Below are 69,827 nucleotides of genomic sequence, written 5' to 3'. Positions count from 1 at the left end.
GCAATCAGTTTTCTCCCTGCGAGCGCCGGAGCGGGACCCCGCGTGTCACCTGCAGTCCAAACCCCATTTCCTCTGATTAAGTCCCCTGAAATATTCCATTTGTCAGTGTCACGGCGCCGGCGCTTGTTGCAGCGGCGGCGAGCACTCGAGTGTGTCTGTTGACTGTGTCATTCTCCACTTTACATCCAGACACACTGACAACATCATCGCCCCCTCCGTCACCCCCTAATGACCCCCCCCCCGCTCCCCACCGCCCTTCTTCTTTCAACCCCCTTTGCCTTCACTGCCTGCGGCGACGGTGACAGGAGCAGCGGCGCCGGGATCCGTCCCGCGACGCCTCGCACGGAAAAACAAAGAAGCGCGTTACAACTGAAAATCTCCCGGGAGGTCCATCTTCAGAAAAAAAAACCCAAAAAAAACCCCAAAGACGCAGTTTGCGTTGGCTTTTTGGTGGAAAACGTCGAGACCTGGAGCGGCCCGGCCCTCGGACTCTCATGCGTGTGATCTCACCCCATTAGCAGCCAATGTCTTCCTACCGAGCCCAGGCCGGCACGCTTGAGAGGATGGAAATTTCAATCTCCTCTCTATCATTTTCCCTATCATTACTCCATCCACATCCATTTCTCTCCTCCGCCCAGAGTCCCGAGAGGGAGGCTGGGAAATAAAGAAAGAAAGAAAGGAGGGCATCGTGCACCCGGTGCCCAACTTTAATATGAGCCGAGCGGGAAGCAGAAGAAGGAGGAGGAGAAGAAAAAGAAGGAGGAGGAGAAAAAAAAGGGGGGGGGGTGTTATACATTATTAGAGGGTCTATTATCAAGCCGCTATCACATTCCCCGTCCTCCTCCCGTTCCCTCACTCTCCTGACAGGTAGCGGGCGGGCGGGCCGACTTGATGACCGGACTCAATCACCTGTGACAGTTTTGATTTGATGTCACTCTCCGGGTCGCTCTATTTGTTTGAGCAGTTAAGAGGTAATTGTGTGACATTGGCGGGGGAAGACGTGCTTTTTGGCGCCCGCACCCGCTGAACCGCGGGGACGAGGCCAGGCAGTGTGGCAATAATAGATGAGGGCTATTTCCCCGCCGCGCCTTCCCAGACTGTGTGTGTGTGTGTGTGTGTGTGTGTGTGTGTGTGTGTGTGTGTGTGGCTGATGAGCCTCTCTCTCCTCCCACAGGGAATTTAGCTGCGAGATGCGTTTTGAGGGGCGACGCGAGTCTCCAGTGTGAACAACTGTTTTTTCTGTGTGTGTGTGTTTTTTCCCCTTCCTGTCAAAGAAGAGTAAAGCGTCACTTGGTGGACTTTTCCAGGACTTGACGAGTCATTGGGGCTCACAATATTTGTTTTTAGACGCAACATCTCAGTTTTTTTGTGTGTGCAAAGGGAGTTAACAACAAAACAAAAATAGAGGGAAACGTAAAGCTTAAAAAGTCCCATGTTCTGTTCTTATCCTTTAGACGTGGCCTCACATAACCTAAGAGCTCTATCAGATGTTCAGAAAACAGTGTATTTAGCCCTCTGTTTACAGCCTCCCACAAAAAAATCATTCCGATAGTAGCATCCTGATTGGGGTTGTGCTTGGGTGTCCAGACTGAGGTGGCTTCGCTGACCTTGAAGAAGTATCGGTGAGGTAACCGCGTGCTTTGTGACATCACAAGAGGCCGATTTACAGCAGCACCGCAAATTTCACTGACGGGCCAGAGACACAGAAACGCTGGCAAAGAGAATTTTGTGTATCGTCCAAATGGACGATGACAATCATTTCTAAAGTTAAAGTCCCAGTGATTGTCACATCTGGAGGGAGGTGAAATTTAGACAGACAGACAGACAGACAGACAGACAGAAGAGAAGTGCAGCCTTTCGCAGCAGAGGACCAAACTCGTGCAATCAAAGACCAGACTCGGAGCGTGAGGGGTTGGACCTCCGTCGTCTTTGCCAGGTTCCAGGCTTTTAAAAGGGGGGAAAGTGCCTGCTGACAGTAAGCCTTCTCAACTCGAGCTCCTCCACGTTGTGATCCAGACGCTCCTCGAAGCTGACAAAGTAAGTTGCCGCAGGTACACACACACACACACAAGGTGCACTCTGGTGAGCGTCTGCTTCCTCCTCCGTGTCAAATAGTTGAACTGAAGAAGTAAATCAGAGCTCAGGTACGTTGGCCTTCGGTATCTACCCCCGGATGTCATCCTCAGTGTAAACAAGTGACTAAACTGAGTGACAAAAGTGATGAATTATTGGCCACATGATGGAAAACGTCTGGCAAAATCAAGCCACCAGGTTAGTGTGGTCAAAATCAAGCGCACCTTGTCCTGCTCGCTGATTTTTTTTTAGAAACCAAAGTAAATCTGATCTTTTTCCTGCCTATATTATACAAACAGCGGCTGCAAAGTCCCATCTGCATTCAGCGATCCTCCAACTCGGGCTGGCTCTGAGTGCCAGAGATAATCTAGAATCCCTCTTTTCTTATGTAGAAGAAGAAGAGGAGAGAAATCGTGGCAAATCTGTGAGCTTCGGCTTTACTCCCCCTTTTCTTTTTTTCCCTTCCTCTCCTTCACCTCCTTTGATTTGTCCATCGCTTTATGCAGAGGGGATGAAGGGGTGAGGTGAGGCGGGACGGGGTGGGGTGGGGTGGGACAAGGAGGGGGCGTGTGGTGGGAAGAGAGAGATGGAGGCTGACCTGCTCCAAAAAAAACTGAACTAAACTAAAAGAAAAAAGAAAAAAGAAAAAAGAAAAAAGAATCATTTAGAATCAGAGGCGGTTGTGTTTTTCTGCTCTGACCGCCGCGCAGCCGGATAGTCTTTGGCATGCGAGGTGCCAGCAGAACGGCTTTCGCACTCGGCACGTTGAGCTCATCCATTTGTTTGTTATCTCAATCCAGGATTTGGGGAGATACAAAGCTGATTAAACAACAAAAGCATACGGGAAGATAAAGAACACTTAGGTAATGGGTTTAGCCCGCCTGCTCAGGCACGCCAAACTCATCCACTTTTTCCCTTCCGTCTGCTCGAAACGCGTTTGCTTTTCTCCTTCTTCTCTCTCTCCCACCGCCGCTCCTCCTTGATCCGGACAGTAGAGAGAAACAGAGAGAGAGAGAGAGAGAGAGAGAGAGAGAGAGAGGGTGAGAGGAAGGAAGCGGGACAACAAAAAGAGTTGAGGAGCTGAAGACGCTCCGTGTGTGTGTGTGTGTGTGTGTGTGTGTGTGTGTGTGTGTGTGTGTGTGCGTGCATGCGTGTGCGTGTGCGTGTGTGTGTGTGTGTGTGTGTGCGTGTGTGTGGGAATGCAGGATTTCAGGCCTAGGGGCAGGTGACTTGCTTGTTGTAGGGTTCGTTAAAACAAGTACTGTTGAATATTGTTACATCGGTCACGTTGCCCACAGCAAACAGGAAACTGCTGTGACAAAGAAGTGAAGAACTCCAACAGGGTTGCACACACAGCCTTTCATCTTTGATCGTGAAATTTCGACTTTTATCTCAACATTCTGCGTTTTGTCTTGAAATTGTGAATTAAAAATTTTGACTTTATTCTTGAAATGAAAGGGAAAAATTACAACTTCCTATTTTAATTTCGACTTTAGAAAAATTTTGGCTTTATTGGTGAAATTTCGACTTTATTCTCAGCATTTCATCTTTAATCTTGAAATACATTTTTTTTATTTTATTTTTTTTAAATCTAAAAAGTCTCCTTGATGTAATCATTTTTTTTCTCAACTCTTGTGTCCCTAATCCTGTTCCGTAGCTGAGTTTGGACCATTGAAAATAAAAACACGTAATGAAATCAAACAAAGAATCAAACAATGTCTGGAAATTAAATCTAATTGAACCAACAACTAAACAAAAGCTTTACAGGACACAAAAGACATTTCAAAAAGTTTTCTCCCGCTCCGTCCATTTCATCCTTTCACATTGTCGTGACATATTTGCCTAATGCAGTTTGTACCGTGTCCCCTGTGTCGGCTGGGTCGTTGTCGTAAACCAATACAGAGCCATGACAGTCACCCCCCCGACCACCACCACCACTGGTGAACCTGGCAAGGAGGGGGAAAAAAAGCAATCTCAGGTCTTTGCCGTGGCTCTGATAATAACGCCTTCACAGAGGTCAGTGAGAAATGAGGGGGAGGGAGGGGAGGGAGTTTGGAGGGGAACATATTTACGCTCCTCCCGCTGCTTCCCCCCTAACCCCCCCCGGTGGAGAGGAGCCATGAGAAAGGTGCTTACTTAGACGAGATAAAGAGGCCGATGAGAGGCAGCGGACTTGGATTAGAGGAGGGAGACGATCGCGGCCAGAATAGGCAGGGAAAATAGGGAGAAGTGAAGGGGTGGGGGGGAGGGGGGGAGGCAGGAGGACAGTGAGGCCGGGAGACGGTGTCTGGGCCGCTTGGATATGGGGGGAATATTAATCTGGGTTTAGTGTGAGCAGGACCCCACAAACGGCTCAAGCAAACAGAGCTTAGACGAGGCCAAGCCTCGGAGAAAGTCCTAAATCTTCACATTAGCTCCCCACGTTTCTCCTGCTGAACCCGTAAGCTCTTTTTCTAAAGGACAGCACAAACAAACCACAGACCCCCCCACTCAACCCCCGCCTTCCACACACTCGCACCTCATGCCAGTCCTACACTTCCTCCCTCGCACGCACACACAAACACACAAACACACAAACACACGCTGGAAATCAAGACGGCTTTGGGAGTCGAGATTGCAGAAAATTTTATAAATCCTGGGCCTGAGTGGATCGGGAGAGATTAGATGGGTGCCCCTCTTAAAGTGACAGGATGCCTCCCGATTGTGTTGCTCATTCTCCGCCGTGCCCTACTTCTGTGTCGGCGAAGAAAGAGGGAGCAAGGACGAACACTTCAGGGGGCTCGAGGAGCCGCCGTCGAGATAACCTTGGCAATACGAAGGGGGGTGGGGGGGGAAACTCGAACAAAATGTTGCACTCTTTTTTTCGAGGCTATCTTTCGTTTATAGCTTTCTATGTGGGGGAAAAACAAAGATATTCTGACAGTTGACTCAAAGGTTCCGTCAAACTCAGTAATGGCTCCATCTTTTCTTTGTTTGTAGACTTTTGATGCCAAGTGATGTCACAATAATTATCTAAATGTGCACATCGCTCTCTTTCCAAGACACTTTTGGAAGAACACAAAGCTTTTGTGTGAATGTTTTGCAGTTTGAATATTTAGGACACATTTCTGTGAAAACCAGTTCTGGATCTGTCAGCTTTGCAAAGTTAAACTCCTTCCTCCACCCTTGGTCACAAGGGTCATTTTTCACAAGAACATTCCTAAAAGATGGATCATTACACTGTTGTCAAGAGATCGTTACACATTTTATAAAAAATAAATCACGTAAGGTCGATCCGATGGAGTCTAGGATGAAAATGATGAACAATCAGGTTCTAGGTACAGGAGTGTGGAACTTTTGTGTAGCAAAGTGCAGCTACAGATGCACCCGTACTTTGGCAGCGGCGCTTTAAAGAGGGTATCAGCGCGTCCCGTCGGAGAGGGGAGTCGCTCAACCTCATCCCGTCGCCCGCAGCTTCCCGGCAGGGAGGGAGACGCGGAGGAGTCGGCTTCTCGCTGAGTTTCATTAACCTGACCGCATGTGCCAACAGCGGCGGTGTTGGACTTAATCAGAGTGACACTGACACACTCGCCGCAGTCTTCTGGGTCACATGGGAGGCTCATCCAGGACCAGGAGCGTTCAGGGACCTGCTGCTGCAGGAAAGCCCGCACTCGTTTGTTTGCTCGTGCGTCGCCGGCGCCGCCTGCCTGCCTGCTCGGCGGCTGACACGCTCATCCCAGCAATCACACGCAGAGCTGAAGTATGTTTTTTTTTTTTTTTTTTTTTTACTGGGTTCCAATTAGGCGTGGAGGAGCGTTTGATGTGAGGGGAAATGTGTCCGGCCGCTCTGAGCATCGCGGGTAAATGTCGTCGTGGCGTGAATGTGATTTGAACATCAAATGGAACCTTTGGAACCGTTAATGTATCGCAGGCCTTCTTCTCGGTCACACTTTAAGTCATTACGGCCGAGGGGAAAATCTCCGACATGTGCGGTAGGAAAAAAAGTGAATAATAATGTTAAATAAAATATTGTAGGAACTCAAACTTCTGTGAGTAATGATATGTGAGTTTTATAAAGTTCAATTTGTGGCTGAACAATTACCATAGTCACATAGAATTCTTTTACTTAAATATAGGTTTGGCTAATAGCTTTTTGAGGACTGATTAAACTAATTTAAAAAAAAAAACATGTTGCAGGATCTTTTTAATGTGTTCAAATATTCAACCAACATGGCAAAAACGTCATCATTATATTAAAATTCAAATGATACACCTCAGTACAAATCCCAATTTTTAGTGCATTTAAATGCAGAGTGAGACTGAGAAGCACGTAAAACTGCAGCGTGCAATCAGACCACATATTGAATGTGGAATAACTGTGGTGACTTCACACTTTGATGAATTTGGTGAAGCTCAGCTGAAAGTAGCACCACAAACGTCAGCACCACCATATATAAAAACTGTTGTTGTCAGATATGTAATAATCAGGCAATGTTAGCATTAGCTTCCTCTAGTTGGCTAACATGGTCCACAGCTACTTGGGCTCACTCTGACTAGCTAAAACCGCTGTGTCGCGCGCTTGGTTTATGCTCTGCGATTGTGGTTGTCACTGTAGAACCCTCGTCAGAGCAAGAACTGCGGTCAGATTGTAGAAGAGGTGGCTAATTAGCAGTTGTCGCTCCAGGTAAACGTACAAAAGTTCTCAAAATGGAACAGCGCCACCTTGTCAAGATTAGCGCAGCACTCCTTAAGTGCAGCGCGCTGATGTACAACAACAAAAAGAAGCACGCATTCGGAACACGCGTCAAGTGTGTTTGGCACAGAATAAAAGACGATAATTCTCTAATTTGTCACTGTGCTAAGAAGAATGTCTGGTAATTGGTTTGCACAGAAAGCACTCCAGATCATCTGACCCTGACTAAACTTTCAACGTGAGGTTGGGGGAATAAAAAAAAAAACAGCCCATACAGGTGAGTCAGACTGCATATACTTTTGACAAGCGTACAGAAAGCAGAATTACGGTGCGATTACCCTAATGCGCCACGTACAGGAAAAGCGGCAGTTTAAACTTGACAGCGAGTAAGAATCCATTTCTGTGGACAAGAATTACTAATGGAAAGAAGTAAAATGGGGGTCTTAGATATGTACAGTAGGAGGACTGGTTGTATTTAAGCTCCCCGCAAAGTCTCCCACTGGCAGCATTATCCGGCCTGTGCACCTGTCAGACAACAGCACACGGCGACAAACGCACCTTCATTCCAAAGGAGCCTTAATATCAGACAGGACGGCTCCTTCCCCAGACCGGCTAGCACTTATCCACAGGAGTCCAGGAGGAAATAAAAAATTAACTAAACTCAGCCTTTCTCAGTCAAGAGTCTTTAAAAACAGGTCTTAGACTTTATGGGCAGACGTGTGCACGTAGAGTCTGACGGGTTATTCCACTCTGCACAGGGTGACCAGGTGTCCAGTAGCAGCGCCTGCACTCACTGCCGCAGCAAACCCTCATCGAGGCGACGCCCTCAACAGATCAATCTTCCCGTGACACTTCATTTAGACTGCATTAATGTGGAATTAGGGCCCATTACGGCTATTGGCAGGACCTGACAGTCCCTCAGCAGCGCAGTGATCCTGGCTTCCCACGAGGGACCGGCGCTGAATGGAGCAGATAAGGCCTTTTCAGCCCTGCCACAAAGCTCAGCGAGTCATTAGACTTTAATTTTTTTTTTTTTTTTTCTTGGAGGGTGGTGAGGGGCACAGGGGGCTTTCTTCCACTCTGTCAGCAGTATTGCTGATCAAATAACAAAAGTTGTGGTTGTTCTTTTCTAAGCTCCTGTGCTTCCAACCATTAAAAGTCCCACTTATACACATTTTCACTTCTATATTTTTAATGTTAAAATTTTGGAGCGAAGCCATGAACAATATATACATATACAGAAATATATTTACAAAAAAAAACTTTTCCAGATCACTAGTAAGCAGCACATTTAATCCTTTCTTTACGTCTATATTGCAAATAAAGAAAAAACAAAGCCAACACGCTTATGTATGTATGTTAAGTATTGGGCCCCTTTGTGACATCACAAGAGGAAGTGGCCAAATATAGAGCAGCAAAATACTGTATGTAAAAGGTGATTTTTAATTTCTGGGGAATTCAAATTGTACAAAAAAAGTGATTGTTGCAAAGAATGGCACCTTTAAAATAACATCAGCACTTCTTAACAGTACGATGTGATTTGCCTCATAGGTTGCAATATGGAGACATGTCTTCTTAAAGGCCAATCATGATCCAGCGCGAGTGCCAATTTTCAGCCTTTTCAGAAGCAACATGACAAAAACATGACTCATGTCTGCTGACGTTTCACCTCTTCTCTGTGTATCTTCGTGTTGCAGAAGAAGGATTTTTTTCCCCCTCTTCTTCTTGGCCTGCGCACGTGCGATAAACAGCTGTTTACTGTGCCTGGAGACTGGAGGCTCGCTGTCCTCCTCCTCACTCTTGCCGCCTCTAAAGCGTTTGCACCCGGTCAAGCTCGCAGAACACCTGAAACGTTCCAACACTCAAATAACATGATGCGGTTCAACACACACACACACACGCACAAAGAGTCAGATACGATCCTGCCTGCTCTCCCTCTCATTCCATATCGACATCCGAGCAGGTAAGGAGGATCAGGGCGGGGCCAGGGCGGGGTCGGGTCAGCGCTTGACTCCGCCCAGTCCTGCACCTGCCACCCCCCGCCAGCAGGGTTCACGGCGAGGACCCCCCGCCACCCCTCTCTAACCCACCCCGCACCCCACCTCCTCCCGCCTCGCGCATCCTCACTGACCAGGCGGCTGAGAAGCATATAGATACCCCCTTAAGGAGCTTTGCTCTCTGGAGGAAACTTAATCTCCTTTTTTAACGCCATCCCAAGGCTCCTCGCGGGCCCTGAATAGGCGGGGGAGGAGTCGGCTGCCGAGTATCTCCGAGCCCACATGGCAGCCCAGCCCAAATCTGAATATCTGAGCCACGGCGGAGCTCCAACGCCAGCACAGGAATTAGCCCTCTGACAGGCCACGCTAAATCCCCCGCCGCCCTCCTCCACCACCACCACCACCACGCTCGCTGCTTCCTTCTTTTACTCTCCTGCAGCGGCGGCGGCACCCCCCTTGCCAAAAAAGAAAGAAAAAAAAAAAAACACCAAGCCTTGCACGTGCATGACGTGCATGACAGGCAGTGACAGACAAGAAGTGAAAAGAAGAGAATCTATTGTTTGTCTGTGTGTCTCTATATTGAGGGAATATTGGACTGAGGTATTTCTTGTGGGGATGTGGGTGTGTGTGTGTGTGTGTGGGGTGGGGGGTGGGAGGGGTCACTAACAAAAAGTTTTGCTGCTGTTGAAGTTAAAGTTAAAGTTAATTTAAGTTCATTTTTTTTGCTGCTGTTCTCTTGCGAGAGTTTGAAGACAAGATTTAGTCCATTTGTTTTACAGCACAAGTCTATTAAATCTAAACTGTATGAATGTTTGTAAACAGAGGGCTAAATGATCTGATGTAATATGAAGCCTCGAGCTATATTAATTGGATAATCATATATCTGTTATTGGTGAGGCTGTTTGTCCTCTATTTATTTAGCTTCTGTATGTTGTATGTATTTAATGTACTAAACCAGTTTAAGCAACATTTTATTTGGCACATCTAGCAAATGTGAAGCGATTTTTTTGAAATTACCTCAACTTATCTCTCATAAGCAATTCTTTTAGAAACATTTTAATTGGTATTGATAGGAGGATGAATCTGTTTGTTGGCTTCACATCCAGGCAAATAAGAGCATCATTCATCCACCCACTGAAGACTCGGCGAGAACAGCAAACCACAACTTTAAAATTGTCGTTATAAAAACTGATCTCAGGAGTCCATTGCATAAAATAATATTCTGGGTTATTTGAGATCAAAACGACAAAAAACGAGCTGCCTGATGACTATTTTCCATTGGGAGCATTCAAGATGACCCCCCCCCCCCCCCCCTTCCAAAACCAAACTCTCCCTCAGCGAGTTTCCTCTCGCTGCCTTCTTGACCAAAGGGGCCGGGAGGCAAATATTAACCCTGACAGACTTGTGTGAAAATCTCTGAGCCACTTTATTTGGAAGGAGGTGTGACAGATTACCGAAGAAGGGCGGATTCCTCAGAGGCAAGAGGTAGCGGCTCTCTTTGCCCAGACACTTTGGGACCCGTGCTCTGACATGCTCCTTTAGCACCCTGTCAGGAGACTATTCCCAAAGCAAACAGCCTCTCCAACCCCCCCGGGACCCTCTCCCTGCGCCAGGCGGGACCTCATAAACTCCCTGAAAAGGACTTAGAGTGCTGAGGAGCCACAAGAAAACAAGACGTGGGGAAACCAAACAGACCCGACAAAAGCCCCGGACATGGTGCCTTTAGTGGGCTAAACGGCAGCACGGTGTTCACTTAGCCCAGTGAAAGGGAGAGCAAATTTCAGCTCCGTTTTATCTCGGCAGGTCCAAACACAGACCGGAGCTGTATTTCATGCTGGAAAAGTGTCCCGAGTGATGCCGAGCAAATCCGCCCCGGGGAGCAAGCAGCCTGTTAAACTTGTTTTCAGCCTGATATACAATATTTATTCAAAATCCGTTTATTCTCTCTAATTCTTCTGGAAAAAGTGACCAAAGCTCGGTCAAATATGGCCTGAAATATATGATTTTTTTTTTTTTTTAAAGGAATCTTAAAGCCACACTTTTGGGATCTAAAATGCATCACTATTTATATTTTGAACAGAATAATTAAGTGTACGTGACAGAGCGCCACCTCCCAGTGATCCCAGTGAGGCAGTGAAGTGGCGTCACAGCTGCTGGAAGAGGACTCGAAAAAACATCAGAGCGAACCAGCGTCGGACGCAGGAGAGTCATTTATGACCGAGGTGCAACATTCTGTCACGGCCGCGATAATACGGTCCGCACTGGCTTAAGGGAGGCAAGAAGTATATGAGGAATGTAATAGGCGGTTTTCCACAATCACAGCATTCAACAACCCAAAGGACGAGAAACACGTCCTGTAACCTGCAGCCCAGGGTGGAAGTCACTCCAGGTGCATTCAAATGTTCTGGTTTAACCTGATGTATTGTCGTGTTCAATCATTTTGCTGGAAAGTGAGTGGCACAGGGAATCATCTTGTGCACTCATAATTAAAATGTACAGCACCATTCAAAAGAAGAAGGTGCCTGCAAAATGTGATATTCACATTCTGCATCGGAAAAACAACCTTCCAGTGTCTTGCAATCGTCTTCAGAACATGCAATGTGTTTTTACTGGTTATTTCTTCGGTCAGTAAGTTGCGAGTTTGCTGCACGCTGAGCCATGTTGACACAATATCACAACACTGTCTCTCCATCTCACAGAGAAGGAACGACTCAGAGCTGTGATTCGACTGCTGAGTTGCAACAAAAGCTTGACAAAAGCCTGTAAAAAAGCAAAAAAAACTAAAAAACAAAGCACACACACACACGGTGCTTTGTGTGTAACTAAACCTCGGCCGGCTCTCTCGGGGTGGACCGCGGCGACAATCCTCGGGGGGGCCCGGGGCCCTCGATTACAGGGGCCTTTTTACTGGGTCAAATGTTTGGAGCGGGCGTTAATTTGCAGGTGCTGGCACGGCGGCCGGCGAAGGTTCAGCAGGCTGCCGCGCCAGGCGGCGACGTGGGAGCTAAGAGGGAGGCTCTTAATTCAGGAGCGGCAGCCTAATGAGTGGATTCCTGAGGGGGCCGGAGGGATCACCGCTGCCGCCTCAATTGAAAAAGTCGGACGGATCATCCATTTATTCATCATCTGCGGAAAAAAACGTATTAATTGGAATTCAATTTAACGGTGTGTGTGGTGTGTGTGTGTGTGTGTGCTTGGTTTAATGTGACAGTGTGCGTGTGTGTGTGTGTGGGTCCACAATCACAGTGCACGTCGGGGCCCTCTTTTATGACTGCACTGCGCCTGATGGGCTCTGAAATACATTTCTCCCTGAGCCCCCCGGGCGGACTTAGATACACTTGTCACATAATCAAACGTGAAATACAAAGTAGTGTACGGAGAAAAAGGGCCAGGACTTTATTCCAGGGGAAATAATTTACTTTTTACTCCCCCCACGACCCCCACCCACCCCACACGCACACACACACACTAACCGCCCATACCCTCCGCCGCCATCCCCGCCGCCGCTCTCGCTCCTCCAGCTGGCTGCTTTCATGTCATTTAGATGAGTGGTTAATAAGGCAGAGCGTTAAGAGGATTATGATCTGGTTGGGGCCGTAGTGGTGCTACTGCTGCTGCTGCTGCTGCTGCTGGTGGTGGTGGTGGTGCTAGTGGTGGTGGTGGTGGTGGAGCTGAGGGCGGGCAGAGCCAGCCAGAGCGTCCCAGGCAGCCGGATGATGTGGTAGGGGTGGGGTGGGCTGGGGTGGGGGGTCCATACGGTTACAATAGTGGGCAGGAGGAGAGCATCCTCCTCACTGTCAAGATTCATTTAGTCAGAACTAAGCGCTCCTTCTTCTTCTTCTCCTGCTTCTTCTTCTTCTGCTCTTTCGGGGTCGGAGGAGATTTACTTTGAAGACTCTCAATCTACCTCTTCCCTCCGTGCGTGTGTGCGCGTGCGTGCGTCTTAATGAAGACCCACAAAGTGGCCCAATGGGGGCGGAGCCGCAGGTATTGTTAAGCCAATGAGGAGGTGAGAGTCCTGTGAATGGGGCTTTCGGGGTTCAGTTTAAGGAGATGGGGAGGAATCAGGCAGCCTCGTATTTTAGCTTCCCGGCCCTGTGAAGATTTGAGGTTTTTGTGAGCCGGTGAGGATCCGAAGATGGAAGCTTAGCCACAGCAGCAGAAAAAAGCAGGGTGGGGGCTTTTGAAGAAAATGTTCTTTTCTTATGGGGGGGCTATGCAGAGCAGAGTGGGTATCATTAGAGCCGAGCTTCAGATGATTGAGGTAAGACTCCGGCCCAGGTGGAGAGGACTCTCCTGGGGAATCATCCTCTTGATGAGTTCCTAGAGGAACTTTGAGGATGGACGAGGCTGAGGCAGGAGGAAATAAAGCCGCCAGACAGAATCGGACCGCCGCCGCCCCCGCCGGCCGCTAGCCGTGTCCTCCGGTGCCTCCTCCCGGAGAGGCTCCTCAAGTAGAGCCTCTCCTGTGTTTTTAAGCACTCTCCATGATCAGCTCTGCTCTCTAAAGACACACACACACACTCCACCATCACCACCACCCCCACTCCCTCCCACCCATCTCAACCTCCCACCCCGCCCCTGCGACTCACAGCGCCCGGCGCCGGGCGTCTTAAATGCATCTTTAATTCAGCAACTTTGAAGTGGCACTCCGGCAAATGCACTCAATCAATTATAAATGAAATAATCTCCTTATAATATTAGAGATTTTTTCAAGTCTAAGAAATACCGGGAGATTAGGGAGCCCAAATCAGTTTTAGCGGTATCTAAAATGACAGCAGGAGAATCATCGGAGGGAGCGGGTAGAAACTTAAAATGATTATGTAGATCTGTGTCACCGCCGAATGTTTCTGCAAATCCCCGCTGGATCTACCGCGACGGAGGAAACAGATTATTCCTGGCCTTATTTAAAGGGTTGGAGTTCTTAAGTGGCTTTTTTCCCCCCTTTCCCAGGGAAACATTTATATATATTTACACATATATTTACAGCCTCCTCGCTCTCTCTCTCCTTCTCTTCTTCTCCAGTCGCTCCTCCAGCTGCTCGGCCGCCACGCCGTCACCTGACTCGCCTGTTGTGTGAACAGTAAATCTGTTGTTGGGAGTTGAGCCCACGGCGATGAGGACGGCGCTAGATTAGCTGTCGGCGTGGCGCGCATTGTCGTCGTTACGTCTTTACACGTATTAAGTTGCGTTCAGGTGCTTGTCTCGGGTCGCAGCAGCTGCAGCTGCTGCTGTTCAATGAACATCCTGAAGGGAGGATTCACAAAGGAAATTATATTGCATCACTATGTCGATTCGGGCACCGGTGTCGGTTGTTGACTTGTGTTCCAGAGTTTAATGGATGAACGGAACGACAAGAATTCCATCGCATAAACTCCAACACAGAGGTGAGGCAGAAGATGGAAAACACGACATGAATTCAAACTGCTACTGTGGGATAGTGTTAGTTTCCACACAGCCTTTTAATGCGCATTTAGAAAAAGAGCGCACTAGACAATTTATGGAAACAGAAAAAAAGCTTCCGCTAAGTTGCAAAAAAAGGTTTTTGCGCATGCATATGCAAAAAAAACCATTGTGTTTTTGAGTTAGTTGGTTTGTTTTTTTAATCGGTTATCATAAATATACGCTATCAGACAAGGAGAAATCTATATAAATTATTATACAATTATAATAATTATAATTATTATACATGACTGACCCTCAGCAGATCATTTTCTTACGACTGGAGGAGCAACACGTCCACCTCCTTGCAAGTGGACCTGCTGTGATTTGCAAACAAATTAAAACACAGCCTTTACTTATTTTTTTTAGGGGATTTATCGAACTAAAAAACAAACAAACAAACAAATAAAAACACCGATGTGTATCATCTTTTCCATGTAATGCTAGATAGATCCCTTCAACTTCCTAATTTTTTTTTTTTTTTTATGCAGCTCCTGAACTAAATAATTCAAATGTAAATGAAGTCGGCGCTCACTCTGCCCACTTCCTTTTCTTTCTTTTCCGTTCTCTTCTACTTTTTCCAACACTGCAGCCGCCGTGTTGATCCTCTCCAACCATTACTCACCCGGCTGGAAATTATGAGGCCGAGCACATTTCTATCACGCTGGGGTTCATTCATCTTTGATTACACCTTTCAGATGATATAAATTAGGCCTATCCCACGCTGTTAGCGTGATGGATTGCAGGGCAGCAATATGAAATGCGCTGATCAATATCATGGATTAGTTTGTGTGTTTCAAGGCTGTGCAGCTCCGCGGGCCTGCCACGTGGCCCAGACAGAGAACGCTGCTCTAAGTCCACTGAGCCGGACTTTGGTTTCTGTTTCTCCCGGGTTCCCACTGGCCGCTGCAAGACCTGGGACGACCTCTTGAGTGAGAACTTCCAGAGAATCAATGGAGGGCAAACTACTGGAGGACAGAGGTCACACCGCTTATAGAGGGAAGCGTGTCTGTATGACCTCCACTAAGTTTTTTCTATGTGTTTGCATTAAAGGCCCAAAGTCAACATTGCCCAAAATATATAACTCATGATTCACTGAGAATAATCATCTAAATTTAAATCTAGATTTAAAAAGAAGATCTAGATTTAAAAGAACAGGTCCACTTTTAAGGGCAAACTACTGAGCTGTACATTATTAATATTTGTACAGAATGTGGATCTGCGGTCGGTGTAGGAAAGAAGTTAAATCAAATGGTCCATGAGAAAAGAGCCCCCAACAGTTTAGTGCCAAAGGCCTTGTTTCTGTGGGAGGATTTGTCTCGGTGAGCAGTAGGTGTAAATTCATCAGGTGCAATTCTCACAAGAATAAATCTCTTTTTATATTTTCAAATAATCGTCCTGCTTGTGTATTGTTCCATTTTTCTTCTGTCTCCCTGTTCTTGTTTATTTTTAGGTAGCGGTAGGTTTTCTATTATTAATGGTCTCCCTAAATAATATACAGCTTTTTTTTTTTTTTACTGTAATTTTAAGGCTGTTAAACATAAAGTTTTTTCTTTCAGATGTGTCAGTTCTTCAGTTCTTTGCAAAGCTTTGATGGACTCATGGATTGTTGATTATAACGAGCAGTAAAGTGTTTAAAGGCTCATCACAAAACTGTACTTGAAAAGTGATGATGTCATCAACTGTTTAATGAACCAAAAAGGGACAGTCTCAGACAGCAAAGTCAATGTTGTCACTGTCGTAAGGGCCCAAGAGAAGCGAGCTGTGTTGCTACGACACGGCGGCTCTGAACGCAGCTCAGTGCAGCCGGGCGCGGATGATTTATTTCTCTTTTTGCTCATGTGATGTGTGGAAAACTATTAAGGACTATTAAGGTCTTGTGAGATACCCTTTTTTTTGCCTCAAAGAAGGAGGAAATAGGGAAGGGGTGGCGTTTGAAAATAAAAAAACAGGAAGTGATGATGAGAAGCTCAAGGAAACGTACAAAAGCATTAGTCAGGCCTAATGAAAGGCCTCCATACGGACGAGGCGGCAGGTCAAACCAATAAGCCTTTCAAAATCAATCTGACCAATTACTGTCCGCCTCGCGCGCGCCGCTCCCGCCCGCACACAATCGAAGCTGGCAGATGCCGAGGGGGAGGGGCCTCGGCGGGGGTGACAACTTCATGTTTAGCTAATTATCACCACTTCTGCCGCCGGCCGCCGCAGCCGCTGCGCCTCCCCGACACCTCCATTGTTGCTGCTGTTAAACAGTTTGCGCTGCTGATTGATGATGAAAAGGGGCAACATGCAGCCACACCTCTCAGGGGACCGCGTGACATAATGTGCAGTGCATCCCACGCATACACACACACACACACACACACACACACACACACACACACACACACACACAGTGACCCTGCCAGCTGGCCTGGGCTAAACACAACACACTCAGCACAGCGTGTATAGAATACTGCAGGGACCGACTGGCTATGAATACATTATTCATATCCATCTGACGGGACCCACACACACACACACACACACACACACACACTCAAATTCAGCCACTTTATCATATCAGTGGCAGGGCTGAGAAGTCAAACATCCCCGTATACGCTCCCTGCTCTCTTTCCTGCACCGTCATCAGATTCCCTGGGTCTCCCCAGTGCCCCCCCACCCCTTACACACACACACACACACACACACACACACACACCCTCTCATTCATATTCATGTTGAATCAGAACTCCTGCCGCAGGGGCTCCACTGCTGGACGGCTGCAGCAGGGCCCTCCAGGCCAAGGGGACGCAGACAGGCGCTAAACACCGTCGCGCTTAGCTCGCCGAGTGCGACTGAGGGAGGCGAGTTCTTTTGTTAAACCCGGAGATTCCAGCCGACTCAGTAGAAACAAGCAGGACGGCCGTCACGTCACGTCTTGCCTCCGAGTGCTCCGGTTCGCCAGCGTTCCAGCCGTGCCTGCTAATCACTGCTCATCACGAGGAGATGAACAGATTTCCATCAGCGCTGCGGCTCTGTGACAGACTCTCGCTGCTGAAGTGAGGAGGGGGGGTGAGGGGGGCGAGGGGGGATTACTAGCCAACCAGAAGGCAGCAGCCACTCCAGCCACCTGACCGACCCTTTTTACATGGCCACTTAGGCTCAGCAAGACACCTTTATGTTCTCAAGGAGCCCGTCTTTCTTCTCCCACAGCCACCCCAGACACCAAGAGGTTGATCTTCTTCCATCATGTCAATATAAACCCACAGGGTGTCTGGCATCATGTGACTGAAACTTTCCTGTAAGTAAGTAAAGTCTAAGGTTGTCAAAAGGTCAAAATTTCCATGCAGAATATTGTGTAGATGAGGTCAGAAGTCTGTTTTTGTCTTTTGGGAGCCAATTTGTGTTCTGTTTTTTTGTTTGTTTGTTTGTTTTTTCATTCTCTGGACTGCGGTTTTCTTAATAAATTCAACTTTTTTTACCCCTCAAAACAACTTGTGAGGTCACGTAGGGCCGACGTCCCGGCGGACGGTCAGTGGGTTAAAGCTGGATATGTCCACATGACGACAAACCAAAGCTCTCATTCAAGTGGCTTTTTGCCTGAACAAGACATAAACCCGGATTAGGAAAAAAAAACACAACAATAAATGGAGGCCTTATGCTCATTTGGTGAAACAGTGTACGACGAAGCTTATGAAGAGCCGGACTGGCCGGAGCTGTCGGCAGGATCACAGCCCACGACGTGGAGGGACGGCGGGGATGACGTGCGAACATCAGCGCCGCGAGCCGGCAGACGCGGCGTGACGTCAGCGGCCCGTCGTTCATCCGCTTCCAGGTGTCGCACGGGAGCGAATCAGAAGCCCAACCCGGATCAGGCACCCCTCGTTCCAGCCGCAGATTTGGATGAGTGCAACTTGCGGCGCCTTAAGCTCAACAGATGAGCTTCAATTATCTAAATGTTTGAATCCCGATGACCCAGGGACGATTTAAAGCAGATTTAACAACAATAGCCAGATGTTGGATGCTGAGAGGTAGCAGGAGGGGAGCGGTTATCACACCCGCAGGATTTTTCCCTTGTCTTTTTCCCCCCTCCAATCATGGGAACAACACAGAGCCGCTCCTATAAAGTGCTTCCAAATCAGATAAAACAGGCGGAGAAAATCAACTTTCCCCGTGTAAGTGTGCAGCGCTTTGCCGGGCTGATATGGACCGGAGAGGATTAGTCCAGGATGGGAAGCTGGCTTCACGGGGACTAGCGAGAGATGGGAGAGCAGACGTTCCCTACTTTGGCAGGATCACTGGAATTAAACAGTGAATGGGAGACTTTTTTTTGTGTGTCACGCAGAAGTTTCATCGATGCGGGAGAATCTGCTGCGCTTGGGCTTAATTCTTCGTAATACTTGACCCATCGTTCAGAACATCGCAATTCGACAGCCCTGCGCGATAGATTATATGTGGGATGTTTAAATGTTAACACTAACTTTCTAATGTTATTTTATCTAGAAATTCAAATAATGTATTTAAGTCCCACGAGCATAATTTATCGCTCAGCTGACCGGAAACGTGACTACATGCTTTATTTTTTTTTGCGTATATAAGGAATGATAATAAACACAAATAGTTCTTCAGCAGACTCCACAGTTTGTTTGCATGGTTTCTTAGCTAAGACTCATTTCCTCTGGGGATTGACAAAGTATTCGGATTCTGAACATTGTGCCATTCATGAAGGCCACTCAATATGCAAAATTCACTTTACCAATGATTTAGGACTGTAACACATACCTCGAGTTAATAAAATAAAAGTCCAGTTAGGAACAGACTAGCACATAACTTGGTTGAGACTATAAAGTGACGATATATAAGTGACAGCAAGTGTTTTTATTCTCTACAGAAGTTCAGTTTAAACTGTTGTGTTCTCGTCGGTGTTGAGTCAGTCTTACCTTTCAGTCCAGGTGACTTTGCAGGGACGTGTCAATGTCACAGAGGAGGTTTTGACCTGAAATATAGAGACATTAACGTACAATAAATAGACAGTGAGAATAATTTAGAAAACATTCTGACAGTTTCATATCTTTTAAGTTCTCATCAGTATGCAGCCGTAAAGCATAATCAATTCCAAGGCTCACCGTCATTAGCTCATGTACTATACTGGGCCTTGGTAGGTCCATATTAGTCGATTAATTTCCCTGCATTTCATCATCCATTCTGATGTAAAAAAAAAAAAAAAAAAAAAAAGCCAGAAAGGGTTTATTGTTGGTTTGTTTGGGAAGATAAAATTCTACTTTCACGTTCTCCCATTCCAGCGAGGCGAACCCTAATTAAAAAAGACCAGCGTGTGGCGGTGTGGTTTCCAGCCGAGGTGACTGTCCCGGGCTCTTCCCCGGGTGACACTTAATTACGCCGCATAAATCCACTGGCAATTTGTCAGCCACTCCCCGGCCCCTCCCTCCTCAAAACCCTCAACCACTTCCCTCCACTCCTCCTTCACATTCTAAGCTCATGTAATGAATCACTAATCACTTGGTCCCTGATGAGCATCCCCAGCCTATTATCTCTTAATTACCCCATCCGGAGGGGGGTATCCGCACCAGCCAGCAGAGGGCGCTTAGTCAACCTAAACCACAGCAGTTAGCGCTTGGCGTTGCTCTACCCAATGAGGACGGTGAATTTACCGTCGGGCGGTGATTTATGTGTGTCACCGCGTTCCTCGGCTGTTTGAGGGGCGAGCTAACGCTCGCGGCTACGCTGCTTTATATACGGCGGGGACTTGGGGTTTGGGGGGGTGGGGGGGATGGGTGGTGGAACGGCTTGTTCTCACTTCTCGGCCGCGGGCCCCTAAATGGTTCTCTTGTGGAGCGTTGGGAAGATGGAGCCTCTGACTCACGCAAGTCGTTTGCAGACGTGACACCCGGGAACCGAGTTTCCGGAGAGCAAAGATAGAAATTGGAATTGGCAGCCGACATGAAATGAGGTCAAAAGGATTTGTCCCACACACACACACGCACACACACTTATACACACAAACATACATGTGCGCGCACACACGCACAAGAAAGAGAGGTCCTTTAACTTTACAAGGCGGGAGGTGGGTGGGGGTAGGGGGGTGGGGGTTCTGTGAAGACAATGGCGCCGAGGATGGAGTGTATCTTGAAGAAACAGGCCCTGGAATAAAGAAGCTAATTTGTAGCTGTCACAGTTTCCACCGGTTCCCACACACGTGAATTAATCTGGTTTCTGTTTTGGTTTTTTTCCGCCCCGACTCGAGTCGCCTGCGAAGTGAGCGTGGCTTGGACACAGGTCGAGGTCAGCCAGCCGCCGGGACGGAGCGGATTGTCTGAAATTCCCATACTCCCTCGGCGCAGCCCGGGAGGAGAAAAGAATGGGTTCCTGATCACACAGCGGTGGCTTGTTTACATCAACCGAGTAAACCTCCAGTGGGTTTTTTTTCCCCTTCTTTCTTTTTTTTTTTTAAGGGTCCGTAACCGACAGATGCCCCCTGCCAAGCCCCCTCAACAGTTGAAGGTTTCGGAATTTAATCTCGCTAATTTTGACATATCCCTCTAAGGATCTTAAAGCGTAGCCGGAGAAAAGAGGGTGGGGGAGGGGGGAGACGGAGCCCGTACAGGCCTTTTTGGAATCCCGGTGTCCGTTTTTTGTCAGCCCTTTATTGAAAGCCTGTCAAAAATGGTTAGCTTCTCCGGTGAAACTACTTCTTTGCATCTTAGCTGCCGGCCCTGCCCTGTGTCTGCACATTTTCTTTCTATCCCCTTGTTTCTCTCCTTTTGTTTAGATAAAGCGAGGGATTAGGAAAGATTTGCCCCCATAAAGTAGTGGTTTGATGGGCTTTTATCCCACCATGTTGCTAAAGCTGTGTAGCCCCTGGATTAGGTGCTGACAATAGGAACCCTTGTGCTGGGCCACAGCCTCGGGGCCACAAGCAAAGACGGGCTCTGAGAAAGAGGAGGAAACAAACCTGCCAACCCCGATATGTCAAGACTGCCAGGGAAACCGTACAGTGGGGCAGCGTGGCCGCTCTACAGGATCACGCCAGGGACAAAAATAGCGGGAGCAAAAAAAAAAAAAAAAGTTATGCGCCATTTGCACTGCGGTAACGTCACACCAAATCGACACCTCCACAGCTTTTTCTTTAGTTTAGTTTTATCTAAACATCTTTGTCTTTCAGACCAGCAGACTTTGTGTTGGCGAGCAGCAGTTGCCTTTTCTGACCAAACAAGGCAACATAGATTTGTCAAGCTGAGCAACTTAGCAGCTAATGACATTGCTTTAGTTCTAGAATTGAATCCCCGATCTTGACCTTTCCACTGTCCCCTGTTGTAGTAACGTGACCCAGTGCCTTGGCCCAAAGGTCTCATATTATGCAAAATTTGCTTTACCATTGTCTTTTTTTTTTTTTTTTAGCAATAAAATATATATCTGACCTCACAGTGATAAGTACATCATTCACTTATAATTTGCTCCCTTTGCTTTGCCAAAAGTATGAATTCAATCACAAACCCTCTGTGATGTCACAAGGGGCACTAACACTTCACTGAAGCCTCTCCCAATTGGGTGACTAAACATACTCTGGCGATAAACTTGCTGTTTTGGGGGGTTTTCAGGCTATTATGTGGGTTGTTTTTGCTGATAACTGTTTGTTTTCCAGGATAAAAAGTCAAGACAAAAAGATTTGAAAACTGATATGTAGATGTCAGTTTGAACAAAATGTTTGGGGCATGCGTTTCTCCAGTACACACCTCCATGGAGATGACCATCTTAAACACAGCCGCAGGACCGCTGAGGGCCAGTTGCTTTGTTACTCCAGTCACACAGGTCCCGAGGAGGCGCTCACTCCCGAGTCATACATCAAAATGATTAATTTCAGCCAAATGAGCACAAGCTAACCTTGACTAAGAGCATGTGCAGGCCGGTGCGGCTGCACTGAAACCTCATATATTCATGAAGTTACAAGAAAGAAAAAAAACCCACTAATAATAAAAGTTAATGGGCTCTGAAGGCTGAAGGCATCAACTTCCTCCCCCTCCCACAATCTGATGTAAAATGCTACTTAGAAATATATGGAGGCATCTGAGGAGGGGGGGAAATTGTACAAACGCTCATCGTGCGTAATAGAGCTGAAAAGTAAACCGAGCGCGGTTTATAAATGAGCGCAGCTTCTTCCGGCTGAGCTTTGATTCAGGCAGCCAAAGTCCTGATGCGGGGGATAAAAGTTTTGATATTCAGGAGCAGGCGGGAGGATGATTGAGGGTAAAGACGATAACTCAGAGCTGAGGAGAGGCTTTAACACGATAAAGCCTGAATGCAGCCAGAGTGCACAGAACAATGAGTGCGGCGGCGAAATCCACGGAAATCTGAGATGAATTTGGGGTTTAGAAAGTTAGTCTGGAGCGAGCGGCGGGCGGCGAGATCCTCGGGGCTGATGGAGGATGAGGAGCCGAGCGAGGATGCTCGCTGTATAGGAGAAGCGGGAAAGTGGCGCCGGGATAATCGTCACAACCAGGACAGATACCTCTCCGCTTCAGGGAGCGCCGGTGGAAAGTCAAAGGGAAACAAAATCGACTTCTGAAGGGAGAAAATTCCTGAACGCACCTCAATATTCAGAATGTGTTGCTTTTTCACTCTTTTAAAACATGTTTTTTTCCAATAAGAACGTCCAGAGCTAGTGGATAAAGTGGGACTTTAACCCTTTTCTGTGTTTACTTCTGCTGTTGCTGCTGTGACTTAAACCAGGCGTGGGCAAACTAAGGCCCGGGGGCCACATGCAACCCGTTAAGCTTTTTAATCTGGCCCACCCAAGTTAAAGAAATGATATTAATCATCACTGTCATAAAGTAGCTGTATTTCATCCATGTTTTCAGTGTTTTAAGAGTCATTTCCATAAAGAGCTGAGTACCGTGGTGGCTTCAAAGATAAATATTTTGTTGTAACTTTGCTTTGGTTCATTTTTAACTGACATTGTCAGCACATGTTTTTTACATATTCCATGATATATTTTTTCCTCTTATGAGGTGGGTCACCCAAACACTCCATCCAATCTGCTCCTGTTCCAGCACCTCTGTCAAATTGTAGAACCCATTGTGGCCCCACCAGTCAAAATGTTGGCAAACCCCTGACTTAAACCCTACTTGATAATAATATTGGGACAATGAAAAATTGGGTTGCCAGATTATAATTATTATTATTATTATTTTTTTTTTTTTAATAGCTTTACCTTCCTTGTGAAAAGTCTCACTGAACCTCGGCTGATAGTTTACTTACTTTTTCTCAAACTAGAAGACACTGCTGGATAAAATTCCCCACTGTTTGATGGGATATAAATAAATAAATAAATAAATAAATAAAGTATCCTGAAAAAAAAAAAAACCTGCTGCAGGCCTGCACCACGGCTTCAGTGCAGCAGTCTGACAATAAAAAAGCTGTGTGTCCACTGCTCCACTGGCCCTTCTATCACCCTAATAGCAGCGGCATTAAAGCCCCTCCTCCGCCATGCTGGACATTAGCCCGCATTAGGCTCCGTAAAAAAGCAGATTTGAGGAAGAGCAGCTGAGAGGAATTCCTCCTCGCTTTAATTGCTTTAGAAACGGTTCCCACAAAGAGACACTGGCCAGATTTACCTCCAGTTTAAGTTCTTATTTCCATCGGTTCACAAGTTAATCCGATTTCTTTCCCTCTCTTATGGCCTAAACGCTCTTTTTGACGGACAGGGGGGAAAAAAACAGAAGGTCGGAATTAAATCAACAAATATTAGGAAAAAAAGCCATTAATATTATTGTTAGTATTAATATTGTGTGTTGGTTGGGCCGATCTCCACTTGTTGCTGGGGAAACGTCCACTGATCGTTTTGTTTTGGCTTTGATCATCTTTTATTTCAGAAAAGAGGCTTAATCGTAATTATTATAAAACCACGGGAAATAAATGTAAAACTGGACGTCGACTATTTCGCCACATCTGAACAGCAACACCGCAGCATGAAGTCGTGCTGGCTACAGATCAAACGATTTTCCGACCTGCACCCTCCTCTTTTTCTCTTCGCCGTGGTGGGAAAAAACAACAACGCTAAAAATATATGAGCTTTACATTAAAAGGCTACTTTCTCGCTGCCCTTAATTCCAGCCTAAACGGTTTTTCTCCGGCAGAATGAATCTTTTCTCAAAACCTTGAAGAAGAGAGGGGCATTATTGTTTTAATCCTCTTACCAGCAGTCATTTTAAGACATTTTTTGGAGGGTGAAATGGCGTCTTGTCTCCCCGATTCTAACCTAAATCCCTCGGGGCCCGGGAGCCGCTGCAGGCTGCAAGCAAAACACACACACACACACACACACACACACACACACACACACACACACACACACACACACGGGGAGAGAGAGAGAGAGAGAGAGAGAGAGAGAGAGAGAGAGAGAGAGAGGCAGCAGGAAAATAAAATGAAAACACGGCATTAGAAGCTCATATAGTGCAGGGGAGTCTGCCATCACTGTTTGCATGATTTAATAATATTAGGAAAGGGAAAATATTTAGGTCTATTTTAATTTATGATTAAATTAGACTACTTGGATTGTTATTTCGGGAGTAATAACTTAATCACAATGAATATCACTCTCTTATATTGGCTAAAATACTAGCCAACAGTTAATCTAAAAAAATATAATATTTTTCAAAAGAAAAAAGCTGGAATGAGAAGAAAATAATCCTAAAATAAATGTTAATTGTTAAATGTTAAAATATTGCATTTTCTCTTGAACTTCAGCCTCGATGTAAAGTATAGTTTAAATTAATCTCATAAATCATATCAGAAATATCATTTACATTCAGTTTTGAATGAGATTTTGTTTTTTTTTTCCCGAAAAGTTTTCAAATTATACTTCTTAAAAACAACAAAAATGACCAAAAATAGATTTTGTCGCTTTTAATACAACTGATAATGATCAATAACACAAAAAGACAGCCCTCTTGTTAGAACAGTATCATGTAGCAGCAGTTGAAGATGTTGAGTACAGGAGTGCACACACACACACACACACACACACACACACACACACACACACACACACACACACACACACACACACACACACAAAATCACCTCTGAAGCGTCGGGAGCTGAAGAGGAGGAGGGTGGAAGGGGGAAACAGAGCAGCAAAGCGACGTGATTGGCTGGCGGTTGGAGCGCGTGCGGGCCCCGGTGACCCCACCCGGAGAGCTTTAAAGGCCGCCGGAGCGGAGCAGCATCCTCCCCGAGCACAGAGAGAGGACAGCCGGGACGATCACAGCCGAGGATACCGGAGTCACCCTCTCTTTGGTTTTTCTCCTTTTAAAAAGAAAAAGAGGAAGTAGAAGGAGAAGAAGAATGAACCGGAAGCTTTTGAAGAAATTAGTGAGGAGGATCTGAGAAAGGAAAAATATTGGCCGCTATCTCTGGGAAATATTCGGAGAAAAGACACGAGCAGGACAGAGGTAAGAAGTTGGTTGAGAAAGTTGAAGTTTCCTGTTTTGGTCGGGACTCTTGGAACTATTTTGAAAAAAAAAAAAAAAAAAAAATCAGTCTGAACAATCCTGATTCAATTTATGTTGAATAGAAAAATGCAAACAGAAAACTTAAGATAACTCTTGTGTATCTGTGTTTCAAGGGTACGTGCCTTAAATCGTCAGTCAGGTTTATAACTGCTCCTGAATAATGAAGGTTACGACAGTTTAAATATTTCCAGGTTTAATTAAATGTGAGAAAAATTGTTAGTAAGAGAAAGTTTCTCCAAAGCTTTTGTTTTTATTATTAATTTTGATGTCATTTTGTCAGCACAAATTTTTGCACATAAAAAAATGCACATTCAATTTCAATTCTATTTAAATATCACAAAATATATATTTGATTTAATTGTTATTTTATGTATTTATTTTCCTTTGAACTTTTATTGTTATTTTTGGTGTCTGACAGATCTTTGGCTTTCACACTCATCCCATAATTTTTTTCACCTGATGTTTGAGTGCTGCTCATCTGACATCATGCATGCGGGGCCTGAGGCGATCATCAGTAAATGCTGTTTATCTCCTCAACCTCATGGCAATTAGCATAATTAGGCTTTAATCAGAGCCCGAGGCGCTGAGACACGGACCTGAAAAACGAGCGTCATGCTGAAATTTTAAGTCGCAGATTTGTTTTTGTATTTGTTTTTTTTTTTTTTTTTCCTTAACAGATTACACCAATCCAGCCAGAGGGCGTGTTTTTAAAATAGGACAATAGAATATGTGTTTGAAAAGAAGAAGAATGCATTTGTAAACGCGCACAACACGCACACAGTTGAGATGTCAAGGCAGATGATGAATTAATAGCCGCAATCGCGGGGCTCTATTTGCGCTCGCATTAGACGGCAGCGCCAACTGGGGATGTGGCGCATATTTCACGGAGGACGTGTCCCGCACCTCCGTCAGCCTCCAGGCGTGTGAAAGTGACCCGGGAACCGCCGCACATTGAAACAAACGGCCCCCCTGCTCGAGTCACAGCCACGGAGCAAAGTAAATATTTGGCCGCACCTGCTGCCTGCCATGCAGCCCGGGGAGGCGCCGTGAGCACCAATCCACCTGGAAACTCTGGACAGGAGAAGAAAAATGGAATAGATTTGTTAAAATACACAGTAATTTAAATGGCCTATTTAGTGTTGTAAAAACAATTATACAATTTAAGCCACATATAATTAATTTGTTGGATATTCTTTTTAATTATATCTTCACAATTGAAAAAACAAAACACAAAGGTTTTTTGTATTTCTATAATCGACTAGTGTTGCTTATTATTTGAGGGGCCATTTTTTTGTTTTGTTTTTTTAATTTTTATTTTAGAATGTGTTCGAATAATTCAACGCTGTTGTTGTTTTTTGCATCTTGAGATGTGTCCAAAAATGTCAGGTCTAATGTATTTGATGACAACTCGGGAGTTGTTTCCTCATTACCATTACAGCTCATTATAACAGTAATTGACTGACTTATAAATTAAATTATTTTATTTGAAATTGTTCGGAGTCACCACTTGTGATCGTTTAATTTTCAGTACATATCTGATTTATTTATTTATTTTTTTAAGTTTATGTGCACATTTCAAACCATCCCGACTTTTTTCGCAGCCTCTGAATCTGTTCGCACCACTGAAAAGCTCCAAACAGCTGCACGGCCTGAAGCCTCACACGGCTTGTTTCTTCCCCTCCCTGCAGACGCCGAGGCCCACCGACCATGCAGCACTACGGGGTGAACGGCTACTCCCTCCACGCTATGAACTCACTCAGCGCCATGTACAACCTCCACCAGCAGGCGGCGCAACAGGCCCAACACGCGCCTGACTACAGGCCCTCGGTGCACGCCCTCACCCTGGCAGAGAGGCTGGCTGGTAAGAAACAACAGTAGCTCCTCTCCTGTCATCCCAACGTTGCACTTTATTTTCACGCAACCTGTTTCCAGACGGCTTCACTGACCCATTCAATTAAACCCACTCGTCTCTCTTGCTTCTCAACGGCTGCACATTTCAAGACATCATCCTTGAGGCTCGCTACGGCTCCCAGCACCGAAAGCAGCGGCGCAGTCGCACGGCCTTCACCGCCCAGCAGCTGGAGGCCCTGGAGAAGACCTTCCAGAAGACCCACTACCCGGACGTGGTGATGCGCGAGCGCCTGGCCATGTGCACCAACCTGCCCGAGGCCCGAGTGCAGGTGGGTGGTGGCATTTAAAGGTCGAGTGTGTACAAATTTCAAGGAAGCCCAGTATTTAAGGAAGCCCGCCAGTCAGGGGGCCTTCCTTAAATTCTGGGCTTCCTCCAAAAATGGTGGCGCAAGATAGCAACTAATAACTATGTGTGTTCTCAGGGTAGGAAAACACAATTAAATACACTTTTATCAATGTATTTATGGCCAATATGTCAAGCTTTTACCAATAGACAAATCACAGGTATCTCCATCTGTGGAGTAAAATTGTGGAACAGACTGAGTACTGAACATTTCAAGCTTAATTTTGTTAAAAAAAAAATCAAATCAAAAAAAAAGACATAAAAAATGATTCTCCAGAGGTACATTGGCAAATAGTACAGTATAGTACTATACTATAGTTCTACAGATTAAAATGTTGCAGGATATGGTATATATATTTGTAAAGGAGGTATTTTGAATGTAAAAAAAAAAAGAACAAAAAATACAATGATGTACGTATATGTGGATATGTATATGTGGATATAATTATGTATGTGTGTGTATGAGTGTGTATGTGAGACAGCGTTATGATATAGTTATGTTATGAAACAGTATAATTTAGAGGGTAGGATTAAATAGGTTTATACTTCTTCCTACTCCTTCTCACTCATGTAAACTGAGTTACTTAGGAGGTCGCAGATGCAACGATTTTGTTTGTTTTTATTTAAGTTTTATTTAATCATTTAAATGATCAAAATAAAGATATCAATATCAATATCAATATCAATACCAATACCAATACGAATAAATCAAGCCAAATTTTACACACAGCCAAATTTTTTTATGTCTTTTCTACTCACGCCTGTGATTCAAGCTCTGCTCTCTCCATCCTCTCCCGTCTGCCAGGTCTGGTTCAAGAACCGGCGGGCCAAGTTCCGCAAGAAGCAGCGCAGCCTGCAGAAGGAGCAGCTCCAGAAGCAGAAGGAGGCGTCCGGGGCTGCCGAGGGTCCGGCCGAGGACCCCAAGGCCGAGCTGGCCACCGGCGCCGGCGCCTCCAACGGCACCACGCTGCCCGAGGCCCGGACTCCTCCCCCTCCATCCTCCTCGTCCTCCTGCCACTCCGAGACGGCGGCGCAGCCCCAGGCCGGCGAGATGAGCGTGGAGGTGAACGTCACCTCGCCGGAGCCGTCGGACGGCGAGTCGGCAGCAGAGGACAACGGCGAGCGGGAGGAGGACGAGCTGCGAGTGGGGGAGGCCAGGGTGAAGGTCGCGGAGGAGATGCGAGGGGAGGTGGCAGGAGCCCAGCAAGGGAGCGACTCCCCGTCCGGCAAGAGGATGAACCCCTCCTCAGGTACTCCTCAGTTTCCTGATTTTTTTTTTTTATATGTGTTGTGATGTTGGTCCTGCCGTGAACTGGCAGCTTGTCCAGGGTTTGACCCTGACTTCACCCCATGAAAGCTGGGTTAGACTCCAGCTGAGCCCCACGACCCTGAGTGCAGGAGTTAGTGGGTATCGAAGATGGATGGATGGATGGATGGATGGATGGATGGACAGATGGATGGATGGATGGATGGACAGATGGACGGATGGATGGATGGATGGCTGGATGGATGGATGGATGGATGGATGGACAGATGGACGGATGGATGGCTGGATGATGGAAAGATGATTGCATGAATGGATGGGTGTATGGATGGATGGACGGACAGACGGACGGACGGATGGATGGATGACAGTTGTAGAGATGACTGGATGGATGGGTGTATGGATGGATGGATGGATGGATGGATGGACGGACGGATGGATGGATGACAGTTGGAGATGATTGGATGGATGATGGATGGGTGTGTGGATGATGATAAAGGAATGCATGTATTAATGGATGGATAGATGGAGAGGTGGATGGAGGGGTGTATGGATAGATGTGTGGATGGAGGGGTTGATGGAGGGTTGCATGGATGGATGGATGTGTGTATAGGATGGATAGATGTTTTGTTTTTCACTTAAATTTAAATGAATTTCTATGTATCGGACTACTCCTGCATTTTATTTTTTCAAACATGCTATACAAATAAAACTGATTGATCCAATACCTCCAACAAGTAGAGAACATACTAACAACTGTTTCCCCTCCTCTTCCTCCTCCTCCTATCAGATTCTCCGTTGGGCTCGCCCACCTTGCCCCCCTCCAGCAGCGCGGTGGCCGCCAGCGCCGGCCTGGCGCAGGGCAACTCGTACGCCTCGTCGCCGCTCAGCCTCTTCCGCCTGCAGGAGCAGTTCCGCCAGCACATGGCCGCCACCAACAACATGGTGCACTACCCGCCCTTCGACATGGGCGCGCCCTCCTCGCTGCCCTACCTGGGCATGAACGTCAACATGGCGTCGCCGCTGGGCTCGCTGCCCTGCCAGTCCTACTACCAGACTCTGTCTCAGGCCCAGCAGGTGTGGAGCAGCCCACTGCTGCAGCCGCCGCCCACCGCCGCCGCTGCAGCCGCCGCCCTCCCCGGGAGCCTCAACAGCAAGACCACCAGCATAGAGAACCTCCGCATGAGGGCCAAGCAGCACGCCGCATCGCTGGGATTGGACACGCTCCCCAACTGAAGCTCCCAGCAGTGCTTCACACCCCCGGTCAGGTGCCGATCGACCCCCTGCCCCCGCGAAAAGGCTGCGATTGTGGGCCACCCCTCACTTTCCTCCTGCCCTCCCCCCACCTAGAGTCATTCAAATCAATCCCGGGTTAAATGGCCTAGTTTCGGCTGCTAAAGCGGAATCATTTTCAATCGTTTTTCAGAACTTTTAATCTAATTGAATGGCAAGGATCACGAAAAACCACGACCACCACGCAAAAAAACGCAAAATGTGACATAGATGCCACATGTCGTAGGGAATCCATGGTTGTTAACGTCTGTAGATAGAGGTCACCGCAGGTATGTGAAAACAGAGGGCAGAACAAGCTCAAAATAAGCTCAAATAAATAAATAAATAACACCCCAAAGGGTCGGAAGCTTTAGATTCAGCTGAAGGTGTTTGCCTCTGTTTTTACAGAAACACAAGGCACCCGTAAAATCTGCAGCAAACCAAGCCTTGTTGGCATATAAAAATTACAAATACAACACTAATGATAATTGCACAACCAAAAAGCTGTTTGGGCACGTCAACTCGGCTGGGCTCAGTCACCTGGGACCCAGCGTGCAGTGTAAATATCCCTCCATGTTCACCTTCATCTGCACGGCGGAGGAGAAACTCCACAACCCCTTTTGTGTGAAAGGATTTGGGGTTTTGTTTAGTCTCGAAGCGGGCTCACGCCAGAAACTGATCGTGGTGGTGGTGGTGGTGGAAGGTGGGTGGGGGGGTGCTGGAGGGGAGTCGGTTGATGTCGCGAACTCGACCGAGTGGTTCGAAAGAGATGCATGGCTCTCACCGCCTGGCTGTACGATATCCCTGTAGATTGAAGATGATGTATTTCTCAGCTGTTTAAAAATGTCAGTAATTTATCTGTACAATGCAAAGGAATAAATCCTAAAGTATACGCCCAGTGGTCTCTCTGTGTGGTCAGTTGGAAAATGTGCTCGCGCTGGGGGAGACACAACACAAGGATATACGTAGCTCTTTACGGAGAGCTAAACGAGTTGAAGATCACGGTTTCAGGTCGACTTCCGATTCTTCAGACGCTCCGCGGATGCAGAGTAGAGATATATGAGCAGAGAGGGGAGGACAGAAAATGTATGTGGCCTGTTTTCCTGGCTTTAGAATAGCACTCCCAGAGCATTTCTCCCCAAAGTTTCTCAAATGAAAGAAAGTTTGCAACAAGAGAGGGATTAGTTGGTGCTGTGTCAAATCCAGCCTCCCTCTGGATGGCTGACAGCGTCGAGAGGGAGGGGGTGACGGAACCTCAATAAACAGTTAACGAAAAGAAAAAAATCAACACATATGGTAAAAAAAAAAAATGTCCCCTTGAAGACACCTTGATGAGCCATAAATAATTCAGACACAGGAGGTCTCGCGGAGGTTTACATACCACATGGGGGAGAACCTGCCACTTGTTCGCCCCGGCGCAGGAGAACTAATCCTGAATGAAATGACTGAGGCTCGGTGTCAGAGCTCTCGGAGAGCCTCCCATCCACCCACCCTGTCAGCCGAGGTTTGGCGGCACCGAAACAGAACGCTTTTGCCATAAGAAGATTACCTTTGGTTGGGATATCGATGGATTAAGTAAGAATAGAATGAGATAAAAAAAAATTAAAAAAAAAAAGGAAGGGGAAAAAAACCGGGGCCTGAAAGGGTCTGTGGAGTCAGCAAAGTTCAGACACCTGTTCCCTCCCCCTGCTCTCCTCTGCTCTCCTCTCCGTCTGTAAAGACTATATCAGTGTCTCGCTGCAGAAAGGAGAGGTGAGAGAAGGGAGGGGGGAGGTTGTCCAGTAGAAAACAAAAATAAAATAATATATACACATTTTCTTTTCTGAAAAACAAAATCAGGGCCGCAAAGACAATTCCAACGAGAACCTTTGTAACTTCTCGCTCGGGATTAATCTTTCTATGTGTCGTCAATTTGTCAGGAGCATTTAGCTCCAGAGCTAATGAGAATTCGGTGTTTGTGCGCGCGTGTGTGTGTGTGTGCTTACGCGAGACTGTGCTCGGCGCTAAGCCGCTGAAGGTTTCCAGGAGCTCTTTGATGTGTATCTGGGCAATGCGCTATTAGAGGGATTTTCCTAGTTGACAGCTCAGAGAATGTGTGGAGGAATTGCGATGCCAGCGGGCCTAAAAGAATGCTGGAAACAGGATTAGGATCATATTCTGGCAGCTGCTGTCACTTCATCAATGGGCTAAGGTTTCCTCAGTGACAGCCCTCCTTCTCTGCCCCGGCTAAAACCTTTAGCAGGGCCATAAAAGGGGTGAGAGAGGGGAAAAAACAATGATTGAATGGTGCGCTATGATTCCGGCGCTGGTTCACTCCGAGGGGCTTTGTGTTGGGAGGTCCGGGGGTTAGGGGAGGGAGGGGGCCGGCATTGATTTGGAGGGAGGGGCAGGTTGCGGGGTTGAGATAAAGGGGGCATTTGGACGAGTTGGGATGGGTGGGTGGGGAGGGGAGGGCGGCGCGAAGGGGAGGGAACCCTGGTTTTCCTTGGAGGTTTTAACACCCAAAAGCTGCTGGTGGTGGAGCCTGCTGGGGAGTGGGAGAGGGGGGGAACCAGTGAGTAGCAGCAGGTGGAGAGAGAGAGAGAGAGAGAGAGAGAGAGAGAGAGAGAGAGAGAGAGAGAGAGAGAGAGAGAGGATACGGCACCTTCTCCTCGAGCTTTGCAAGAATCCACAACCCACTGACACAGAATGAGATCCGGCCGCAGCTCGACGGCTGTGATTTCAACGCCGGAATCTCGCTCCGTCCATCTCGTCAAACTGCAACTGAAACTGTTTTCAGTCAGTGTTTGGGTTGGCCAGTTCATCAGAGTCCTTCCTTGGTAATAAAGGCCACAGGAAACGCAAAAAGACAAAATACAGGAGGTGACGACCAGTGTTGGCGAGTAATCTATAAGTAATCCACTACTGTAATTAAACTACTTTTGGAGTAATTAGTCATGTATCTAGATTACTGTGGCAAAACTAAAATAAAATAACAATTTTTTTACTTTTCCTAAATCTGCTAATTATTTTAACAATATGGGTTTTGCTAAAAGCACCAGGGCTGTACATGAGTTTGTTTTGTGATTTATGTTCAGAGGACACAGGCAATATTTGGAATTGCAAAATTTGCACTTTAATAAAGTTCATTTTAAACAACTGAGCAACTGTTACTTTATCTTTTTTTTAACTAAAGTAATTAGTAGTTGATTACTTATGAAAGAAAGTAGTTAAAGAAGCAATTTAGATTTAGATAAATGACTTTATTAAGGAGCAATTAGTAATCAGTAATTGCATTACTTTTATGGAGTAATCCCAACAACACTGGTGACGACAAGCCTTGCTAAAGTTTACAAGAGTAGCGGATGTCGGTTATATAATTGGTTGAAATTTTCACATCGGACATTCATTGAACATTCTGTTTTATCATTGGCTCCCGACTCATTGGCAGGAAATAGGTTGGAAACTGATACGCTGTGTTTGCAGGTAGCCACGGTGAACATTGTGGCCTCGTACCAATAGGAAGCTTGTTAACCTGTTAACCTCCCCTCTTCCCAAACACTGGCACCAAGTTCACATCCACTGGGGGATCAGAGATTTTTAGTCACTCCTGCTGTCACTCAATGACTTGGGAATGTCAAGCCTTCTCTCAGCTCATCGTCGGCCCAACGACCAAACCAGAAGTAATAAATGGGCGTTTGAAAGAAGTGCTGGGCAGCCAAAGTCTGCAGACAGAGAAATTACTCGAGAAAACAAAGAAGAATATTATGAATTCTAAAGTATGCACAGTGGGTGTCCGGACACTTCAAGCAAATCAGCATCATTACAAACCACAATGACATATTGTACTCTCGTCCCATTGCTGGGATTAGTCATATTTAGATTTTCTTCTTCTTCTTCTTCTTTATTTGGTTGCAGTATCGTCTCTCCTCTAAATCGAGGTCTGCGACTTGAGACTACTGAGGATCTTGACTGGGGTGGTCTCCGCCGTGCACCGTGCACCAGCCCTCTCCGAGCCGCAGCTAAAGCCTCGCCGCCCTGCAGCGGAACTCCACACTCTGCTCACCCTCGCGAAACAATACTTTCCACAATGGCACAGGAGTTTGATTGCTGGCGACAAGTTATATAATGCCAGGAATTACAGAGTAGCATGCAAATGCTAAATCCCACCCCTGAGAAGTGGATGAGACGGACTGTATCTGCAGGCTTCACTCTGGCTCCCTCCAGCTTTGTGGCGCCGAGACGCTCCCCTTTCTCCCCCTGACTCGGGTGATAATCCTGACACGCACTGTCTGCATTTTTTTTTTTTTTTTTTTTCTTACTGTACGTGTTTAAGCGCATTTGCACGAGCATTTATCTCCCCAATGTAAACCAATTTGGCTATAAGGGCCTCGGGCCAAGCGAGGCGCCGCGGCGGGGAAGAAAGGAAAACCCAAACCTCGGCAGATGTGCGAGGAGGGAGGGACGGAGGAGGAAGGCTGCTGCTGTGGTGGTGGTGGTGGTGGTGGTAGGGGAGGGAGCTGGCGAGAACGCCGGCTGGGCGACGAACAAGTGAATGCAGCAGGAAAAAAAAAAATAAAGAGGCAAAAGCGGAACGGCGCGGAGAAAGAGAGTGTCCCTTGTCCGAAGGGTAAGCTTTTGAAACTCGGGATAGGGGCCTTAAAAGCCGATAGAGTGTGGATCACCGAATTGTTGAGTCACAGAATCGGAGGAAATCATCCCGGAGCTCCCGGTTAATCCCGTCATAGTGAAATCTGCAGGCCCCTACTTCTGAAGATCCGCCGCGGCCGCTGCCTGCGTCCCCAGGGGGAGGAATACTGGAGACTGCTTGCATTGACAGAGCTGCTGTTTGATACCGCCTATACACCTGTATCAGCTGTCTGTTAATCCCCCCCCCCCCACCACCACCATCCCCTTCCACCTCCTCTTCCCCTCTCTCCTCCCCACGAGTGCTCCCTCTTCGGCGCAGCACGCCACCTCCGCCGCTGGTAATGGCTGATGAAATGGACCAAAGACCTGAAAGCTGCCAATCTCGCCGCTTCTCGCCGTCCCCTCGGTAAGTGGCGGCGGGCGCACGCCGCGGCTGAACTTGTGGCGTTGATCATCTGGGCGCCCCGCTGCGTCAGACATCACTACCTGCAAGTCTCCGGGGGGGGCCCATCACGGACTGCGGCGGGCTCCCTGGTCCCTGAAATGGGGACATTAAGACAGAATCATCCTAGTTTAGTTAGTGGCGATGCGGAGGCCGTTTTTATTTGGCAGGCCCCGAATGTGTGGCGGGATGGCTTTTAAAGTACCTGATCTCATCGTCCAAGGTTGCAGCGAATGAGGTGTTTGCCGCTCTTACCAATGAGACGTTACATGAGGGGGGAGGGAGAGGAGCAGCTGTGCGGCAACGGCGGGCTGAGCCGAGGCCTTCTGGGAAACTTCTGGAACAGGTTCCAGTTTGGTGGCTTCACTTTTTGTGTTTGTTACGTCTCTTAATGGCACTCGGCGCAGAATAACGGCAGAAGTGACGGGCTGGTCAGTATTAGAAAAGAAGAAAGGTGGAATAAACAAATACATCCTTCTTCTTTTTTTAAATACCTTGGCTGTGTGACTACAGTAACTATGGTCTTTCTCTTGTAAAAAATCTAAGCAGAATTTACCTTTCATTACAGATTACTTAGCTCTGTGTTTGTCAGGTCAGCTGACCTCTCACCTTCATCTTTAATTTCATCAGCAGGCAAATGTACACATTATGTAATTTCTTTTGCATGCCTGTTCTTCAAGCTACAACACGCCAAAAAAAAAACAACTACATCATGTATTAACATAATCCTTTCACTGAAAAGGGTGGTTCAGGTTTTTGTTCATTATATTTATTTGGGAAAGTCCCGAAAGTCTAATAGTGCTATTGACATAAGCAGACAGTAGGAGATTGGTTGTCCAGTTTTGACCTGTCACTGTCAACAATTGAATTTTTACGTTTTTCTGCCTGTTGCCCAGGACTCCCTTGGAAAAGAGGTTTTTAATCTCATTGGGACTTTCCTGGTAAAATAAAGGATAAAAAATACATATGATAATGAATAAAATGTAAACCAGGATTATTATAAACATTGCAGTCTACAATTGATTGTGCTGAGCCGTTAATGTAACAAGATGAGGATTCATTTCTGTACTGATGAGCTTCTTTAGCATGTGTATCACTGCTCCGTGACCCTCACCTGGCTTATGCTAAAGCATTACGCTCTAAATTGAGTTTAATTCACATAAATTACAAATTGTAATTGGTGGCCTAAATCTATGAATTGGGCTGACTGTGTATCCATGTGTGTGTGTGTGTGTGTATGTGCGTGTGTGTGTACCTGTCATTGCCTCTGTCTCAGATCCCGGGGGGATTTCTGAACAATGTCACGTTTCCTTCTGAAGCCCCGAGTCTCTCGGCTGCCTCTTAAAGCTTAGCGCTCCCTGACTGAGTGGCACAGCGAGAGTCGCACTCTCTCTCTCCATGTGCCACAGATAATGCTAAGAACGACCTCTCAATTCCAGCTCCCCTCCTCGCCTAATGTGCCCTCCTTCCTCACACACACACACACACACACACACACACACACACACACACACACACACACACACACACACACACACACACACACACACACACACACACACACACACACACACACACGGCCGTTTCCATTCAATGAGACAGCAGCACAAAACGTGGCGTATTGTAATGGGAAACGCCAACATTGTCCCTAATGGTTTCCCATCCCCGGGAGAGTTTGGAAACATATGTAAATTTATGTAAACCCAACAGAAACACATATTTACAATAGCACGGGCATAATCACAATATGACGACACGGTGCGCTGGCCTCCTAGATGGAGGCGCCATGTGTCATTAGTCTCCTTTATCTCTTCCCCTGCTTCCCCCGGCACGGCCGCGGTGCGACAATCGCTCACAGGAGAGGAGAGTGAAAATGATCTGCGCTGGCCTGTGGGCTGGGTGATGGAGGAGGAGAAGAGGAGGATGGAGAAGAGCTGTGGAGGAAAGCGAAAAGCAGCCGGCGCCCTCACCGAGTCTGGATCATGGTCTTCAAGTTGCATCTCCAGTTTTAAACTCCATTGATGTGGCAATGAAAGAGTTCATAGTCCAGGTTTAAAAATAAATAAATATTGGCAAATAATATTGGCAAAAATCTGTTTTAATGTTGGAGGAAAGTTAAGTCACACGATCTGTTGTCAGTGATTAATCGAGAGCTAACTTCATAAAATGAAGTCAGCTCGCCTTACAGATTTTAGAGACAAACTGAGACGTTACATGTAGCATCTGTATAATATTCTTAGTCATTACATAGCAAAAGAGAAAATTCAATTTACTTCACACATCTGAGGTCCTAAAAGTATCTTGCACTTGTTTCCTGGTAAAATATATAACTCTTATTATTATACTGCTAATAGGAGGAGTGTTTTTTTCATGTAAATAACATAGTACCAGTCCAAAAATATCTGAAGGTAGATTTTGATACGCACTTAAAACTATAATAGTCACATTGTTAATTAATAATGCAATATATAGATCAGAAATCGGAAAATAAAATAGGAGAAAAACGTGAACCGTCCCATGGAGATGTTTCAATGTATTTCTTAGCTTTAGCACCCTTCCCTCCCCCTCTCGTGGCCTCCAGGTCTTACTTCTTGCTCTGTCTGACCACTTTCTCCACCTCCTTCATGAAGCGCAGGCAGAGTTCATCCTGCCACGGCAGAGCCACGCACTGCACCGCCACAGGCAGCCCCTCAGCTCCGGACACAGCCTACACAAAGGAAACAGCCGTCAGTTGTCACAGCGATGGTCTTCTACCTCCACCTGCTGACCGACTGTGGTATCGCTGCTTTGGCGCCTGCTGGGACTTTTCTGATGCTAAACACACTTGTACACTTGGATTTTTGTATATTTGTGAAACTTATAATTAACTGCGTGCACAATCACGTTGGTTTTTGCCACACCAACATTCCACTGCCGTGTAACGTGACAAATAAAATCCTTTGAATCCTTCAATCTGTCTTTCAAGCGCTCACCCAAACCTTGCAAGGTGCTGAATTTACCCACACCGTCCTCACAATAAAGGGAAAGGGGGAAACTCAAACTGTGACTGAGGTCACCAAGTGCAAATTGTAGGCCGGCAGGCATCTCACCTCTTTAAACAGTTGGTCGAAGCGATCGTGGTAATTGCCGGTGTAGCTCCTGAGCTTCTCCTCGTCCTCGGCGGTCACTGTGGACACGGGGACGGATCCCGCGGGGAAGTTGAGGAGGTTGTAAATCATGGTCAGCGAGACGGCATCTGGCGGGTTGACAGAAAGAGAGGCGTGGCGTCAGTCGCTCTGCACAGAAACGGGAGGCTTTAAAATAAATGGGAGGCGCAGAAAACAACCCAGGCTTATCTTATCTCATGTAAACTTATCTTATTAACCCTGGAAATACACTGGACATTTTAGCTGCTACATCAGGCCCGGACGCCATCAGAGCGCGACGCAGTGTTGCTGTTGTGGCTCCACCGACAGTCTTTTCAGAGAAGATTTCAAGACATCTATTTTGTGAAAATGGGTAACTATTTATTTTCCATTTAAATATTTAAAAAATGGACATGTCTATACCTGTACTGTGTGGCTGAGTGTATAATGCACTTCTATTCTATTTTTATTCTGTAAGTTTTACCGTGGGTGTGAATGATACAATATGTTGCATGTATGCATTTTATTTTTTATTTTATTTTCACCATATTATCTGTTCTCAATTGTTATTATATCTATGGTTTACATTATTTATGTGTATATAAACAGGTTGAGAAAGTTGCCTCTGGTAACGTAATGTATTCATTCTATACACAGCTTTCTGTGCCCAGTGTATTTCCCCCGTTATAAACACCTGCTGACATGACACGCAGCCAGCGGTTCAGTGCACCGTACGGGAATTCTTGCCGCAGTAGAGGAGATTGAAGGCCGGTCCGATCACGGGGCACAGCAGGACGTCGATGTCGCGCCGTCGCCACTCGGCTATCGTGTCTTGAATGTAGTCCTGGAGAAGACGAACAAACAAGACTTTAGTTCTTTGTTGTTCTGCTGACGCTCGAACATGCACAGGCATCATCGTAGCCAGGGCACTGTACCTCGACCGTGGCGTGTTGTTTCCACACATCTGCGGGTGATCTGAAGCAGGGAGAGAAGCAGAAAGGGTCTGCAGTGGCAATATGGATCCTTTGCCTGCTTGTTATCAAAGCTGCGATATTTAATCTATTGTCAGATCGCTGTTTTCACTCTAGGCTACAAATGTTCAAACCCGACTGATTCTGACAGATCTTCAAGAAACAGCATATTTAGCCTTACGTTCACAGGCAACACATAAAATTAACTCACTGTTAAAATAACTGCTTTTTTAAAGGGAGACACCGACAAGCAACTAAAGCTAATCCGACAAGGTTTCAGTGCCCTTTGTGACATCACAATGGCATGTTTCTAGAACCATTTATAAAAGAGGAACAAGCCAAAAAAACAAAAAAAAACAAAGAGTTTTTGTTTTTTTTCATTCCTGGGAAGTTCAAGGACATTGAACATAACTTTTTGAGTCACAATTTTTGATGCATTGATGTCAGCACTGGACACTTTGATACCAAACAGCCAGTCGGTCAAAGAATCAGACAGTGCCATTCTCACCCAACTCCACAGAGACTGTTGAGAACGGCGGAGCCTCGAGGACACTGCCAGAGACATTAGAGGGAGGTTACTGAGCACACGGTACTTCAGACAGTCACGTTCAGTATGGCCAAGAAAAAAAAGATAATTTTTTTTTATTCATCCATGTCACAGTCGAAGGACTCACCAGCGGTCTGAGCAGGAATGAGACTGTCTTCTTCAGCCACTTTGGAAAGTAGTATGGAAAAACCTGAGCTCTCAGACAGGGATCCAGGGGGCCTCCCTCCCTTTAAAGACAAACAGAGTTTTGTCGCTGGCACACAAGAAAACACTTTGATTTGTTTTGGTTTTTTTTTTAGCTTTTAGCGGCTGGAAAAGAAAAAAATATTTTCAAGGTTTAATGGTTACATAAGACCATGTGTCACAAGTTATGTTAATATATATCTGAATACATAGTTTTCTTAGATTCAGTTTAAGGACTGTGTTTAAAAACTAATGACCGCTTGACCAAAATCACTGTGCACATTGACGGTGAGGAAAAATTCTAGTGCCAAGTGCAAGCATTTGTTTCTTGCCAAGCGTTGAGTTTTCTGCGCGAAAGCACTTTCAATAAAAACAGACTGAGAGCTGAAATTAAAAGAAAAAAAGCACAAAAGCTGGTGCAGCTGTTGACAAAGAGGTGGGCTGGATGATCAAAGTGAAACTGTCCAGGGTTCTACTTTCTCTTTTGCATTTGTTCTGATAAGACTTTCCTGCCTGAGCTTGATTCCCAATTGTTTTATGACAAGAAGAACAAATTTATCTAATAGGCGGGTCTATAAGAGATTCAGCCTTCATTCTTTTTCCAGCAGCTGCTCTGAGGTCGTCAGCCCCAGACATTGGCAGCAAATCGGCAAAACCAGGTTAGTTGCCTTTTTCTTTGTTAGATATTGTAAGTAAAATATTTTTTGTTGATGTATTCAGTTCTCCTAAAGAGTCATGATTAAAAGCCAGGTTTGCTCTAAAATGATGGCTAATGTACCAGGGAAATTTGTTATTCCATATTACTTTAACTCAGAACTTTTCTATGAAAAGTATTATTTGTACTTATAGGGTTTCCACACAGAAAGTGACTCAAAGAGCACTGCTGGGCGTCTTTTTCTGTTTGTTTGTTTTTGACTGTCATGCCTGAGTGTGGAAGACGGGACAGTTATCTATGTCGTGATTAGGCAACATCAATTGCAACGGGTTCCAGGTGATTTATAAGAACGGCAACATAAACACAAGGCAGGGAAGGGAATGTAAAGTGGTGAACAACAGGTAAAACTAGTCAGGCTGGTCATGCACTGCGTGTTTGCAGAAAAATAAAGGACGTATGGAGCAATTTTCATGAAAGAAATTTTTACAGTGGTCTCTCTGCGTGGAGTTTGCATGTTCTCCCTGCGTCTGCATGGGTTCTCTCCAGGTTTTCCAGCTCCCCATCCACAGTCCAATGACATGCATGCGAGCCGAACTGAGAACTCTAAATTGTAGATGTCCGTGCATGCGAGTGTGAATGGGAGTGCGTTAGTTCCTCTTTTTATATGGTCCTGTGATTAGTTGGCAACTTGAATAGGGTGTAACCCTGCCTTTGCTAATGACGGCTGGGATGGACTCCAGCAGATCCCTGTGACTCTAAGCGCAGGAGGGCGTAGAGGATTATCAAAAGGGAAAGACGAAAGTGAAATAAAGAGCACAAAAGCTGTTGCTTTTGGGCTGGCTGATGGAACTTAACCTGTGCATGATGTTAATATTACAGTTCAAAGGTCATTTTACAAGAGCTGCCAGTCTTTTTCTTTAGCACCTGTTTAGATTCTGCTGCCTGATTTTGATTTTCAACTGTTTTATGACAGGACACAGGTCACCTGGAGGTCGTTAAAACGCAGAGGGAATCTCAGCCTTCACTCTTTTGCAGCAGCTGCTCTGAACTCTTTAGCCCCCGACATGGGCAACAAATCAACAACACCAGGTTAGGTGCCTTTTTCTTGGTTACATATTTTCTGATGTAAGTGAAATTATTTTTCTTGACGTTCAGTTCCCCTAAAGAGTGACGATTAAAAGCCAGTTTTACTCTAAAATTGTGGCTGATGTACGAGGGATTTTTTTTATTCTGTATTATTTTGACTCAGCAAATTCAATTTTTTTCTAAGAAACAATATTATTTGTAATTATGAGGTTTCCACAATGCAACATTGTTTTTTCCCCCTCACCATTGTATGTGAGCATCTATTTAACGCTGCAAGTGCTTCAAAAAGTACTTTTGGGTGTCTTTGTCACTGTATGAACAAAATCAAATCTTTGACTGGCACGTCCGAGTGGGGAAGTTGAGCAAAACGGGATGGTTTTCTAAGTAAAGATTAGAGACGCAGAGCCTCAGCCTTTACTCTTTTTGCAGCAGCTGATCAGAGCGTTTCAGCCCCCAACATGGACGAGGAAACAGAACGCCAGCTGAAAATCCTGAAGAAGAAAATTCAAGAGGAAATGATGAAGGAACTCAAGAAGGAACTTCAGAAAGAAGTACAGGAAATGAAAAAGCAGTTACTGACCGACATGAAAACTAAGAAGATGGCGAGAAATAGTCAGATGTGGGAACACGTTGTAGAGGTGAGGATATTGAGGGAAGAGTTGGAAAGACAGCGGAGGGATTTCATGGAAAGGGAGCAGTGGCTGAGGGAAAGTTATGAAAACAGAACGCCTGGACAGAGCGCGGGCCCGTCCGATGAAGGGGGACTGTTCGACACGGCAGCAGATATTATAGGTATGATAGCTAACCCTCAGGCAGCAGTTGCTCGTGGAGCTGTGGGATTAGTTACTGCCATGGTGGGTAAAGGTGGCAAGTGAACTGATGTGGTTTGCACTCAGAGGAATACTACAGAACAGACAAGAGCCAACGACCAGTTACAATGTGAACTGTGGTCTGTAAAAGTCCCATATTCAAAACCTCCTATTATGCTATAATTCCTCTCATTCCCAATCCACACAGTCATCAATATTATTACTTCATCTCAAACAAAGACATTATGGGTGTTTATTTTTGGTGAGGTTTTCTAAATCCTCCAAATATGGTTTGTGCTGTTAATAAAAGAAAGAGATATACAGGTATATATACAATTAAATGATAGCATGAAATGATAGATTTAAGAAGCTGATATTTGTTGAGCCATGAGAGAGAGCAAATCAGTGAGGTTAAAGTGCTTGTACTTCGTAACTCAGTAACTTCAGTAACGGCACTGAATGTGAGAAACACCTCTGAGAAATGTAATCACATGTATAACATATCTGTGATATCTATTATACCATACCAGCAGATACCACTATGTCCTGCTTTCTCTGTATTGCTTGTTTGTTTGCTACATTAATCATTGTTAATTGTTTGCATACATTTTAAATGCATTTACGTACATATATTTGCTGTTGCACTGTGACATCCATGTTTGATCTTGCGACTCGAGTCTTCTACAAAGGTGCCTTGAGTCAAGGATGTCATAAGTTATTTTGTTATGAAAATTGTAGAAATAATAAAAAATTTTAATGATATAATACATATGTCCTTGTAAATATCACCATGATTAAACCGTGTTTTTTCATTATTTTTGGAGCCGGTCTGTTGAGCAGAAACAAGCTGTGACTAAAATAAAATAAAATAAAATAAAATAAATGGATAGATAGATGTTTGTCAAAATAGATAGAGGTTTGTCAGAATACGTCCTGAACAAACTTTGTGAAGGCAACACAGCCACAAATCCTATGACGACTCAGTGAGAAGAGGCTATAATACCAAACTGACACAAGGTGGCATCAAAAATCGCTTTAACGCGACAATGTGGCTAAGACGAAGGTGAACGGGCAGATGTCCAAGCGGCAGGTTAATGGACACCTCTGGGACTCAGACTGGGGTGTGCTGGAGTCGAAGGGAGTGTCACTTTCCACAGGGACTTTGCCCCGATCAAAGGATTTTGATCATAAACATTTTTCGCACAGCTGACATAACCGCATCATAAAGAAGAGCTCACAATTTCTGAAGCAGCATGGCAGTCCCGTCTGCAAAAACGGCCTTTATCAGCTCGTTGATGACCTCAGGCATCCTCAGAGGAGTGAATGGCACCAACTACAGAGAGCAAAGTAACAAAAAAAGAAGGTCCGCTTTCAACAACGTGTAGTCAAAACGCCATGACGTGTGATGTGCATCACCGTGCATCACTGTCATCTTACAGTGTGTCCTGCCTCTTCCAGGAGAGCTTTGACCTCTCGCACTCCCCGGGCATTGCTCGGAGACGGCTGCGTGTAGCCGTCGTTCTCCATGTAGCCGATCCTCAGAGGCCTGGAGCCTTGGTAGATCTGAGAGAAGGACAATACCATCCACCTTTAGTGTGTATTATTATTTTGGGGGGAATATTTATCTGAGTGGAAAATGTGTGCTTCAGCTTTGCGTTGTTTCTAATGACAGTTCTCAAACAAATGCAATCTGTGCTGACCATAAGATTGCAGCTTAAAGCTTGTTGCTTTTGTTAAATACGAGATATCAAATCAAAATAGGCTTGCGTTGCACAATTGAGATCATTTGAGTGAAAGAACACAAAATGATAATAAAATATGCATTATAACAATAACTACACACTTTCAGGTGTCCAGTGTATTTCAGCTTACTCACAGCAGGGGGACCATAAATGCCAGAGCCAAACACTCAAATATAAATCTTCGACAAAAACAAACCATTTTTTACAATCAATTAACAACTTGATAAATGGAATCAAATTGATTCTTTAATAATCTTGCACCTCCTTCACTCTGCTATGCAACATGTGTCACGCAGCAGTTTGACCCCAAGCCTCTGGTTCTATTTACCTTCCTGGGTACCCACCTGTGTATTAAAAGGTACAGGTGGAACCGTCGGGTCCAGAGTGAACATGTGATCGCAGAGGAGCGCCTGCATACACAGAGCCAGGCTGTCCACGTCCCTCGCCATGGGTCCCGCGGAGGAAAGAACTGTTTTTTTTAGTGATGGGCCAAAAAAAAAAGTCAATGGATGTTTTTTAACAACATGTTAAAGCTAAAGATGATACCGGTGTTAACTCACCAGATTTTTGCCCTCTGTAAATGGGTCTTACGCCATGCAAACTAAGCCGAAAACACAGAAAGAGCAAAAGAGCATGTTAAAGATGCGGTAGCGCTGAATATCGCAGGTGCACATTGATCACCTATCCAGACAGGCGGCCGTCACTGGAACACTCACCTCACGCGGCCCGACGTCGGCTTGAAACCGCAGATGCCACAGAAAGACGCAGGAATGCGGATGCTGCCACCGATGTCGCTGCCAATGCCGAGCAGAGAGCCTCCTCCTCCGATGAGAGCCCCCTCCCCTCCAGATGACCCTCCGCTGGTCTTCTGGAGGTTATGGGGATTGACGGTCTGACCATAGATGGGGTTTCCACAGTCATAGCTGAGGATAAAACAATCAAAGAAAAAATATTTTTAAAAATACACACAAGTATTGTCATACAATTACAATATACATAAAACATTTTTATTGATATTGCTGACAAATCAGAAGATGTATAAAATTGAATTATTGTGATAAATGAGTAAATGTCAGATTAAGCTGAAAAACATAAGGGTTGGAAGACACCTGCTTCCTAATCTTTTATGGACAGATAGAAAGCCAGTGTGTTTACTGGTCATTGTTGATATCTGCACTCACTGAGCAAACAATGTGTTGTTTTCTTAACTGATTTTCTTGTTTGAACTAAATAATTTTTAAAAACGAATTGCATGTTTGCTGAAATAAAGAGTCAAACATTAGCACTGCTGTGAAGTGTGGAACATTGGCTGACTATACGATTTAATATCAAAAATTGCCGTGTCAACATTTACTTTAACAGAGCCTGGGGTAAGTTGGTTTTCACAAAGGGAATGGCGCCTTGTTTCTTCAATACTTTGACGATCACGCTGTCCTCTTGCGCAGGTTGGTCCAAGTTAACCACGACACCACAAGAGCAGTCGTGACCCTTGTGTTGAAGATAAAGGGAAAAGAGCAAAAACACACAAGAACAGCACCAATGTCAGCACAAGATGCAAGTGGAATGTTCTTAGTTGTGCAACTACCATTAAGTAACAAGAGAACACATGACAAGAAGGAGGCTACCTTGTATTCTATGTTTTCTTTGATGCTGACTGGAATGCCATACAAGAGCCCATCCTTGTTTGAGGCAACTGTTTTCAGTTGGTCAAAACTCTCCAACAGAATTCCTGTGCAGCAGTTCAACTCTCTTTGAACATCTAAAGCCTGTACAGGAAAAGAAGTTGCATATATATATTTAAAAAAACAAAAAAACAAAAACAAATTCAGACTGAAATGTATGTTTTGTTACTTCTATTGTACTTTCAAATTGTATTTTTAGTTTGATGTGGATTTACTGATAGAGTTGTGTTCTGTTCCTGCTCAAACCTTTTGCATGTATGAATAGAACACATCCTCAGGGGTCAACAACTCCTCTTGCAGTTGCTTTGTCAACTCAGACAAGGACAGAGACAAAATGAGAGTTGCGTCTGGTGTTTGCTGAAAGCAAACACATATTAATCAAATAAAAACACCATTAGTTTGCTAGCAAAATATATTTCACTCCAGAATACATTAATTCATTTTCCATACCCGCTTAGTCCCGAGCTCAGGGTCACAGGGGTCTGCTGGAGCCTATCCCAGCTGTCTTAGGGCGAAGGCAGGGGACACCCTGGACAAGTCGCCAGTTCATCGCAGGGCCACATAGAAACAGACAACCATTCACACTCACACAACCATTCACACTCACATGCACACCTACGGACAATTTAGAGTGTTCAATTGACCTCACATGCATGTTTTTGGAGTGTGGGAGGAAGCCGGAAGCCCCGGAATCGAACCCACGACCTTCTTGCTGTGAGGCAGCAGCGCTAACCACTGCCACCGTGTCGCCTCCAGAATACATTAAGTGATAAAACAAACTATTAAAAATTGAACACTGAATTTAACACTCTACAACTGGGTTCTCCATAGTGAGAACAACACTATGGCAAACCGAGTTTTCCGGTTTGTGTCCAATAGTGTGTACCAGGGTACACGCCACGGTTTAACACTGGAATACAAAAACACTGCTGATTCCAGATCAAGATTTAATTCCACTAGACCAACACTACGTGGTTCACCTAATCTCACGAACCATTGTCATTACTTTATTTTCTTTTTTTTTGTATGTCTTGTTGCTGATGCTTTGTGTCATGGCTATATGCTAATTTTGAAGCCGTTTCCTATGCTGTCATGTTTATTGTTGCAAGTTAAGACCCTCCAGGAAGTCACGCTTTGTCCCGTCAGACAAAACAAACACACCTGCACAAATGGATTCATGAAATTAACAGCAACTGGATGGGTTAATGATTAAAGTGTGGGCTTTACAGCCACGGGCCGACATATGACACACAGAGACCACCATTATTCATATTTCCATCCCGCGAAACTCTCACCGACTTGTTGTACCGGAGCACCGCCTCCTCAGCCCGCCGGAGGCTCTCCGTGCGTCGGTCTCTGGCTCTCTGAATCTTCGCCTTCACCTGCCGGTGGTTGTTGAATTTGCTCACCAGCACCGCCAGAGCTCCGGCGACGCAGGCACCACCTGCCAGAAGGCCGGCTGTCCTCCTGTCCGGCTCGGTTCCCTGGAGAAGCTGCTTCACGCTCAGCATGGTATGACCACGGGCGGAGGAGGCGGCTAACTAACGCCGGCTAACGACAGACGCAGCGGCCGGCTCCGTCTACTTGCTGGGCTTCCTGCTTTCTTCAAAGTCACGGCTGGGCGCGGATACTGTCTGGTTCCGTGCGGAGCGTACTAATCGGCGAGTCTCTGTGCGGTTAAGCGAGTATTTGGAGACACTAGCCAGCCAATGGGAACTAGTCACCAGTGGAGCGCGTCATCTCTTCCTTCTGTCATAAACTCGTCATGGTATTATAATGCACAACAGAGAGGGCGTTGAAGAAGCCTTGAGTGGCCCATTGGCTCTCCAAAATAGTACGCTACGTGTTGTGTAACACCCATTTCAATACAATTTGAGTAAAACATAGCCTTGCATGTAGATGATATATGTACCTGCATGATTCAGCTATATCCATTTGCATTTAAACTGCATTGTTTGTATCTTGTCAAATACTTTATTTTATTGTGTTACTGTGGCAAGGACCATGATATTGGTTGTCAGCTCTTCACCTTTTTGTGACAACCTGACAGGTCAAATGGGTCCCGCGATGAATCCCACAAATTGTAGCCCACTAATCCTGTGATTAATGGAATGATTCTGAAACTGCGGAAACATTGTGGAAACACTGTGGAAACACACTCAAACTCAGACTTTGAGGTCACAGAGTTTAATGAAACGTTGACTTGGACCAACCTTTCTCTTTCACTGAACACAATATGACACAGCATAGAATATATTTAAAGTTACAATAAACAGCAGATACTTAAAACCACCTTCACATCGTACAACACTTGAAGAAAGTCAGCAGGCAGTGGCGCAACCAGGAGGGACTTCATTTGACTGAATGGAACAGTTTGTGAGACACCTAGTGGAGAAATAGAGGAACATTCAATGATATGCAGACAAGGGTGCATGCAGAACACGCACAGCTTACAGGCGTTACCCTTGATTTCACACAGAGGTGTGCAAATATTAACAAAACATGTGATATCGGCAAGGTGATGAACTTGCTGCAAATTCACAACAGAAGAACAGGAAAAAAATTTAACAAATGAAAAACTATCTACCAGTGATCTACGTGATACGCGGGTATACGACGTATAACCACTAGAAAAAGTTCTGAAATACTGTGCGACTACTAATAAATGCGCAAAGATATGTATCAGTATGGTTTCTACTTGACACAACATTCAAATTCCCATTTAAAATCTGATTAAAATGATGTTCTGATCCGTTTGAGAATTAGCCATTGCTTTAGTGCCACTTTAGAGAATTTTATTTCATTTGTGTTTTCACCACTTTGTGCATTTGTTTGCTGAACCTTTTGTTGTTTTGAAGTAGCTGCAGCTGGACAGATGTGTACAACAGACTACTTGAGTAAAATGCCACTTAAACGATATATACATATTTTTGTAATTTGCCTGATTAAAATTATTGTGGGGGTAAATCCTAAAAAACAAATCCCATCGTAAATACAATTCACTAGTTGTTGTCAGCTGACAACGGTGCCACTTACACAGTGGTCCCGGGCGTGCAGGAAGTCAAACAACTCCTCAGTACAATCCTCTTCTGTGGCCGATCTGGAGCCGACCCTGCTCTCACACTCCTCCAGACGCCCCCGAGTATGAACGCAGTGCTCTGCCTCCTCACACTTCTGTCGCACCGCCTCGATAGGGTCCTGTGATACAAAGCACATCCGTCAGAAAGATGTGCTCACGGTCAGAATGTGTGTCAGAATCATCCCGTGTCCATCCACTTTTATTCCATCATGACACTTTTCATTGATTTTGCATGCAGCTGCTCAGAAACTCTGCAATTGAGGATGACAAAGACATATGGTTTGAGAGAGGGGTGGGAAAAGGCCACCTATGTTCACCTAGAATGACCCTCCCTGAATAGAGGGGGAGGTCTTCAACACCATTTCTCAGCTGCCAATAGGAGGGACCAACAGCCTTTCGGCCCAACTCCTCCAACCTCCTCCTTGCTGGTTCAATACATGGGATTCTCTAAGCTTTTTCAGAACTGAAGGCTTTCGGAAAAGAGGCAAAACCAGTCCAATTAGCTCAACTTAACCCTTTTACACTAAGATGACCTGGACGACTGGCAACCATCAAAGACATTTCTTTACTTGAGGGTTTTTAAATGCATAGTGCATTCATAGTCAGCTTAACAAACAAAATGGTGAGTCATTCACGAGTATGCACAAGCAGGACACCACACTTGTGGCTCTAAAATATGTATGGTAGTTTCCTTTACGCATATAATTTGCTGCTGCTGCTGCTACTTTTATCAGAGTTCTTCAATGTCACAGCTGAATTATCTTCCATGCACACTGGGCTGTATAGCATTGCGACACTTGTGTGGGTCTGTCGTGAACATACCACCATGTCTTCCTCCTCCTCCTCTTCTTCTTCCTCCTCCTGTAACCGACAAAAAAGAGATGACTTCCAAATACTTGGAACTGACATGAGAAGATATTCTGTATTTCACTGGCAGGGAAATGTTGACACGTTCGCAGCGTTACTTCCAGCTAATGCCAATGGGAGCTAGGTGATTATATAGCTATACGTTAGCTAGCCGTGTTGTTCGCTAACGCAGTTGGTCATGACGGCCGAGAGACACAGTGTTAAGTGATAAAACCACTCACATCATCGGGCTCTCCGTTCATAATCATTTTCTCCTCAAAAACCATGACTGCTGCTGCCCTTGCCCTTAGCTGACCGCTTGGTTGTTGTGATTGAAGTATTGGAGGACACCGGCAGGTCACACAGGCACACGATAGCTAGCGCCAGCAGTTAGGCTTCCGGTCATAGAACTTCACAATAAAGCTAAGTCTTTTCTCGAGTAAGAAAAGTTGACATTGTAACTGAAAAGTCTTTTTAAATAAAACTTTAAGAAAAGCGGACTGTTTTTCTTTTATTTATATTTAAACTGTCAGTCGCTTGTGGAATTTAGTTTTAGTTTAGTGCTGCGTGTTTCATTGAATTGACATTTCATGTTGAGATGCCAGGTCCAATCTAGATAGTTTTCTTCAACTTGACAATTTGAAACTATTTTTTTTTTTTTTTTTTTTTTTTTTTTTAATTGTGGTGAATTAATTCATCAATTAATATTGCTTATCAATCGTGTCTTGCTGTAAAGTAAATTATGTTATTTCAGTTGCATGGGCTTATTTGTTGATTCAACCTGATTCCATACAGTAACTCTCTCCCGAAGAAAAGGTGAAGGTTTGAAAATCAGTATATACCACTAGAGGGCAGCATCATCACTTTTCCAACACTGAAGCGGTTTTCTCATTGGATGCCACTTGCAATAAATCCAACCCCAATACCTTTACCTGCGGGTGGTGGACCTACGTTGTGTGGCTGCAGTGGAACACAGAGTGAATAAATCAATAAACAATGTATAATGAAATAGATTAGAGTTTAACTATAAACGTATTATAAATAACAAGTGAAGGTTTGTAAATACATCAAAGATGCGATTATAATCCATTTCTAATGGATAAAGCCTTGGCCTGGATGACAGGTCATCAGGTGGTCTCCAACGTTCATCGAGTGTTTCGACCCTTAACCACAACACTCTCCGGTTGGTGGGTCAGCCGTGATTGGCCAGATCACTGCCCCTCTCATCCAGGCTTCCAGCTTTTGTCCTCTCTTTTATGCCAGAGCCAACAGGAGGCTCTCTCTGCCGCTTCTCCCAACCTTCGAACAGCTGTTTTCCTCAAGTGGCCTCTCAATTCGACCTTTGTCATTAGATTCCACATAGATTGCGCAGGGAATCCTCTACATCCAACTTCCACTGTCACCAGCCATGTTGTCCACCACTTGTCCCGGCAATCCTGGGCAAGTTGTTGGTCCTTGGTTTTCTTTCTCTCTGCCGCTTCCTCACAGCCCTCCTCCCACGGGACAGTTAGTTCCACCAGGATGATTTTCTTTCCCTCTGGAGACCACATGATTATGTCTGGTCTCAGAGTGGTGGACAGTACTGCCTCTGGGAAGTGGAGCTTCCTCCCCAGGTTGACCTCCATCTCCCAACCCTGGGCCAACTGCAGGAGGTTTTGCCTGGCTTGGCCTTGGACAACTGGTCTATGACCTGCTTTCACGAAGGCGATGGTGCTCGGCTGTGGTCTAGTTTTGGATGGGTGTTTCTTTCTCCTCTCTTGCTCCAAGATGTCTGCGAGCAGTGCCAACACCTTGTCATGGCGCCATCTGTATCTTCACTGGGTCAATGCTGTTTTGCACCCTGAAAGAATGTGCGCCATAGTCCCTTTACTGCCACACAACCTGCTTCCCTATGAGTTGATCTTTGGAGTCCCTATATGTCAGGGAAAGTCTGCACTTGGCGACTTTAAACTCCTCCACAACTGAAGACAGGGGGAGCTGTAGCTGGCTGACCCAACCTTATGTAGAGCCCCATAGATGTAAAACTCGGGGGCATTCCCAACTATCTTCGAAGGTGCTTGTTGAACTTCTTCTCGATCCCTTCAACTGTTGTTATAGGCACTTCGTACATGGTGAGAAGCCACATAAGTCTTTGGAGTAGGCCATGCTGGTAGATCCAGCACTTATATTTCCCAGGCAGGCCAGACTTGTCAATTCTTTCCAACCACTCCTCAACTTGTTTTTCGGTGCTGGAGATGCTGTTTTTATCTGTCAGGGAATCATCATACCACTTTCCAAGGCATTTAATAGGGTTCCCCTGGATGTTTGGGATTGCTTCCCCCTGAACAAGCAGCTTGAACTTTTCTGTTGTTTTCCCCTTTTGGATCACCAGACTCCTTGATTTCTTGGGCTTGAAGATCATCTTTGCCCACGTAGCCATACGATCCAGTTCTGCCAGGACTGGTTCAATAAGCTGATTCAAATATTCACCCTAACAATATATATTTGAATCAACAAGGTCAACAGGGAGAGAACAGTGAGGAATCCTTTGAGCGAAGGAATCCAGAAGACATGGGACAGGCTCTTGTCCAAATCAAGAAAGATTGAAGAAACCCTGTGTCTGTATCTGTATCTGCTGTTGTCTGTAGGGAAAGGGCCACTGTCTAAAGGGCTAATGGGCAGAGTTATGTAATCTGTTGGGAGGAGTGGTTGTGCACACACAGTGCAGTCGTGGTCGCAGCTTGTGATTAGTCACCGTGTCTCTCTCTCTCAGAGAGTCAGAACTACCGGATCCAAGAGCACATCTACTACAACCACAACTGCAGCCTGTTCTGAGTCGGGCTTGAGCCCCCGTATAGGGCAAAGATGGATTCTGTACTTTCTGTGTTCGCGTCCATCTGGAACTGGGACGTTAGAGGCCTGCTGCTCTTCATGGTAATTTTCATCCTGGTGACTGATTATATTAAGAACCGGCAACCAGCCAGCTTCCCTCCAGGGCCGAGGGCACTTCCAGTTATCGGCAACATGTTGTCTGTGGACCACAAGCGATTACATGAGAGCTGTGTGCAGGTAGGTTGAATATTTAATGAAAAATAGGTCTAAGCAATAGCAGGGACACTTCAAAAAAAGAAATCTGACAATTTAACCATTATGTCAAATTTACTTTCAGCTAGCAGAGAAACATGGAAACGTGTTCAGCTTGCGGATGGGCCAGGACTGGATTGTGGTGTTGAACGGGTTCAAAGCTGTGAAGGAGGCTCTGGTAAATCAGGGAGACAGTTTGGTAGACCGGCCAGTACAACCTTTGCAGATCGACATTTGGAATGGCGGCAGGGACCTAGGTGAGAATAACCAGCACTGAGGAGAGGAAAAGGCTTGACATCAGGTTGTTCTTTGTCACATGCATTGCACTGATGGCAAACATTTATCTAAACGAACTATGGACAAGAACCCATACTTTAAGAATTCACAGTGAGCTAGTTGTTCACATTCTTTTGTAAAAAAAAAAATTTTTTCTGCCTTTATTGTCCATCAGGTGTGATTTTATCCATGGGGCATAGATGGAAGCAGCAGAGACGGTTCGCTCTGTCGACCTTCAGGTATTTTGGATTCGGGAAGAAGTCGCTGGAACCGGTCATGCTAGATGAATTTGACATCTGCGCCAAAGAAATCAGGAGATTTGATGGTAAACAGTCAAAACAGTACACGAAAAATTAAACGTTGTGCCACTTCTGAACATATATTGCAAAGAAACATACAAATTATTCCAGAATTTTGCAAAAGCTGTTGTTTAGACTCAAGGTAGGTCTGAATTCATAGACAATGTTTTGTGTCTGCACACTGGCATGGAGATGCACAACATCCACTGAAGTTCACATTATCAACGGAAGAGAACGTTGCAGGTCAAATAGCTTCAAAGAGCTGCCCCAGTGAGAGAATACAACATTTTGAATGAGTTGAAATCATTGTCACACATTCTTGAAATAGTAACATTGATGTTTCACAGCAATTCACAACGTTTTTCGTTTTCTTTCTTTTTTAAATTTCTAGGCAAGCCATTCGCCCCGCATCTCATCCTCAACAACGTCATCGCCAACATCATCTGCCACCTGGTCTTCGGTCATCGCTTCGAGTACGACGATAAGAACTTTGGAAGACTTCTAACGATGTTCGACTCAAGTTTTGAGATTGAAGCCTCCGTCTGGGCACAGGTACATCAGTGATGTAGGATTTAGAGCTATCATCATACACTCAAATATATGCCATTAAATCTGCACCATACACCATGTCAAAGTAATGACAAAGCATCAATATGCACCATCAGTTCGTAATAAGGAGACATCCAGCATGGATTTAGAAAAAATAAGCTATTCAACATTAATCTGACTGTGCCAAGCTTCTCCACTCTGCAGCTCTACAATGCCTTCCCCTGGCTGATGAGGCATTTGCCGGGGCCTCATCAAACCCTGAAGAAAATCTACAGTGAAGTCAATGAGTTCATTGCCCAAGAGATTGAGGAGCACAAGAGAAACTTCGACCCTTCGGACCCGAGAGATTACATTGACTGCTTCCTCAATGAGATTGAGAAGGTGAGTCACTGATCCTCCTGCGACAATGCTGCTTAACACAATTTATTTTTCAGTGTTTCTTTGGCATACGTCCTGCAATTCAGGCAGCATTCACTGATGTTGATGTTGATGTTGAAGTGCTGCCATGCTAATGACCTTCAATTTCTTTGACTTTTTTTGTTCCCATTTGAAAATATGATGATCTTCAGACTAAGGGGCAGCCAGACAACAGCTTTTATGAAGAAAACCTGATTTGGTCTGTCTTGGATCTGTTTGCAGCTGGTTCGGAGACCACATCCACCACTCTGCGCTGGGCTTTACTCTTCATGTCAAAGTACCCCGAGATCCAAGGTAGGAGAAAGCGACAGAGCAATGTGACCTCTGAGCATTACCAAAATTGAAATACAGCAGACACGCTGAAATAACTTGTATTGCATGCTCAGAATTAATATATGGTTCCAACTGTGAAATAACAAAAGAAAGAAGAAAGAAAAGTTAGGTACGTCTATGACTACCAAAGAGTTGGTTTTTTGGCATAGACCCGGCTACGCTACTTAGCCTGGTCTTGGCTAAGTAGCGTAATCATGATGTGGTTGAGGTTCTCAGTGTGAAACTCTCAACTAAACCAGGAAGGACTTCCCAAACTCATCCTCTCCTGTCCTAATCTGGGCTCCATCCATTCAGCTGAGGTTTGACAGTTGAACTTCCATCCCACAGAGAAGGTTCAGGCTGAGATTGACAATGTGATCGGACAATCCAGGCAGCCAACCATGGACGATCGAGCCAATATGCCCTACACTGACGCCGTAATCCACGAGATCCAGAGGTTCGGCAACATCGCACCTCTCGCTCTGCCGCACATCACCAACAACGAGCTCCAGCTGGAGGGCTACACGGTGCCAAAGGTCAGTCATTGTATACACTCTCGTCCGAGTCTCACGCATTGATTTGTTTTCTCCCCTCATAATTTTTTTTTTTCAATCACCAGGGAATTACAATTATTCCCAATTTGACCTCGGTGCTTTTTGACAAAAATGAGTGGGAAACGCCTCGCACCTTCAATCCGGGACACTTTCTGACCGAAGATGGAAAGTTCACGAAGAGAGCCGCCTTCCTCCCTTTCTCCGCCGGTGAGGAGCAACACATTCTGGGTGTCTTTACCTCTTAGACCATACTTACAACACGTAGCAGGCCTTTTTAAAGTAGAGACAGTGAGGGAAATGTGGAAGTGGTCTGAGGCTACTTGGTTAGAGCAACCTGATGCTAACTAACTTTCTTCTCGTGGAGGTGTTTCCCACCTCATTGTGACAGAATTTCAACAAATGTTGGAAAAAGAAATACAACTCTCTCACACACTTCACTTTTGTCTGCTAGCTAACAGAATGTATTGTTTTCTGCTAATATTTCAGGCAAGCGGTTCTGTCTGGGCGAGACCCTGGCCAAGATGGAGCTTTTCCTCTTCTTCACTTCTTTCTTGCAGCACTTCACCTTCCAAATGCCGGCTGGGGTGAAACCCGTGATGGACTACCGGTTTGGCATCACCCTGGCGCCGCTTGCATACAAGATCTGTGCCATCCCACGTTAGGACCGTCATGATCTATACTGTTTTACGAGCTGGTGCTTGGGCTGTGTTCATTTCAAGTAAAGATTAATAAAGTACTGCTGCAGTTACCAAAAGTGAGACACAAGAAAGAATATAAAACAAGGGTGGACTTGAGTAAAGACCAAAACTGCTGGTTTTGTCAAAATAAAGGCAGCATTGGTTCTGTGGGACCTTTTATATTCCTGTTGATTATTAACGTGGCTCTGTCTTAGTACAGCACATCGCTAATGTTTACCTTTTCTGCTGCAATGTGTGAATTTAAAAAAAGCACAAATGCTTAAGATTAAAAGTGTTCAGCTGTTCCTGTTGTTGCTGTTGATTTAAAAAGGTGATTTACTTAAACACTGTATTTTGTAGTCCTGGACATTGCTAGATCGTGAAAGAAAGGTTACACAAGTACTAACATGTAGTACAGTGCTGAAACCTACCTGTGATTAAGGGGTTTAGACACCAGTTTATCAAAGAGGAAATCACTTTCATCAACAGAACTTGGTCTCAGAGGTTTATTGTAGAAAAGGTTGACATTTGTTGCTCGTTTAAGTACACGGAAGTCGTTTATACTTTTAGGGGCACTTATATAACACATAGGTAAACTGCAAGGGGGCGGGTGGCACAAAGGAGCTTTACATCAGTGATAAAGCACCTTTCACACAAAGAGCTCTGACACCGAAGTTTTTCCATCGTGCATGTTCAAGCAAGTGCTGAGCCCCATAACATGCATGATGAGACCTTAGCACTGCCACCTTTGTTAGGTCACTAATTATCGTAGGATGACCAAGCAAAGAAGTTATTGTGAGTTTTCGCAGAGAGAATAAAACACACAATGTCCCTTAAATGCTTTTCAAAAAGCCACTTTAGGTCATGTCCGTACTTTAATATGTGGGTGTGTGAGTGGCTGAAGTCAAACACCAGCCTACAAATGGTTTCAAGTGACATTTAACTGGAAATACAAAGTGACCTCAGACTCCTCGCTGAATGTCTGAATGCACCCATGGATAATATACAAAAAAAATACTGCCACCAAAACCAGTTTTAAAATATAATATTTTCTAAATTGGATGATTGTCAGCTGCCATGCACAGACAGGGGTTGTGCACTTTTCCATGCCGGTACTAAATGATACCTCTGTTAGAAAGTGACACCAGAGATGAAACAACCAGACTCGCTTGATCAAAGAATCAGAACGATTCACTTTACAGATTCTCTCCTTGACTGTTTTCTGTTTTGTGTCTGATGTCTGATGCCTTGGGATGTGGTCTCACAATCATGAGCGTTTTTCAGGACTCACTCATCTGCCCTTCCTGTCTGGACACTGGATTTTGTAGCCGACCCTGTATGCCTGCAGGTACACGCGAGCCTGGTTTATCCTGAAGGACAGAAAGTGGACCAAGCGCAGGTTAATTCCCTGAAACGGAACATGACCAGTGCACCATTTTATTCTATTCTGTGACTGCCACTGTAACAAACAGTCAAGTACCCACATGACTGTCATGTCTTGCACAGGGTGCTTAATCTATACAGTAAGTTTGATAGCAGAGAAGATCTCAGACAATCTGGTTTTCAGTGACAGACCTGCCATAAAGTCCATCTTATCTGCCCTTTTTTTTTTGCCAGTTGAGGAGGATGTAATCGAGGAAAAGGTCACCTGTATTTGGTGCAAAGTTTGATTCCCAAGGGTCCACAGCGGTCCACGTAACTCTCCCGGAACGCCTTCCGTACGGCCCGAGCCATGCTGACCACAGTGGTGACTATAGGGCAGGTTCTTGGAGGAAAACAATAAGAACGATCAAAGATGACAGTCGTCAAACACCATACTGTTGTAGTGAAAATTGATCATGGTGTTAGACCATATATAATATTTCAACTCGGATGTCTAATATTTAATATGGAGACAGCTAAAGAAAACCTGAAAACATATATTGTCCTCAATGAAAATTACTTTCACATCCCAGATCCTGTACAATACAACCTTCTGTTCTTGACCCATCATGCTCATTGGTCAGCAAGGAAAAAAATAAATGAAATAAAATTACATTTAAAAAAAATAGTCTACAATCATGATAAGTATCTTTAATTTATTTGACTTTATATGCTCCGAATACAAAATAATAATGACATTATTATTATTTTTATTATCATCATCATCATCATTATATGAGCAAAATAATAGTCTTTAGTTTGCAAAATAAAAATAAAAACAGTGCATTCCATTGTAAAGTGCCTGTACTGTTGTAATGGGAAATATGTATTCTTGGGTTATTCTTTATTATGTTGTATTCTGTGTCATATGATCACTAGTAGCACGTGTAATCTGTTCGTTTCATAGTATAACCTTCTCGAGACATTCTCCTCGTGGTCCACCAGAGGAGGCTCTAAATGTGTCAGCTTGTGCTGATTCTCTGTGCTTTGTTTTCCTCTTCTTCCCTTCCTTATCTCTTCCCCTCCCAGTCCAGTGTATAAGAGACCTTCTTCCTCCTTTCCTCCTCGCACTCGCACTCCCATTTTTCTGTGTTTTGTGCCTCGGAGCTCCGATCCCCTTTTTATTGTTTGTTCATTAAATTACTTATTATCCCAGTATTCCTGCATCGGCATCTTCGCTCTTTTCCACAACAATTGTACAACACAGAAATTTGTTTTACTGACTTTAAAGCCCAAAACTAAATGTCTAAAAAGCGACACACTGCTCAACTCCCACTTACAGTTTCTGGCAGCGCAGACCAGCAGTGCCCTCGGGACACGTGCAGGTGTTGTGCGGGCTGCAGGTGGCGCCGTGTCGGCAGGGGGGCACGCAGGGGGTGGTCACCGCTGCGGACGCAGATTAAAACAAGTTAGAGCTTCGGCGGCGGTGCGGAAAGGTGGCTGACGCGTGCACGAAACGCAGACTCGCCGGTTTCACAGAGGCCTCCGCTGAAGCCGTCGGCACAGCGGCACACGTTGAAGCCCACGCACACGCCGCCGTTCTGACACGGCTTCTGGCACTGAACTGGCTCTGGAGGAGACACACACAGGTGGCGGAGAGACATCGTCAAACCGCTTCGATTTGACCTCCAGATAGATTAGCGAGTCAGAACTGTCTGTGTCGTTGGAGAAAATGTTGCACTGCACATGACGTAGGACAGGGGTGTCAAACTTGAATACACAGTGGGGCAAAATTTAAAACTTGGACAAAGTCGCTGGACCAACATTGATATTTATTGAAAAAATCCTCCTCCAGATGGAACAGTAAACCTTTTTATATGGACCCAAATAACTTCATATTGCACACATGCTAAATCGAATTTTAAATGAAAAATACTCATCAAAATGAATAAAATGTAAATAAAAATAACAACAATAAACCAATAAAGTAACAGTAATGTCCTTCCATAAACGTCCTGTCCTGATTGCTGCGGCAAAATACCAGCAGAGCATTCTGGGAATGCGTAGTATTGGTACATGTGCAGTTTGTGCTTTTTGTATTGCCTCACGTGCCAAATATAATTACACTGTGGACCAAATTTGGCCCCCGGGCCAGAGTTTGACACCTATGGCTTAGAACATTTGGTAAGAAACTAGACTGCTGACTGCTGACTTTACAGTTTTTGCGACTGATTTCTACACGTGGACCCTCAACAGCAGCTTATCTTTTGACGAGTCACGGTGAATCATGCAGCCTCCAGAGAGATAATCAATCTTTTACTAGATGGTCTTCTGGGTTCCACTCGACCCTGAGTTCAGGATAAGCGGTGACAGAAAACGGATGTACTGGATGCCTATAAACATCACAGGTGGGCGCTGTTTTGCTTTATGTGAAGACAGGAAATTTAATTGTTTCATCAAAAGTAAAAAAGCTGATAGATAATTTTTTTTTACCACAGACACACATGACACCTTTGAATGTCCTCGTGATTAAATCATGGTCTTACGCCAAATTAGATTTTTTTTTGTTTTGTTCTGTTTTAACGCCACAAACACTGAAAAACACAAGTGCGGCGAGTTTCATCTCACCTATCTGGCAACGGGCGCCCTTCCATCCGCCGACACACGTGCACTTGTTGACGTCGACGCACCTTCCCCCGTTCTGACAGGCAGGAGTGCACAGGGCTGAAAACAAGAAGCGAGGCAGTCCATCACGCTGCTGATGGAGAAGGAGCCGGATGTGCTGAAGGTACTCACGCGAGAGGCACTGAGGTCCGGTGTAGTCGGAGGGACACTGGCAGGTATTGGGCCCCACACACCTGCCGTTGTTAGCGCAGGGCAAGTCGCACACGGCTAGGAGACGGACACACACACACACAAACACACAGACAGGAAATGAATGAAGAATATGGTGTTCTCATATTAGTAACAAGATACTGGTTCTGGAAAACTTCAGTAATACAATTCTAATAGCAACAAATACCACTGTCTTACTCAAATGTGAGTATTTTGCCTCCCAAGTTTTACTTCCTCTGTCCAAACACATACGTTCTATGTCAGGCATGGGCAAACTACGGCCCGGGGCCCATATGCGGCCCGCCAAGCTTTTTATTGTGACTCGGCGAACTTAAAGAAATTATATTAATCGTAAGTGAGAAATAAAATAGCTGCTTTTCAGTTGTTTTAAGAGCCATTTCAATAAAGAGATACAGTGGGGCTTCAAAGACAGGTATTTCGTTATAACGCTTTTGTTCATTTTCAATAGAAATTAAAGCACGTCTTCTACATATTCTATGATATATTTTTTCCTTCTATGAAGTGGGTCACCAAAACACTCCATCCATCTGCTCCTGCTCCGGGCCCTTGATCAAACTTTTAGAACCCACTGTGGCCCCACCTGTCAAAGAGTTTGCCCACCCCTGTTCTACATCATCTTCACCAGACGGATACAGCAACTACGAAACCTTTAGCAAACATTCAATGCGGGGGCAGCAGTGTGGGCGGAGGAGAGAGGTGGGAACATTTCCTCTGGTAAAAACTCGTGCACGTGCCCGCGCTCTGCTGTGCGCACCTGTGTGACAGCCAGCTCCGGTCCAGCCAGGGCGACACAGACACTTGTTCCAGCGCATGCAGGTGCCTCCGCGTGTGCAGGGCGGGGAGCACATAGCTGAGGTGCAAGACATTGGTCAAGTCATTTCCTCCACCAACATTCATAACACAATCTTTAAAACAAACAGGTGAAGGGTCGACAATGTGTGAAAAAAAATAAAGGTTTTATTTTTCACACTAAAAAGGTGCAGACGCTGCCACCTGGTGGGAAAAAAATTCTAAACAATAAATAACGCAGAGTATATATGTTATATTATTTTGGTTTGATGAGCCTCATGATCGCTGGTAATGGGGCTGACTATCAGTCGTTATTATATAATCATTAATGAACTAACTACAAATCTGGCCACAATTAGCCATAGCTAGAACAAAGCAGTGTGCATTGAAATGAATTCTTGGAAAAATTGACATCTCACAATACCACAGTGCTGCAGCGTACCTGAGCATCCAAGTCCAGGGTAGCCAGGAGGACAGTCACAGCTGTTTGGAGCAACACAAACTCCGTAGTTGTGACAGGGTGGCTCACACACAGCTAGAAAGGAAACACAATTTCACGCATTATTGGGCCACGACACACACTCACGTTTGCAAGTCAAATCCAAAAAGGGCACATTTGATGCCTCGACTCACGCTCGCACTTGGTGACATCGTCGGTTCGAACCCTGAACCCCATCCTGCAGGTGCAGTTGAAGCGGCCCGGGAGGTTCTCGCAGGTCTGCTCGCACCCTCCATTTGCGAAGTCCCCGCACTCGTCCACGTCTTCACGAAGAGCAGCAACAGTGCAAAAGCAATAGATCAATAATGTACATATAAATATTTGCAAAACAATATTTATGTAGACATTAGGGGGCTTCAGTAGATGATGCCGGGAAATAATTCCAACATACACTACAATAAAAAGTCATTATCAGTCTTGCTGCTTATGCATGTGTAACCATGATAAGCTGCAAGGCCTCCTGATGAGATGCGTTGGGAAAAAAAAGAAAATCACGACCCTCTCGTGTGGTTTTTGTCCCCGAGACGGATTGAAGTCTTACCCACACAGCTCCTCGCGTCATCGGCCAGCCTCCAACCCTCCCGACAGCCACACTGGACCTGACCCTCGGCCTTCAGCGCACACGTGTGTTCACATCCGCCGTTCCTCAGCTTGCAGGACGTAGCATCTGTGCATGTGAAAAAAAAACACAACACTTTAAGAGACCTGCTAGCCTGAAAAAAGATGACAGTGAAAAGAATGAAAAGAAATGAAAAGCGTGCACCCGCACCTGTCCAAATACAATATCTATAAATATATATATACACACACACACACACACACACACACACACACACACACACAATAAAGGGGTTATATGTTGCCCTCTACACCTCCTTTCTGGAATAACATGCAAAGCCTCCCTCTTGAAGGCCTTGTATATACACCTGGACACCACAGCTGGAACCTTTTAGCGGGTGAAATGTGTTACGGCGCACTAATGGGATGCTGGGACGCCCTTAAAATGCGACGCAACGCGGCGCGCACTGCCGCGGATGCTGCAAGTGTAATTGTTTGACCTGCAGGTCGTGTGTAAATGCTGAAACTGGCACCTTTGCGCTTCATCACAGTAGATAATGTGTGAGTCATACGGCAATGCAGAACAAATCAACAAACATCTCGTATGTCTCGTAAGTATCTGTGGTTATTCTAGTATTGTTTTAAGAACTGTATTGAAAAAAATATATATGCATATACAGATGCATATATATGTGTGTATATATATATATATATATATATATACATATATACTGTATGTATATATATATATATACACATATATATACGTATATTTTTAAATACATTTTTACATGTGTATATATATATATATATATATACATGCAGTCTCAGCACTGACATACGTACTGGTGCAGCGGATGTTGTCGGTGTCCAGCAGCAGAGGGAGAGGACAGTGGCAGGAGTGTCCTCCAGGGGAGTTGCTGCAGGTGTGAGAACAACCACCGCTCTGCAGTTTGCATTCGTCAATATCTGTTTCACGCGCGCACACACACACAAAAACCCACTCAGAGTGAGATATGGTGCACAGAAGTCTCTTGGCTGCACGAGCCACAGAAAGGGCCTTTCTAAACAGCCCAAACGAGCAGGTAGGCAGCGTGAAATAGGTGGCGGAGCAGCAGAGAGTGAACTGACCGACGCAGGTGTGTCCATCAATGTGCAGCTGCCAGCCGCGCCTGCACGAGCAGCTGAACGATCCCAGAGTGTTGATGCAAATGTGCTCGCAGCCCCCGTTCAGCGTCGAGCACTCGTCCACATCTGGCGGGATTCAGGGAGAGTGGAGAGTCAGAGTGACTTCCTGGCCATGACAAAACTCGAGAGACGACGCTCCTCGAGAAAATTCTTTAAAAACCCTCCAAACACCCCCCGTGCAAACTGGAGGTTGCACATTATTTGCACTGCGATGCATGCGCACGCTTTCCAACCCAGCAAATATAGTTTCTAATCAGTGATGATGATTCGGGGGGGGGGGCTCTGAGTTCCCAGAGGGGATTTGTGACTATGCAGTGGAAAAAGTGCAGAGGACCTTCAGGCCTGCAGAAGTTTCCAACCGTGACCAAAACCCTTTCCCACTTCTCTTGAGTGCTACGTTTCGGAAAGGCTCAGTCGCGCTATCTACACTTTAAAATTGAGTGCGTGTTTAAAACACCTCTTAGGGTAAAGCGTACAATGTCCTCAACTACCTCTGAGGTGATTTTCAACTTGTTTTACTGTAGCATTTTCTGATAATCTGATGCTGAAGTTATACACTGCATGCAGTACAAAACCTACTTTTATGGGTCTCCCTATATAACACTACCAGTCAAAAGTTTGGACATACCCTATGAATTAAATGTCTATATATATTATTAAATATATTTGATGTCTTCAGTATCTATCAGTGTAGAAAGTTAGATTAAAAAAAAGAAGATAAAAAGATTAAAAAAAAAACTGGCATGGAAGTTGTGTCCAAACTTTTGACCGGTAGTGTAACTGTCAGTCCCGGCGACTGAATACCTGCGCCAGTTGTGTTGTACCTGTGCAGCGGCGTCCGTCCTGGTCCAGCTGGTAACCGGCGGCGCACTGGCAGTGGAAGCCTCCCGCCTCGTTGGAGCAGTTGTGCTGGCAGTCGCCGTTGTTGACGGCGCACTCGTCGATGTCTGCGAAGGAGGACAATCCTCAAGCACGTCCTCGAGCGTCGGCACCACAGTGTGGACTTCAGCTGTTGGCCTATAAACAAGCAAGCTAAGCACACGTCCCCGACAACCCACCAAAACAAGAGCGTCCGTCTCCGTTGAAGCCTTGGTAACACTGGCAGAAGTACGAGCCGATGATGTTGCCACAGCGGGCGTTGGGGTCGCAGCCGTGGACGCCCGACGCGCACTCATTCTCATCTGGAAACACAGACACACACACACACACATCACATCACATCCGGAACCAGAATTTTTTCACGTGCAGGGACGTCGGAGCTAGTTTGCTTACCCTCGCAGTGTGTGCCGTTGCCCCGGTAACCTGCTGCACAAACACACTTGTAGCCGCCGAGGGTGTTCTCACACACACTGTGGCCGCTGCACGCGGCAGGATTCTCCACACATTCATCCACATCTGGGACAGAGACAAGGACACGGGACAGCTTCTTATGCACAGTTTTATGACTGTTTTTTCTCCCCTATTCACTGGCCGTAAAAAGCAGCAGTTTGTCATGGATCATGTTGAGCCTGACTGCAAAGCAACTCATATTTGTGCAAAATTAATAAAAAAATAGTTTAATTGCAACACCCTTATCAATATTATCAAGTCACTGTTAGGCAAAAGTCTTTAAAAAGTTGCTTTTTCACCACTTAAAAAAAACTCATTTGTCAAAAATTCACATTTCATATTTGCAAGGTGCTTATAGTAAATGGTGTGAAATGTTGCATATATCAGTAAAATGTGCGTTACAAAGGGACATCGCACAACATGAAACTCTTCCTCTGCTTTCCCTGCTTATGGTGCTTATCGTCACCCACAGCTTTTACAGTTTAAAAGACAAGCAGCAATGATGATGATGATGATGATGATGATGATGATGATGATGATGATGATAAAAAATAAATGCAGTTCATCTCACCTTGACACACAGTGTACGGTGGACAAACAGGACCTGAGATTGAAAAAAAAACAAGAGCATAAATAATAAAACACAAAGCAAGGCATCCTTCCCTTCTGCCAGCTGGACTTATTAAAACAGAGGCCTCCTTGAAACCCCGGCACACAAAGGCTGCGTTCATACTGCAGGCGAATCTGATTCAAATCAAATTCCTTCTCAGATCCGTTTTTTAGGGCTGACTGTTCGCACTGCTTTTAGCAAGTGTCTTGTGTGACGTCATATAATTGTGACAGTGGCACTTGTTGCTCTACATGCCCTGGAGCTTGGCTTGAATGGAGCTACTGTATCTCCCCACAGACTGATGAGCCAATGAGTTTCCTACGCTGTCCAGGGACTGCTGTTTTCTACTTCTTCTGTCTGCTCCATTACGTTACAGCACCGCACCTGGAATGGCTCTCTCTGGTGGAAAATTGGGTCTTGTGTCGGGTAGAGTGACGTCATGGACAGTCAAAACCCATGGGTGTGTTTGGAGCTCTTCACACTGAGATGCATCTGTCCAAATGCCATTTGAAACTACGTCCCAAAGGTGGTTTCAATCCGTTTTGCAAACATCATGTGATTTGAGGCTGTTCAGACTATTGAAAGAGGAATCCAGTTTCAATCTGGATGGGAGGTAAATCGGGTTTTGGCTGGCAGTCTGAACGTGGCTTCACAGGAGCAAAACACGAGGAACCTCACGAGACCAAATCAGAGTGATTCCCAGCGGTGGGGGGTGATGGCAGCCTTACCAACACAGGCCGGAGCTTCTGCTCTGAAACCCGGCTGGCAGCGGCACACGAAGCTGCCGGGTGTGTTGACGCACACGTTCCCCAGCTCGCGGCGGCACTGGTCCTCGATGCTGCACTCGTCCACGTCTGCAGGAGAGGGAGGAAGTGGTCTCAGCAGGGAGGTGTTTGTCTGAAAGGGGGCTGATAGGGTTTTGGACGGCTGGCCGGCCTCACCTTCGCAGCCCCGCCCGTGGCTAGGCGTGTACCCCTCAGGGCAGGAGCAGGAGAAGGAGCCGGGGCTGTTCCTGCACTCTTCACTGGGCTGACAGGCCTGCAGGCCCGTGACGGCGGCCAGGATGCACTCGTCTATGTCTGCAAAGAGAGACAAAAACATCACAGGGGATTTAGCAGTGCGCAAGTCAAGGCTTTTGACGACCCGCCGGTCCCACACAGCCGCGTCAATTACCACAACCTGCCTCATCCCGCAACTCGCTGTCATTATACAGACCAATATGTCTTTGAATACAGCTTTTTTTTAGTCCATCATAAAGGTGGTTGACAACAACCTTAACAGGCTAATGTCACTTCCAAGTGCCAAGTGCATGAGACAACGGACAGAATATAATAACATAACACATTTACCACATCAAAAGTTTTGCTTAAACATTGACCATGGAATAAGCAAAGCTTAATACTATACAGTAAATAACTTCATATTGCACACATGCAAAGTAAAATTTCAAATTAAAATAAAAAGAACGTAAATAAAAATTGTATGCCTCTTTTTTTTATTTGCAGCCGTCTTGATTCAATTTGAACAGTAACCCTTTTTCCATGGGCTAATAATACATTTAAAAAGACAAAATAAAGATAATAAACCATTGAAGTCATAATAATTTCCTTCAATGAACATCCTGTCCTGATTGACATGCCAAAATAATATTATTTGACCTGCCACAGCCCGCTCCCGCTAAAAAATCTCTTGACTCAGCTCAACCCGCGGCCACCCGCAGGTTACAGGTCGGCCCACGCATCACTAGCAGCGGGGCTTTTGAAACACAAGAGATCACACTTCACCACGTCATCACATTACACACTCAGGTTGTGACAAACCCTGGCAGCCGTCGGTGCCCATCAGGTAACCCCAAACACAGGCGCACGAGTAGGAGCCCGGCTTGTTGGTGCAGTCGGCATGGAGACCACACGGTTCCGGACCCTCTCCCGCACACTCATCAACATCTGTTGGGCAGCAGAGAGGAAGAGAGCACGCTGTGAGGTGACCAGTGTGCATGCCAATTAGAACACTGTGGGAGGTTTGAAAAGATGAAGACGGAAAAGCATCTTTGGTGTTTGAAAAGTTGCACAGATGATGTGAATTCTTTGCATCATCTGAACCAAAACTCTTTTGTGTTGTTTTTGTTTTTCTTTAAATGTAAAAATGCTACAATTGAAACACAAGTGAATCTTTTTAACATTCTCCAGGCTTCCAGTTAATCAAAAGGAAGCTGATTGGTCATAGAATCCGATCCAATGTGCCAGGTTACAGTACTGGACTTAGCAGTCTGGCTGCTGTGCAAGTCTGACAAGCAGTAGCTGCTGTATTTGCAATCACTCATCTCTATTTTTGTGGATTTGTTGGGAGTCAGGTTAGGGTTACGTAGCATCAGGACCTAATTCTGCCCCTTCTAACCTTGACACTCAGCAGCAGCACCGAGAGTGAAGCCTTCGGGACAGGTGCAGTTGTCACCCGTCTTCAGCAGTCCAGACGGGCAGCCACAGCCAGTGCTGTTCACCAGCATCACCTGGTTTTCTGGACACGGAGCAGCAGCAGAGGTGCTCAGAGTAACTGGGCTCAAGGAAGCTGCTGATGTGGAAAAATAACAGTTTTGGAGAAAGTTACATGGAAAAAGCCAATTAAATGAATGGATGAATGGATGAATGAATGAATAACAAAGGCAGCTTACGAGTTACAGGCGTGAGGCTCGGCATAGTTTCACTGAAATCTCCTGAGAAATTCTCCATCTGCTGAATCTGCAAGTGGAACGGAGGGAAACGTTTTAATTAAAGCCACACACACACACACACACACACACACACACACACACACACACACACACACACACACACACACACACACACACACACACACACACACACACACGACTGGCCTGGCTGTTGCTGAGCTCATGCTCTGTGTGCTTGAGGACTTCATTCTCCTCGGGACGATGGAGACCTTCTGCTGCAGATGGCCGGAGCAGCAGCAGCAGCAGCAGCAGGGCCAGCGGAGTCCAGAGGTGAGTCATCACCTGGAGGGAGGAGGTGGAGGAGATGGATCACTCAGGCATCAGGGGGGTTAACAAGAACGGAGTAGTCAGTCAGAGTGTGTGTGTGTGTGTGTGTGTGTGAGAGAGAGAGAGAGAGAAGTGACGTCACATCGTCTCAGCGTCCCACTTCCAGTCCGGCTGCCACATGCACATGCACATGCACGCGTGCACATGCACATGCACGCACAGAGCGTGTCCGGGCAGGCACAACAACACATGGGTAGGAACTGAGGAGCCTGTTATTAAGGCGACAACATGCCTGCTGCCAGAACAAAAGGCTACCGGCAGCTGCGCAAACAGCTGTAAGCGTCACAATGAAAGCCCGATATGCTACTTTGTTTTCGGTCGTCCCGGGACGACCATGGGCGCAAAGAAAGCCGCGAACAGGAGGTAAAAAACTTTGCAGAAACACGGGGACAGCGTATGGGACTAAAAACTTATGTAATGATACACAGGCTGAGTTTTCTTTTAATTAACATGTGTGAATGGAAACGTTCCTGTACACTCACCCGGGTTAGGGACGCGCGGAGACGGCGAGGTTTCCGGAAGTTTGGCAATGTAAAGAAACTTTACACTGAAAATGAATTAAAGGATACCCGCGCAGCTCCTGTCGAGACTCCCGCTGTCTTGTCCAGCCTGCCTGCCTGCCTTTTCTGCCTGCTTGGCTGCGGACTAGCGGAGGGTCGACTCCACTCGGTACGGTACCCCTCGGTGGTGTTCGGGGGGTGGGCACATCCTGTCCACGGACCGCGCACTTCCCATCCCACAGAGGAGGACAGGAGAGCGGCAGACATGTCCTGTCCCGGTTGTGAACCCTGACCCTGAGGTCATAAAGCAGTCAGGAGGAGGGCCAGTCAGTCAGTCAACCAGTCAGTCTCACAGCAGGAAGAAGTTCCCCATCAAATTCAACTGAGGAGGTGAAGTACCGGACCGGAAGGGTCGTACATACAGTTATTACCTCTCCAGACCCCGTATTTCTCTACCCTACACTTCGGAATTGATACAACTTGGATTTTTATTATTTTTTATTTATTTATTTATTTTTTAATATTATCATTATCATGAATTTTCCCCCCAATTTAGCAAGTCGGGGATCCCTTTCTGATTAGACATTGTCGCCAAAATCGCATTTTCATTCAAAATGTCAAAGTCAACAGTAGCAATGTTGGCTC

The 69,827-nt window shown here is 45.6% G+C and overlaps 5 protein-coding genes and 1 long non-coding RNA gene across 7 annotated transcripts; 3 read left to right on the top strand and 3 right to left on the bottom strand.

The window, feature by feature from the left end:
• Positions 1–25,500: 25,500 nt before the first annotated feature.
• Positions 25,501–31,391, top strand: LOC142897306 (diencephalon/mesencephalon homeobox protein 1-B-like). Its single transcript, XM_076039530.1, has 5 exons — positions 25,501–25,640; positions 27,389–27,561; positions 27,702–27,880; positions 28,760–29,204; positions 30,009–31,391. Exons 2-5 carry the CDS (start codon positions 27,408–27,410, stop codon positions 30,452–30,454), a joined length of 1,224 nt encoding a protein of 407 aa, XP_075895645.1. The 5' UTR covers positions 25,501–25,640; positions 27,389–27,407; the 3' UTR covers positions 30,455–31,391.
• A 6,687-nt stretch (positions 31,392–38,078) lies between these two features.
• Positions 38,079–48,118, bottom strand: faah (fatty acid amide hydrolase). Of its 2 annotated transcripts, XM_076039319.1 has the most exons (15): positions 47,657–48,116; positions 46,608–46,718; positions 46,305–46,445; positions 46,034–46,167; positions 45,396–45,602; positions 45,240–45,280; positions 45,024–45,148; positions 44,375–44,500; positions 44,176–44,270; positions 40,332–40,431; positions 40,166–40,209; positions 39,622–39,661; positions 39,422–39,530; positions 38,651–38,796; positions 38,079–38,268 (listed from the first exon to the last, which is right to left on the bottom strand). In XM_076039319.1, the coding sequence occupies exons 1-15, from the start codon at positions 47,870–47,872 to the stop codon at positions 38,146–38,148; spliced, it is 1,758 nt and encodes a 585-aa protein (XP_075895434.1). In that variant the 5' UTR covers positions 47,873–48,116; the 3' UTR covers positions 38,079–38,145. The 2 variants fall into 2 exon arrangements, with proteins under 2 accessions (XP_075895434.1, XP_075895435.1); XM_076039320.1 differs by lacking the exon at positions 38,079–38,268 and having other exon boundaries at positions 38,659–38,796; positions 39,381–39,530; positions 47,657–48,118.
• Positions 40,885–43,722, top strand: LOC142897202 (uncharacterized). The gene is made up of 3 exons (XR_012928431.1): positions 40,885–41,046; positions 42,016–42,131; positions 42,558–43,722. It is a non-coding gene; the product is annotated as an uncharacterized LOC142897202 (long non-coding RNA).
• A 414-nt stretch (positions 48,119–48,532) lies between the features above and the next one.
• Positions 48,533–50,683, bottom strand: uqcrh (ubiquinol-cytochrome c reductase hinge protein). Its single transcript, XM_076039331.1, has 4 exons — positions 50,529–50,683; positions 50,263–50,301; positions 49,398–49,559; positions 48,533–48,746 (listed from the first exon to the last, which is right to left on the bottom strand). The coding sequence occupies exons 1-4, from the start codon at positions 50,571–50,573 to the stop codon at positions 48,714–48,716; spliced, it is 279 nt and encodes a 92-aa protein (XP_075895446.1). The 5' UTR covers positions 50,574–50,683; the 3' UTR covers positions 48,533–48,713.
• Positions 50,684–53,029: 2,346 nt separating this feature from the next.
• Positions 53,030–56,738, top strand: LOC142897192 (cytochrome P450 2J2-like). Its single transcript, XM_076039322.1, has 9 exons — positions 53,030–53,334; positions 53,435–53,606; positions 53,801–53,950; positions 54,316–54,476; positions 54,678–54,854; positions 55,043–55,184; positions 55,551–55,738; positions 55,822–55,963; positions 56,243–56,738. The coding sequence occupies exons 1-9, from the start codon at positions 53,131–53,133 to the stop codon at positions 56,416–56,418; spliced, it is 1,512 nt and encodes a 503-aa protein (XP_075895437.1). The 5' UTR covers positions 53,030–53,130; the 3' UTR covers positions 56,419–56,738.
• Positions 56,739–56,925: 187 nt separating this feature from the next.
• Positions 56,926–68,417, bottom strand: LOC142897200 (uncharacterized). Its single transcript, XM_076039332.1, has 21 exons — positions 68,296–68,417; positions 68,022–68,195; positions 67,445–67,570; positions 66,566–66,703; positions 66,353–66,478; positions 65,586–65,618; positions 64,958–65,080; positions 64,744–64,866; positions 64,510–64,632; positions 63,629–63,751; positions 63,344–63,466; positions 62,481–62,606; positions 62,074–62,202; positions 61,883–61,975; positions 61,406–61,501; positions 60,592–60,687; positions 60,424–60,519; positions 59,324–59,425; positions 59,136–59,241; positions 58,082–58,198; positions 56,926–57,803 (listed from the first exon to the last, which is right to left on the bottom strand). Exons 1-21 carry the CDS (start codon positions 68,351–68,353, stop codon positions 57,725–57,727), a joined length of 2,310 nt encoding a protein of 769 aa, XP_075895447.1. The 5' UTR covers positions 68,354–68,417; the 3' UTR covers positions 56,926–57,724.
• Positions 68,418–69,827: the final 1,410 nt, after the last annotated feature.

This window comes from Nelusetta ayraudi, unplaced genomic scaffold (genome assembly GCF_046127955.1).
Source record: "Nelusetta ayraudi isolate G7.1 ecotype Tasmania unplaced genomic scaffold, CSIRO-AGI_Nayr_v1 ptg000059l, whole genome shotgun sequence".
NCBI lineage: Eukaryota > Metazoa > Chordata > Actinopteri > Tetraodontiformes > Monacanthidae > Nelusetta > Nelusetta ayraudi.
This window is presented reverse-complemented; position numbering and strand designations above follow the sequence as displayed.

Bases quoted from the DNA above. Each gene is read 5' to 3' on its own strand.
- LOC142897306 (XM_076039530.1), top strand. From the start codon at position 27,408: ATGCAGCACTACGGGGTGAACGGCTACTCCCTCCACGCTATGAACTCA. The intron at 27,562-27,701 runs GTAAGAAACAAC...GCACATTTCAAG, and splicing joins CCTGGCAGAGAGGCTGGCTG to ACATCATCCTTGAGGCTCGC. The intron at 29,205-30,008 runs GTACTCCTCAGT...TCCTCCTATCAG, and splicing joins GAGGATGAACCCCTCCTCAG to ATTCTCCGTTGGGCTCGCCC.
- faah (XM_076039319.1), bottom strand. From the start codon at position 47,872: ATGCTGAGCGTGAAGCAGCTTCTCCAGGGAACCGAGCCGGACAGGAGG. The intron at 40,210-40,331 runs GTGAGTCCTTCG...TGTCTCTGGCAG, and splicing joins CATTCCTGCTCAGACCGCTG to TGTCCTCGAGGCTCCGCCGT. The intron at 39,531-39,621 runs GTACAGTGCCCT...CGTCTTCTCCAG, and splicing joins AACAACACGCCACGGTCGAG to GACTACATTCAAGACACGAT.
- uqcrh (XM_076039331.1), bottom strand. From the start codon at position 50,573: ATGGTTTTTGAGGAGAAAATGATTATGAACGGAGAGCCCGATGAT. The intron at 50,302-50,528 runs GTGAGTGGTTTT...TGTCGGTTACAG, and splicing joins TGAACGGAGAGCCCGATGAT to GAGGAGGAAGAAGAAGAGGA. The intron at 48,747-49,397 runs GTAAGTGGCACC...TTTCTCCACTAG, and splicing joins TGCACGCCCGGGACCACTGT to GTGTCTCACAAACTGTTCCA.
- LOC142897192 (XM_076039322.1), top strand. From the start codon at position 53,131: ATGGATTCTGTACTTTCTGTGTTCGCGTCCATCTGGAACTGGGACGTT. The intron at 53,607-53,800 runs GTGAGAATAACC...ATTGTCCATCAG, and splicing joins GAATGGCGGCAGGGACCTAG to GTGTGATTTTATCCATGGGG. The intron at 54,477-54,677 runs GTACATCAGTGA...TCCACTCTGCAG, and splicing joins AAGCCTCCGTCTGGGCACAG to CTCTACAATGCCTTCCCCTG.
- LOC142897200 (XM_076039332.1), bottom strand. From the start codon at position 68,353: ATGGAGAATTTCTCAGGAGATTTCAGTGAAACTATGCCGAGCCTCACG. The intron at 62,607-63,343 runs GTACGTATGTCA...TCACATGCACAG, and splicing joins CGACAACATCCGCTGCACCA to ATGCTACGTCCTGCAAGCTG. The intron at 58,199-59,135 runs GTAAGTGGGAGT...TTTTCCTCCAAG, and splicing joins GGTCTGCGCTGCCAGAAACT to AACCTGCCCTATAGTCACCA.